A 72,089-nucleotide genomic window follows, 5' to 3' on the forward strand; every position below is an offset into this window, starting at 1 on the left:
TTTGTTGTTCTTTTTGGAATCTGTCCGGGTCTGTGTACTGATACTATTTGGTCTTAAAATCTGAAGTTCTTTAAGAAGCTTTACTCTTGTGAATCTGGGTTTCTCGGGTCTTGTTATTGCTCAAATCTGTGGAAATACTGATATTCTGCCAGTATTTTGTTACTGCTGCTACTGCTGAAATTTACTTCTTCTACCTTCATTTCCAGGTACTTATCTTTTGAATTTTATGTTGAAAAGAGATTCAACATGACAAATCCATGAAGCCTGAATTGCAATTCTGTTTCCAATTGTCCAAGTTCATTAGTTTAAATTTCATTTTTTTGTTTCATGTTAGTTAACTAGTAGTGAATTCAATTTGATAGCTATGAGTTAATTGTCTTATTTTGAAATTCATATAAAGCTTTGTAATAATGTTAGCCATTCCGAAATCTCATTGGTATAGGTATATGTGAATTGTCAAAACAGGGAGTAAGGCATAAAAATGGGCCATTGATTACATCCCATAATACCATTAGCTAAATGTAAAGTAGAATGGAAATATTAAGAAGTTACATTAGTAGTATATCTTGTAACAAATATGATTTTGTTTAGATTGGTATAAGTTATTATATGGTATGATGACAGGTATAATCATATGAGTAAAGTGAGTTGGTATAGCTCGTCATGATGTTAAGAATATTATGAATGTTTAGGCGTACAACTATGTTGTATGTAATACAATTCGAATTGAATCAATTTGAATAATAACTCTTTTCTCATCAATTTGATTATTTATCGTTATAAATAAACTGAGCAATTATAATTCTGGATCAAAAAACAAGCATGTGAGAATGAGGTGATATGTATAAGAACCAATCGCAACACTTTATATCAATGGTAAATAAAAGTAGAATTTGCACTAATTAAAATAAATAAAAATTGTTCAAAAATACTTCTTCCCTTCATAAATTATTTTTGTGAGTTTCATATGGCATTCATCCTTTGGTATATGTATATGTTGTATTTGTGAAGAATAGTATTAATCATGTTCTTATTTTACTTTGAATTTGAATAGTCTTGGGATGAACATAATTAATACTCGGAAATTATAGTCAACGGGCAATACTTAATAAATTGTGAATTCTTTTAAGAATTTAAAGGCATCCCCTAAAATATGAATTTTACAGGAATTTCATATAAAAAATGTGTAGATATAATAAACAATTTTGTGGAAAATCCATAATATTATTACAAAAATTTTACGCAATTAGGGATGCGTTCGCGTACCCTGATTATTTTTTAAAAAAAAAGCAAATTCGGATTATGCGTACGCGCAATTTCGAGCGAATATTTAAGAAAAGGATTTTTCCAAGGATGTTAAAATAATTTCATATAACCCGAGGTGTGCAGTTCATTATTTAAATAAAAAGGGTGATGATGTTCCTGATTTTATTTTAAATTTCGAACATATATTTTTTATAAAAACTATAACATGGACAATTTTATTGTGTACACGTACGCGTGGCATGATCCCCGGTAATTATAAAAAGTATATAATACGAATATACGTACGCGTAATTCGTCCATATAATTGTAAACAATAAGTAAAAAGCGGTAGTAAAATCATGCAATAAAAACGTATTTAGTAAAATCAAGATAATTAAGCCAATAATAAAAACAGTTAAGCGACCGTGCTAGAACCACGGAATTCGGAAATGCCTAACACCTTCTTCCGGATTAACAGAATTCCTTACTCAGGATTTCTGGTTCGCAGAATAATAAACAGAGTCATATTCTCCTCGATTCAGGGATTAAAATTGGTGACTTGGGACGCCTTAAAATTCCCAGGTGGCGACTCTGAAATAATTAAATAAATCCCGTTTCGACTGTCCTTCAATTGGAGAAAACTTCCGCACGCGCCCCGCGGGCGCGGTAAAAGGAGGTGTGACAATACCTAGTTACCGTGCTTAATTAAATATCGTGATCTTAATGCGTTCTTAATAGATTGATTTCATAGGAATACAGGCATTAATCTATTCAAAATAGGTGAGTAGTACTTCGGGAGAAGGTTATGAGAGCATTTATCGATTAATTAGCAACCATGAGTGAATTATACGAAAGGGAGAGTTAATTAGAACACAATATGAATGGTGAATCGATCACAACCCCGGAATACTTGTCTCTACTGAATACACAACAATAAATTCGTTGCTTGATAATTTCATTATTATTTAGAATAGTAGTATAGTATAATCATATTATTGGACTTTGATTTTAGCTAGATTAAATAACAATTTTAGTGAGTTAGTGAGTAATTTATACAAGTCTCTGTGGGTTCGACACTCAACTTATCATTATATTACTTGTCGATCACGTATACTTGCGTGTGCGTTTGGGAGCAACAAACCCTTTTCAATCCAATATTATAAATAACACAATTTCTCTAGCACTAACTAGAGTAAATATGGCTAGATTATGTTGTAATAACTTTTACTAGAGTTCTTGCAAATGAAATACTTGATCTCTTGCAAAACTTGATTTGCAACTTGTGAGAAAGGGTCATTTGTGAAAAACCCATGTTGCATTCCATCAAACTCAAAATAGTCAACTTCCTTCTTTAGCTCTTTCAACTTACTTGCATAATCTTCAACTCTATCTTTGAGAAGTTCATTTCCTCCTACAATCACCAATAGTGGGTCGAGCTTCATGGACTCCAAGTTTGGGCTTAATGGCCCAAAAGGGTTTGCTAGTGGGTGATCTGCAGTCGCTCCAATTGGAAGTGATAGCCTCCAAAACCTAATTTTGGGTTTGGCAAATACATCGTTAGCTGATTATAGAGCATATATTTCCAAATTTCCAATATAATGATCATGATACGAGGGAGTGGGCAGGGGCGGATGTATAACTTAAATCATGGGGTACGTGAACCCATGGTCCAATATAGGCGCACCAGTTCATAAAAACAACCTTTCGCAAAATTCTTCATTAAGTAAGCTTTTATACTTATTATTGTCTCATTAACATGTGACACGAATATGTCGTCCTCATCAAATAAATAAAGAACATGTTGTTTTAAGCTAGAGAAAACATTCATTTAGCTCATACATATCCTTAAAGCGTGATTTTATCTAATAACTGTTGAGATAACCTGGAGAGAATCATTTTCCTTTATCCAAATCCAATAATGGGTTTGTCATATCGATTAATAGATAGCTATATGAAGGTGAACTTGGTCCTACCAAATCTTCTAAAAGTGGATATCTTCTGGAAAGACATAAAGCTCTCCCAATTTATATATATATATATTGCTCGAGTTCATGCCATTACCTATAATAAAAACTTGCCGTCTGTTCTTTGTGATTATCTAGTCATGCTCATACAGAAAGTGAGCGTTCGACATTCCAATTGCATACAGTTAAGATAATATTATTTATTTGAGATACAAATTTTGGGGTTTTCCTTTTCAATTGAGTATAACAGAGAGGGAGCTCAAGTGTTTTAGTTTCCACTTTATAAGTTCGAACACACGACTCTCACTCCTTTTTCCTCCAAGTAAAATACTTTCTGAATTCAAGAGAAAGATACATACAGATTCAGCGCATATCCTCCAAAACTTTATGTTCTATGGAATCAGAGGCAGATTCAGGATTTAAATCATATAATTTAATCTTTAAGATTTTTAGCATTAAACCCACTATATTTTTAAAGTTATGAATTCATATTTATTTATTACAATTGTAGTACATTTCGCATCAAAAGTTATGGGTTCAATCTTAATGCTACATACCTCTTATAATTCATAGAATTAGAAGAAAAAGTGTAAACAAGGAAGACAAGGAAAGACGATACCAAAGTACTTATACTACTTGCTAAGCAGTAGTTCAGTGATATTTAATTTTTTAACGACTCGTGTACTCATATTCTTCAGCTACTTTGAATTATACAATCTTATGTTAGTCGGTTGTTATATCACTTTATGAAAGTTCATATACAGAAATTAAAATTACGTCAGAAATCTAGAAAAATAAAAATAAAAATAGGAGATCTTTTTCTAAATTCCCCTAACTTCAACATCAAGTGCGTCTCAGATACCATTAGAGTATAGACAAAATATGGAAAAGCTGATTCTCCTCACATTATATATCACTCCATATATCCAATTATTCTTCAAGAAAATATAAGAAAGAAAACAGAAAAAGAAATAGTAGCAAATTAGGTGGAATATGGGAATAGTGTAGGTTAGAGGTGGGACATGAGGAACGGGAATCAGAGGCGGAGCCAGGATTTGAAGTTTGGTTCGGATTTTCAACCAGTTTAAGTTACTAGGTTCTAAATTACTAATTTATATATATTCAATGAATTTCTCAAGATAAATACAGGGTTTGAACCAAAGCTATTGGGTTTGGTCGAACCCGCAACCGCAAGGCTAGCTCCGCCCGGGAATAGCTTTTGGTAAATAATCATCAGTAGAAAATAGTGAAAGTAAAGTTTACAATTTGACAGCAGCAAATGTTGTCAACAATCATGAAGTTGGAATAGTGTAAATAAAGTTTACAAATTGACAGCAGCAAATGCTACAGAATAGGAGTGGAATGCAAACTATTAAAGGGCATACTCCTTGTTGGGAGTGGTAAACGCACGGATCAGGTCGGATATGGTTCGGGTCGAAAATGGGTAATGAAAAAACGGATAAATTATCCGATCCGACCCATATTTAATATGGATAAAAAAGGGGCTATCGGCGAATTATCCATGACTTCTTGAATATGATCACATTTGGGAGAAATTCTAGTCTCCCAAACTTGAGGAACCCTCAATTTGAGACTTTATAAATGTAAAGTTAAATTCATTGGTTATCTATTGGTTAACCACTGATTATGGTTCTTATCCATATTTGACCCATTTTTAAAAAATTCAATATTCAACCTATTTTTTAATGAATAATATGAGTGGTTAACTATTTTCTTTTAATCAGTTTGCCACCACTACTCATTGCCTTTTATTTTATATACTAAATTTAAGATGTTAATTTGACTCATACAAAACGGTGTTTTCTAATAAATAATGCTAGTGTCAAATTGAATATAACTTAAGATGTTAATTGTTTTTTTTCTTTTTTTTGTCAATAACACTACTGAATGTTGTGAGTATATTACCAAAAATGCTTAAAGATCTTGTGCTACAACTAAAAAGTGAGACTGTTAACAGTGTTTTCTATCCCCCTCCCCCCCCCCCCCCCGATGCGTGGGATATCTGCTTGCCTTGTACGGGTTAAAGTATACTATCATGTTCAGTTCCAAAAAGGGGAAGTATGACACAATCATCTAAACCTAATTACCTCCTCATTCTGTGAGCATCTTTAAAATTGACAGGAGAAGGTAAAGAAAAATGAGAATTCAAAAGAATAAAAGGCTATGTTAATTAGATAGACTAGGTAGGCATTTGAATTTGGTTTGATTTAATTATCTATGAAATATTTTCTTTTGGAAAATAACATTTAGGATAAATGTTGTAATTGGATTATCTTCTAGGATGATTTTGCAAATTAACAAAACATATTTATGTTATTTTTGTGCGTTTGAATTGTTTTCTGACTCGGAAAATATTCAGATTTGAATTTCGAAAAAACAAAGCATTCTTCTGAAACTTTGGGTGTGGAATGGTGGAAAATAATTTTCGAAAAAAAATAACTTTTTTTCTGGAAAATATTTTATAGCATTTGGTTGGAGGGTGAGAAATATTATTTCTAGAAAAAACATTTATATATATATTAAAGATCGCTATTAACAAATCAGATAGATAGCGTTTTGATGAAATTTTTGTATATTTATAATAATGTACGAGTGTTTGGTTAAAACAATGATCGGAAGTTAAGAATTGAGATAATTGTGAAGGAAATGATGGAAAATATTTATACGATATAAAAATATTTTTCTGTCGTACCAAATACACTCTAAATACAACAACAACAACCCAGTATAATCCCACTAGTGGAGTCTGGGGAGAGTAGTGTGTACGCAGACCTTACCCCTACCATGGGTAGAGGGGCTGTTTCCAAATAGACCCTCGGCATCCTTCCCTCCAAGAACTCCCCACCTTGCTCTTGGGATGACTCGAACTCACAATCTCTTAGTTGGAAGTAGAGGTTGCTTACCATTAGAGCAATCATCTTGTCCAAATACACTCTAAATAAAGTTGAAATTAATTTTGGAAAAAGCATTTCAAATCAAAAAAGAGAGCATCTTTCGAGGGTATATTCCAAGAAAGTCACATCTCCACTACTCATGGGGCTAACAATTGAAAGTTGGAAATGGCAAGTACTGAGATGTGGCCTATAGTTGGTTTAGTAGATTTTCCCTTGACACCATACGCCAATGCTTCCACAACCCACCAAGAGTCAATTTTTTTAAACATTATCTTTTTGTTTTTATATCCCTCTGTCTGCATTGTCTTAATCCCACTAAAGTTTTTATCAATCCTTATCACAATAAATCCTTATCACAATGATAAGGTTCTGTCATTTTCATTCTAAAGAGCCTAATAAGATCCCATTCACACTCTTTCTTCATATAGTGCTTAAGAATGTGTAATTACCTTTCTTTTAATCATGTATATTTTAGATTTTTAGATTTTCTTAGATGATGGGATTTTTCTTGATTGACCACCACCTACTTTCACATCTCCATTTATGTGACAGTGCTTTAACTTAGATATGAAATTTAAGAAATAAAGAAATATTTTTATAATTTGTGGTCTTAAATTTGTCATAAGATTTTTATGACTATAAAGGCATTTTCGTAACGACGAAATGAGAAGTGTAAAGTTAAAATATATTATTATTTTAAAGATAGGAATGTGCCAATACTTTCTAAACAAGATAATATAAAAATAGGACCACATAGAATGTAACTGGTGGATTATTTTGTATGTGTATCATGAGTTGTCACTATCTTAACTTTGTACAAATTTCTTAGAAGTTTTATTTCATAACTTGATTAACGCTAGTTTCTGCATAAAGATCCTTGTTAAATATAAGCCACAGTTAATAAATATGTTGGGTATCCCGCATTTTATGTAAATCCACATTGATTATTAAATAATTCATTGGATTTTCAATTAATTAACTTGACAGAAGAGAAAAGACGTGCTTATATAGACAAGGTACATAGATTTTGGTTCAAACTTCTCAATAATTGAAAGAGAAGAATAAAAGATGTTCTTATTAGAAAGCAAGGTATCACAGTCACGATTTTAAGAATAGACTAATCAACTGATTTTGTATTTATTGGGAAAGGATTGTATTCGTGCTAAGATGATGTTGATGTAAAATCTTTCCTAATTCTTTATGGAGTCTTGGTCAAATATATTTAACGTATAAACGCGAAAAAAATCTTTTAATAGGGTTTCTTCCTTTTTATCCAAATTAATTTATGGCGGCTAAATCTATCTAATTTCTTATGTCAGCTTGCACTAAGGTTTTTATATCAAGACGACAAACAAATAATCCCACAGTGTATGCATGCGCGTGTGTATATATATAACTCAGAAATATACTTAAAACATAGACTTGGCATTACTATAAGGTACTTAGTCAATGTTTAGGAGTTCCAAATATATAGAGCATTTAATTTCTTTAAGCTTTGAATATATATATATATATATATATATATATACACACACCTATTTATAAAATAAAAAGGTATTACCTATTTCGTTTTATTTGATGTGACTCTTTCTTTTCTAAAAAGAATGATAATTTTTATATTTATGCTATTTAATATTAATTTTTTTGTTTTACTCTTAATGATATAACTTTAAAGTTATACTTTTTTTCCTCTTAAACTCTATTTCAGTCTAATATAAGATGAAATAAAGGGAATAATAAAGAGTGAAATCAGCAAAATTGACAAATTAAAACAACTAAGTGGAACGTTCCATTCGGGATGCAAAGTCCATGCTACGCTGAACATCATTCAATTCTTTGACCATATTGGTATCTTACTCTTAGTGGCCATTGATTCCATGATAACGACGATGATGGTTAGAATAGTACAATTCCTAGTAATTAACTAGTCAAAATATCTTAAAAGTTTTTCTTGGCCCTCATGAGTCATGACCATGCAAAAAACAAAAAAAGAAAAGAATAGAAAAAGGAGAAAAGACAAAAATTAAATATAAAAAAGAGTTGAATACCTGTCAAGAATTTCCACATTCAAGAAAGGTTCAGCAGGTCCCTCAGCTTCAGACTTAGTCCTCAAACTTCCCCCGAAAAATGGCGCCATGAGAACATAACCCCGTACTCTAACCGGCGCCAGCTCGGGCGAGCCAACCCAGAGCCTCAGGGACAAATGGTGCGCCATGTTCCCACCAGATGAGTCTCCAATTACAAAAACCTGATCAATCATTATATCCTTCATCCAAGAATCAGGCGTTTTTGACAACGCCTGATTCTGCAGCCACTTCATGGACGTAAAAGCGTCGTCCATGGCAGCGGGCAGACGAAACTCGGGCGCCAGTCTATAGTCGGGAGCGATGACAAGCGCTTGTAGGTCAGAGGAAAGACGGAGGCAACAGTTATGACAATTAGGCCACGTACGTGAACCTACACAGAAACCTCCACCATGAAAAAAGTAGACTATTTTGAGCTTGTTTGCTAATTTAGGTTTGTAAAGACGGAGATAGAGATTGTTTTTTTCGTCGTAAAGGCAATCTTTCCAAACGACAGAGCCATCGTCTTGGACAGTAAATTTGAAGTCAATTTGGTCGTCACTTGATCGGAAAATGGAGCCATCACTATAAAGTTGAAGGATACCTAAACAGTCTTCTATTACATGAGGAAAAGAGCCCATATTTATGTGTATATTTGTTTGTGTGTGAAGTTTTGGTTAGGAAGATATGGATGGCACAGAGGTGAGGGAAATCTGGAAATGAGGACTATAAATAGGGAGCATAAACCAACGGATGTTGCTCAATGGACTATCCTAAGGGTCTTTTTGGTAAAATTAGTGCTGAAAATCGCCCACCACATGCAAATGTATAATTTGCACAGGGTGTGGAATGAAACAGAAAGAGAACACCAAAAATCTCTTATTTTTCGTTTGAGGTTCTGGAAAAGAAAAAGTGGAGTAAAAAAACCACTCTGCTTCCACGTGCATGGCCCAAAAACGTAGTTTTGCAAAGTTGGTGTCAACATCTCCTTGGATAATTTTTTAGTAGTTCTTCTTGGTAATTAACCACCACTCCTATTGTTTATCGTAAAAATGGTACAACTAAATTTGTATTGTGGTTTATAAACACATGGATCAAATTGATCCGATAAAATAAAGTAATAAAGAACAAAGCAATTAGAATAAAAAGAATTGAAGAAAAGACAAGCATGTACTTCAGAATTTTCCCACCGGAATCAAGAATAATTTGAAAATCTCGGTAACACTTGTGTAAAGCTTGAAAGAAAAAAATACCAGTCTTTTGCTATCAGTATTTCTTGATGCCTTACAATAGAATAAAAACCTCTATTTATAATAGAACTATGATCTACCAATTGACTACTAATACTAATGCTACAATAAAAGGTAGTAAAAAGGCAATAAAGAATATTAAAGGGTAATAAAGCCTAATAAAAATGATGGAAATCTTGGGGTCTTCTGTGATTATGCCTAATATTTCACTTGCTGGGAAAGCCAACGTTAGCTATATTTATTAACCATTTTTTACAATTCAAATCAAATGACAACAATAAAATCGAATAGTCTGAAATAGAGTAATAAACTAATAACCGACGTAAATCCAAATACAATCTCAGAAACCGGTATCACGAATACATGAGCGTCTAGAGTACTACATATAATAGTCTAAATAAAACATAACTGTCTAAATCAAAATAAACAGCTAAGATAACAAAGAAGGGGACTTCAGGGCTGCGGAGTACCTCAAGTCTCCACAGAAAGTTGGATCTGGACAATCTCACTCAACGCTGCTAGGATCCACTCCGGTATCAACACAGAAAGTGCAGAGTATAGTATGAGTACAACTGATCCCATGTATTTTATAAGTACCGAGCCTAACCTCGACGAAGTAGTGACGAGGCTAGGGAGTCACTTACAACACCTGTACACAATAATAATAATAATAATAAGAAAGATAGGAAAATGAAAATAAAGCAGTTAACTCATAAAAACGAACTCGAATCCAACTACCAGAGAGCCTAGAACAACAAGTAATATAAATTTATCTCAAAATACCAAGGCAGATCAAAAAGTCATAAACAAATACAACATATACAATCCGATGTATGATGTTTGGATATAATTATATATTTTTAGTGCATTACTTATCTCATATTTAGGTGCTTTAATGTTAAATGATACTATATTTATACTTAATTGAGTTTATTTTGTGTGTAGGTGTATTAAAAATGAAATTGAAGCAAAGTAAATATTGAATGTGTAATCCACGCTATAAAACAATATTATAGTTGAGCAAAGAAGAAGACAAAAGAAAGAAACACTTGCAAAGGAAAAAGAAAGGAAGACAAGAACGAGAATGAACAAAGAAATGACAATTAAAGCAAATTTAGGCAAATAAACAGTTGAAGTAATGTTAGGCGACAGAATTGAAAACGAAGCAGCTCTATGGAATTGAAAACGCGAGATTCGCTAGAGAGCATGCGATGCGAGAGATTTAGCTCGCGTTTGGCAGTACGCCGCGAGGCTTACCGCGAGGAGGAGCTCGCTACAAAGCTTGCGAGGCACAGGCTGCAGCGAGGTGGAGCGCGCTATAGAGGTCGCGAGGCACGGTCTGTAGCGAACGTGTTCCGGATTTTTAAAGCCTATTGTCTCCTATTTGGATTTGGACTTGGGTATTTTGTTTAGGTCTTTTCCCTACACATATAAATAGTCATTAAACGCCATTTTTTAGAGGAGACCTGAGATTGGACCTAGGGAGAGCACGGAGCTGCCGTGAAGGCCGGAGTTTATCATATTCCATCTTTCTTCCATCAAACTTAGTAATCTTTACTTTTTCTTGATGATTTGTTATTTCGCTACCACACCTATGTGGAGCTAAACTTCGCGTTCTAGGGTTGTGGTTTTCATGAATTTGAAGTTTATTAATTATATTACCATTACTTCGAGTTATCATCTTTAGTTGTTTTTCTAATTCTGTGCATAATTTTTTTTTGGTAATTAATTTTTTATTACCAGGGAAATATTTACAAGTATAACAAAACCCTATCAACTATCCTCCTATGTTTGGACATGCAACCCCAAACTTAGGATCATCAAAACTAAGTAACACACGTTCCAAGTATAGACAAGCTAAGGGTAAAAGTTTAACTCTTGAAATCTTTTAGCTAGACTAAGACTCAAGTTTCCTCGACAATGGACCTCTTGGATTATCGTTTTGTCCAGCTCCTCACTTCTCCTCTGCTGCCTGCGAAAAGTTCGCCAATTCCTTTCTTGTCATATATAGTACACAGTACAAGTTAGAAGCATTCTATATATTACTGCTGATGGCTGTTTAACTGTAGCATGCTTTGTAGCCCATTTTATCTCTTCATTCCACCCAGTCACATCTCTTTTGATACCAAGCCAGTACAATAGTTTCCTCCAAACCGTTGCTGAGTAGGTGCATCTGAAGAAGATATAATCGTGATCCTCTGTACCTCCTTCACACAACGAACATGATAGATTGACTAATATTCCCCAAGTGATAAGCCTGTCTCGTGTATATAGTCTGCCCAGGATTTCCAGATAAAATATGAAGATCCATTTATGACTGTTGGTGTTATTACATATTAGTCTCCTCCATTCAACTTTAGGGAACTCTCCTCTAAGCTTATTATACATGTCTTCAATGGAGTAGCTCCGTGCATTCATCACCTCCTCCACTCCTATATTTTCTTCATTTAAATATTTTGTAGCTCCTAAATTTTTTCGAGTGATCCAAGTAGCTCGTGTCACGTTTACACTCCATATCACATGCTGTTTTATATAGTATGTATGCATCCACTATATCCATAAGCGATCCTTCTTCTTACACAAATTCCACAGTTGTTTAAGGATTGCAGCTCTGTTCCACGTGAGAATGTCAGTTATGTTTAGTCCACTTGCAGATTTTGGCCAGCACAATTGTTTCCAGGTCGCTGAAGCTTTGCTGCTACCTTCTGCTTCACTTGTCCAGAGAAACCTCTTGCAAATTGTTTTAATCTTTAGAATAATCTTCTTTGGTAGAGGGAAGATTTGCGACCAAAAGTATTGAATAGCAATCATAACACTCTTGATCAATTGTAAGCTTCCTGCAGATGATATAAATTTTGCTATCCAATGCTTAACTCTGCTGAGCATCTTATCTAGTAGGGGCTGACACTGGGCTACAAATAATCTTTTGGTGCTTAATGGAACCCCCAAGTATCTGAATGGTAGTATGCCTGTGGAGAAGCCTAGGCATTGATTAATCTGATGTTGGACTTCCACTGGTGCCCCTCCAAAGTAGATACAACTCTTTCTTGGTTTGCAATCAATCCTGAGGAGCTGGAAAAGTGTTGAAAACACTCATAGAGCAGTTGAATGGACACCACATCACCTATATAAAACAACAATAAATCATCTACAAAACTGAGTTGCACTATGTTCAACTTCTCACATCGGGGATAATATTTAAAATTAGGTCTGTCTTTCAGAGTTTTTAAGATTCTGGTCAAGTATTCTATGGCCAGAATAAAAAGATAAGGCGACAGTGGATCCCCTTATCTTACTCCTCTTTTGGCATCGAAAGAAGCCGTTGGCTTTCTATTTATAACAATAGAATAGTACACTGTAGTGACACATGTAATGATCCACAAAATAAATTTCTTTGGGATGCTCAGTTCTGTGAGCACCTGTTCAAGAAAAACCCCACTCTAAAGAATCATAGGTTTTCAGCATATCAATCTTAACCATATACCTAGGTGAGATACCTTTTCTTCCATATCCTTTTACAAGTTCATGCCCCAGTAGTAAATTATCATTCAAGACTCTGCCTGGTACAAATGATGCTTGACTCATGTCTATTAAGGAGTCCATCACTGGTTGCAACCTGCTTGTGATCATCTTTTCAAAAACAATTTCACCTCCTTTTGCTTATATACCTTATTGAAGCCCCTCACATTCCATGTAGCTATCTTCATGTAGAGTTGGATGGGGTGGAACTCTTCCTACATATGATCCTGTGCTATTTTGAGGATCATCATCATCAACCTATCTTGTGCTTCCTCGTGTACTTCCACTCTTAAAGGAGATAATCCATTAGTAGTGGTGATAATCTATTGAGCTGGGCTTGCTTGTCCTCCTCTTCCTTTTGCTTTTTGCCAGGCTTGCTGATTACCATCTGATACATGTGATTCACTCTGCTACACTTGAGTTGTCTGCTTTCCTGTGTCCTTTCCAGCTTGTTTAATTGCTCCTATTGCAGCCCATTCAACTACTGGCTTTTTGTTCCTTGTCTAATGCATACTTGTACCTGCATTTTGACTTTTGCCCTCCTGTTTTGATAGTCCTGCCCTCTGTTGTTGCTGTTTTACCTTATAAACTTTGCTATATGCCCCAACTATGCCTTGCTCTCCATCACAATCATGCCCAACCATAAGGCACTTCTTGCAATATTGTGGCAGCCAGTCATACACCACCGTCTGTTCAAATTCCTTCCCTGAAGGGTCTTGTACAGTGATGCTCTTTGGTAGCTCTTTTGTGATATCCATTTCAATAAGGACTCTAGCATTAAAGATCCTTGCTGTATTAGTTGTGCATTCGTCGGTATATATAAGGCACCCTAATCCACTTGCAATTCGACTAAGAGTCATTATTCCCCAACAGTCAGAGGCAAGTTAGGGAAGCTGGCCCAAAATGGTATAGTCTTTAGGACTTCATTATACAAATTAAAATCAGCTGACCATGATTTTTGTGTTATCGACTTTGTTCCCATAGTATGTGGCCATTAGTATGTGGCCCTGAGTAAAACACCTCATTTTCTTCCATGCTATTGAACAGTACAACAAAATATCCTTCATTATGAGAGTAAATTTTTGGTTTGGCAGAAAAGTTCCACGGCGAGGCTATAAATCGTTCCATGGCTCATATTGATGGTGATTCCCCAATAACATACATTATAACAACCTTCTGCCACTTCGCATTTTCAGCTTCTATCTCCTCCTGTTGTAACTGCACTTTCCTGATTCCATCTTGAATCATAGGAGGTATGAATACTAGATCCATTCCCCTTACAGCAATCCTATTACTAGTAAATAGATTTGCCTAATTTTTCTCACCTTTCCTAGGATCTGGCTTTGGTATTTCTTGGACTGGGACACTAGTAGTACTTTTTTGCTTGCCTTTTTGCTCCTCCACTTGGTTTGTTTTGCTTGCAATGCCGGTAATCTCTTGTTTTGGTACTCATTTCACCGTTGCACTCTTCTCTTTTTGGAGGTTCACTGTTTTCGCTAATGGAAGTAGCAGTCGATGAAATAGTGATTTTTGCTGCGCTTTCCACACCAGTCACCATACCCACAGATTTAGGTATAGAATTCACCATATTAGGACTCAGATTTCCAAAGTTGTGTGGTGAATTCATCTACATGGCACTCGTTCCTTCAGAATTAGGCACTATCGCTGTCATCCTTTTTCACAACCTAGGGTTCCTAATTCTGGAGAGTTTCCACAATTTCTTCCCAAAATTTCATTCCGGCTACCTGATGCAATGAACTCCGCTAGTTGAACCTTTGTCGCAGTCCGTTTCGGTCGTCCTCTCCCCATTTTCGATCAGCGCTTGTTATCAGAACACACTTAAGGTGCGAGAGAGAGATAGAGAGAGAGAGATAGATAGATAGATAGATAGATAGATAGAGAGAGAGAGAGAGAGAGAACAACCGTTCCATATAGTTAATGTTTTGATTTTCAATTTGTGCATAATTGCTTAATTGTTTAGCCAGCAGTTGAGTTCTATTTACTATCTATGCTATGCTTGGGAAAGCCGTGTTTAGATTAGAGTAGAATTAGAGAGAGCTTGTTTCTGAACCCGTAGCTCGGGGAAAGATTTTGCGGTTAGGATAGGAATATACTTAACAACCTTGCTTAGTTGAATACCGTGTTATAATCGTTCATGATAGATTCAAGACCCTAGGAATATAGGGTTGATATATTATGGATAGACGGATAGTATTGTGGGAACATGCTATTTATATAAACGATCCGGTTAACTAGCAATCATAGATAATTCGGATTAACAAATATAATTACGAACTCAATAGGATTGACAAACCGACCACAACCCTAGAATCTATATCTCCCTTGGTTACATGTTTAAATTTTGCAATGGTAGTTGTAATAGAAAAGTTAAGCTTTTGATAATCTTGGACAGCAAATTGATTTAGTTTGCTTAGTTAACGGTTAATCTAAGTCTCTATGTGTTCGATATCTGACTTTCGAGTCACTTTATTACTTGACGACCACATATACTTGCGTGTGTGTTTGTTCCCAACAAGTTTTTGGCGACGTTGCCGGGGACTTAGTTATTGATTATTTATCTAAGTTTAGCTTTTAGTTGATTTTTGTTCAAGTTTTTAGTTTTCTTATTTAGTTAGTATTTTCTTTTCTTATTTTGACATGACATCTTGGAATGAAAATTGTTTGAATGATGATTATTCTTACTTTGATGATCCTGGTCCATAATGTGGAAGACCCCACTGGTGGAAAAATTATCAGAATATTCAGGGGAACGAGTTGTGCGCACAATCTTAATCCTTTAAGTGAAATATTTGTAATATGTGTGGTGGTAAAGATGGCCATTGGGATGGTTGTCCTAATTCTTTTCATCCTTCTTTGAGCCCTTATTGCGATCTTTCTAATGATGTTTGTGAGTTTGATAGGGGCAATAAAGTGCATGATATAGAACGTGATGCATATATTAGGGAGATTCTGAGGCAAGTAGCAGAGCAACATGATAAACTTAAAAAAGATATGAAAAGAATGAGGGTATCAATCTCAAGAATGAAGGACAATATGGAAGAATTGAATGAAGAGAGCAAGTACCAACAAGAGGAAAATTTTGAAAAAGGAGATTTTGAGTCAAACTTGGCTAGTGGAACAAGCTGAAAGATTGGAAATATATGAGGCTCAACGTGAGAAAATTACAGACGGGATAAAAGACTTAATAGAAGGAAGAGCTGAACTGGGACAAGAGATCAAAAAATTTGGCAATGCTATTCATGATTTGGGAGCTCAATTGATTGCAAAGGTTGATGCATCTAATGCCCAACAAAGTAGTAATGAGTTGTGTGAAGTTAAAAAGGAGCTTATACGCCAAATTGATGCGCTAAAAGTGGAGAGTCAATCATTCAAGCATATGTTTGTTGATGATGCCCATGTTGAAAAAGTGTACTAGAGCCATGGGAGGAAGCGGATAATGTTATATTTGAAGAGTCTAGTACAAGTAAATATGAGGATGTAAAGAGTAATACGATTCTAGAGTTAGGGCGTATTGGACCTCATTCCATAAATTTTTCAACATTGTGTTTGGATGATGACATGGAAATCTAGCCACCTGAGCCTTTGGAGGAGCCAATGGATAAGGAACGCGGTGGCTACATTCTTGAATTTGTTGTGCCAAAAAGCAAAAATTGCATTCATCATCTAAAGGTCAAGAGTGTAGAGCAAAAATTTTATTGCTTGACCTGGTTTTCTTTATAGCCCCACCAAAGGAGCATAGCCGTAGATTGGATGCCATGTTAGAGGTGCAATTCATAAGTTCGAGGTGGAGGAAAAAGTGGTTCAAGTCGTGCCGCGACGTTAAATCAGGCGCTTGTTGGGAGGCAACCTAGCTTTACTGCTTTCTTTTATTTTTTATATTTTTTATTTTATTATTTTTGTAGTGTCTGTTTTTATTTTGTAGGATTATAAGCATAGAAAAAAAGCCATTGGAAGAGTGCAAAAATAAGTTAGATGATGAGAACTAAGTGCGGGGTGCCCACACAAATAACCATGCCTGGGGGAAGTCTGAGTACCCCGTGAGCCGCTATTGCTTCAGCCTTTGGCCTTTCAGGAAGTTTCTTGTCCACATTCATTATTGTTTTGCTTTATTTGTGCATTGGGGATACTGCACTCTTTTAAGTGTGGGTGGGAGAATTCCTCTAGACAATTAGAAGTAGTATGTTAGAAAATGTTAACTTTTTATTTTGATTTTAACTTCTTATTTTTGTTTTCGTTGTTGTGTAGTATTTTAGTAGCATAACTTATTTTTTTAAAATGTGGAAAATAAGAAAGAAAAAAAATCAAAAAAGGTAAAAAAATTGGACTTTTCCCGATGATGGATCTCCTAGATAGTTTTCTTGAGGGTTTAAAGTCTAAACAAAAAATTCAAAAATATGTCTTTTTAATATTTAATTTTTTTAGGTAGTAATAATCCACTGTGATTTTTTTGTGCCTCGTTTCTTTTTCATGGGATGTAGTTTGAACCTGGTAGTAGTTTTTCCTCTTTTTAATTTTTTTTATTTTTAGAGTAGATTAGAATTTAGGGAATAAATGGAGGAAGAAAGATGAGATTCCTAGGCGCCTTGGCTTGTTTAATAGGAACATATTTAGGCTTTGACATGTGTAGTATCTTCCATATATTTTGAAGTTGATCTTGATGCCTTTATATATTGGATAGCATGTTTTATGACACATATGTCTCATTTTCTTGACTTATGTTCACTTTGTGCTTAAAGCTTAACATCTTGTGGCTCCGTGAATACTTGCATTAGTTTGGGAGTCGAAATGAGACTGTCCTTACTGAGTCATGTGCCATGTGTGGTAAGATTTTTGTATAGCCCATGTGTTGTACTTGTGTCTAGAACTTGCCCCGTATATGAGTCGAAGTGAAATTTTAGGTGATACTCGGTTTGAAAAATGATTTTAGGCCTTCTTTGATCGTTTTGAGCTTAGTGCTTATCACAAATAAAATTTATCCCTAGTTACACCTTTTGAGCCTGTAGACATTTATTTGGCACCCATATTTCAAGCATATACCCTTTTTATTTTTATTTGACATTATTTTGATCCTTTTACCTCTTAAAGCACTTTAATCATGAAATGAGTGCTAAAAGAATTAAGGAGGAAATTTGGGTTGCTTTCAAGTGGAACCAAATGAAAGAATGAAAGGTGCACTTGTTTTGTTAAAAAAATAAAAAATTTAGACCACTAGAAATTTTTTTTTGAAAAATAAGAAGGAAAAATTTAGATGAATAAATTGATATCTTGTTCTTGATAGTGGGTATGGATTAAAGTAGTGCCTAAAGAAAGAGGGAACGATGTTAGAAATAATTTTAGTTGTGAAATTAAGATTGAGATTGAAGAATTTGCGCTTACAGATGATTATGCGATGTGTTAAAGTTCTTAGGAGGATTAGCCACTATTCCTAATACATCCTACCCGTCCCTTAAGCCACATTACAACCATTAAAATGTCCTAATTGATTTTAGATCGAGTGAGCCTACATTAGTAGAGATTTACATTAAGGGCAAGCCTATGGTACCTTGCATGCATGTAACTTCTTTTGTGAGAGTGAGAGATTTTCTATGATATATATGAGTCCTTAAAATATATTTGAGCATTTGATTTGAATGTATGGATTCAAATTACTCTCTTGTTCTTGTTGTGAGGGCACACAGTTTCACAAGGGACAAGTAACATTATTATACTTCTCTCTATGATGTTGGGTGTTCAAGCCATGAGAGAATTGTGACATTGAGTTCGTTTTGAGGCTAGGATTGTTAGGAGCATGCTGTCTTTGTTGTGAATATTTGTGAAGTATCGCATAAGAAAAGGGAAGTGTATGTGATTGCATATGCTAAGATTTAATTGTTGCTATTTGTTGCTATAAACCATGGCCATTGGTGTAGTGTGCCTCCATTGTGTAAAAATAAAGTGCTCAAGGATAGTGTGAATTATTAGTTGAACCGAGGACGAGCAATGTTTAAGTGTGGGGTAGTGATGTTTGACTATAATTATATATTTTTAGTGCATTACTTACCTCATATTTTTAGGCGCTTTAATGCTAAATTATACTATATTTGTATTTAATTGAGTTTATTTTATGTGTAGGTACATTAGAAATGAAATTGGAGCAAAGTAAATATTGAATGTGTAATCCATGCTCTAAAACAATATTATAGTTGAGCAAAGAAGAAGACAAAAGAAAGAAACACTAGCAAAGCAAAACGAAAGGAAGACAAGAAAGAGAATGAACAAAGAAATGACAATTAAAGCAAAGCTAGGCAAAGATACAATTGAAGCAAAGTTAGGCGACATAATTGAAAACGAAGCAGCTTCTATGGAATTGAAAATTCGAGATTTATTGTTCACTAGAGAGCATGCGACGCGAGAGATTTAGCTTGCGTTTGGCAGTGCGCCGCCAGGAGGAGATCGCTACAGAGCTTGCGAGGCACAAGCTGCAGCGAGGTGGAGCGCGCTATAGAGGTTGCGAGGCACAGTCTGTAACGAGCGTGTTCCGGATTTTAAAGCTTATTTTGTCTCTTATTTGGGTTTGGACTTGGAAATTTTGTTTAGGTCTTTTTCCTACACATATAAATAGTCATTAAACACCATTTTTAAGAGGAGACTTGAGATTGGACCTAGGGAGAGCATGGAGCCGCCGTGGAGGCCGGAGTTCATCAGATTCCATCTTTCTTCCATCAAACTTAATAATCTTTACTTTTTCTTGATGATTTGTTGTTTTGTTACCATGTCTATGTGGAGCTAAACTTCGTGCTCTAGGGTTGTGGTTGTCATGAATATTGAAGTTTATTAATTATATTACCGTTAATTCGAGTTATCATCTTTGGTTGTTTTTCTAATTCTGTGCATAATTGCTTAATTGTTTGGCCAGCAGTTGAGTTTTATTTACTATATATGCTATGCTTGGGAAAGCCGTATTTAGATTATAGTAGAATTAGAGAGAGTTTGTTTTTGAACCCGTGGCTCGGGGAAATATTTCGCGGTTAGGATAAGAATATACCTACCAGTCTTGCTTAGTTGAATACCGTATTATATTCGTTCATGATAGATTCAAGACCATAGGAATATAGGGTTGATATATTATGGATAGACGGATAGTATTGTGGGAACATGCTATTTATATAAACGATCCAGTCAACTAGAAATCATAGATAATTCGGACTAACAAGTGTAATTATGAACTCAATAGGATTAACAAACCCACCACAACCCTGTAATCTATATCTCCCTTGGTTACATGTTTAAATTTTGTAATTGTAGTTGTATTACAAAAGTTAAGCTTTTGATCATCTTGGATAGTAAATTGATTTTAATTTGCTTAGTTAACAGTTAATCTAAGTCTCTGTGGGTTCGACATCCGACTTTCAAGTCACTTTATTACTTGACGACCACGTATACTTGCGTGTGTGTTTGGTCCCAACACTGCGATGTGAACCCGATCCTACCATTTAATCATCTGTCAATATCATAATCCATCCTTATTCTGCCATTCTAATTCATTACCTTTCAATTTCCATTGCGGCATGCAACCCGCTACCTAAACAATTTCAATCAATAATAGAAATTTAACAACCAAAATTTACAAGAATTTCTACATCAAAAGAGCAAAAGTACGGGGCAATAAAGAATCACATAATAATTAAAGAATCTCTTACAACTCGAATGTCTCAACCTTACCAACTCATTGGTATCTATTAAATAGACAACTGTGCACGGAGAAATCGGAGGGTCCAATTTCCTCGTCAATATGAGGCCCCGTGAACATACTTTCCAAGGCTCGAGACTGGGGTCGAGGTTCACCTTTGAGGGCGGCCGATGCTCGACCTCGGGGCAATATAGATCAATGACTATATTGGGAAAATGGGGAGTTCCCAAGGCGTGAAGCTAGAGCCGACAAAACCTGTCAGGCTAGTTTGAGATTGTGTCATAGCAGTAGCTAAATGTCACATCCCCATATCTTTGTAAATAAATATACTTGTACTTTGTTGGGACTCCCCTCCTATATAAAGAGGATCTTTGTCATTTTGTAAGCCTCTCTGTTGCTTCAGCTACTCCACACGAAATATACAAGAACATTCTAATTGCCCTCATTTATTATTTTCTTTATTGTTCATCATTTATTGCTTATCATTGGCCATAAAGAGCTTCCGTTAATTTTATTATAGCTGTTAGTCACATTTCGACTGCCTTCGATAGCTCGTAGTCGAGCTCAGGAATCGACCTCGAGGCCCCGAATCCATAAGCTCAAGACCCCGATAATTGGCCCAACAGTTTGATTATCGCCCTATCCTTAACTCTTATTTCGTTCCTAAGTCTCACATCCATATCATCAAATGCTTAACAAACTAGCATAAAAATAGATCACGTATTTTTACAGTCCCATCAACAAATTTAATTGTTATTACCATTTTCACGGTAAACAAGAACTCATGTAAGTGACATCACGTTATGGAAAGCAACAAATATTACAAAATTATAAGGCAAGTAAGACATATGACAATGTAGATAAGGGAGTAAAGCAAGTAGAGACAAGTAGCAAACAAGCGTGGTAGGGATGGGCAATTTAATACTAGAATAGTTAAATGACAAGTAACGATTATGGCATAAAAATCAATAAAGCATGTAGCAACTAAGGCATGAAACAAAGTATATCATGAAGTAACGAATACATGGAAACAAGCATCTTAACGGCGTATATACATTCGTCACCTTGCATATACGATGTTTCCCACATAATTCACAAAACACATAGTTCAAGGTTCCCTAATTCCCTCAACTCAAGGTTAGACCCAACACTTACCTCACTCCACAACTTAAGAAATCAATCAACCATGACATTACCTTTTGAACAAGCCTTCAAACCAATCAAATCTAGCAAATTATTGACCAAATGATTCGAAATAAGCTTTAGAAACTACCCACAAATGAAAGAGGTTCAATTTTGATCATTTTTTGAAAAATTCAAGAAACGCCAACCTCAGACTTACTTGGTCAAAACTCGAGTTCGGACCAAAACCCGATTGCTCATTTACCCCCGAGCCCGGTTATGTGATTTGTTTCGAAATTCGGCCTCAATTCAAGGTCTAAATCTTAATTTTACAAAACACCCAATTCTTCCCAAATCCCTAATTTTTACCATAAAAATCCTATATTTAATTGAAATCTCATGAAATGTAATGGGTAATTGAAAAAAATGGATTAAGGTCACTTATAAATGAATTTGGGAAGAAACGTGTCTTAGAAAATAACCTCTAGATTGATTAGGGTTGAGAAATTGTGTGATACGAGCTAAGTCCCATTTTTCCCCTCCTTTACCCAGTTGCAGGTGTCCCAATTGCGAAGTCATGTTCGCAATTGCGAACACTACAAATGCGAGACAAGGGTCGCAAATGCGAACCCTGTCACAGAAAAGCATAAGTCGTAAATGCGACAAAAAGATCGCAATTGCGAAGACACCACCATCGCAAATACGGCCTGGAACTTTGCAAATGCGAAGCAGACTCAACAGTGCACTGAGTCTCAAATGCGACTCTGAGATTGCAAAATGCAACTTGGAGATCGCAAATGCGACCTTTGATAGTCCGTAAATGCGAAGATGTTCCTCGCAAATGAGAGATTACCCGGTCCAGCCCATGCTAGCAAATATGAACTCTTGTTTGCAAAAGCGAGGCTTGCAATTGCGAGCTAGACCTCGCAAATGCGAGATCTGCAGCAAAACACCAGCAACAGAAGTGCACCAGCTATCTTCATATCAGCAAAGCTCATCCGAGACACGTCCGAAACTCACCCGAGCCCCTCGGGCCCCAAACCAAACATGCACACAAGTGTAATAACATCATACGAACTTGCTCGTGCAAAAAGATCACCAAAATAATATCTAAATCAACAAATCAACCCTCAAAATGAATGAAATTTCAAAGTAAACTCAAGAACAACTAGAATCACATTTTAAGCAACTTGCGGTCGAGCATAGTAAATTTTCAAACTTTCTAAATTCTAGTTTTTGGAAAAATGACTCAAATCAATTTAGGAACCTCTAATTTCAATTCCGGGCATACGCCTAAGTTCCAAGATCACGATACAGACATACTGGAATCTTCAAAATACCAGTCCGAGTTTGTTTTCACAAAATGATGACCATGGTCAACTCAAGTTGTTTTTTTAAAGTCAAAAGTCATGTTTTCTTCAAATTTCACATAAAAGCTTTTTAAATAGTGACACAGACCATGCACGCAAACCAAGAAACATCAAACAAATCTAGTAGAGGTCTCAGAATACGGAATTAAGGGCTAATATCCAAAATGACCTGTTGGGTCATCACATTCTCCACCTCTAAAACAAACGTCCATCCTTGAACGGACATAGAAAGGTACATGGACTAGTGAAAAGGTATGGTTATCTACTCCGCATTAGCGGACTCGATCTCCCACGTAGCTGCCTCAATTGGTTGACCTATCCACTGCACTCTAACTGAAAGTAACTCTTAGATATCGAATTTTAGACCTACCGGGCTAGAATGGCCATCGACTCCTCCTTATAAGTCAAATCCATGTCCAATTGGACTTAATTGAAATATAATACATGGGACGAATCACCGTGATACTTCCAGAGCATGGACACATGAACACCTAATGGAATACTGATAAGATAGGTGGAAATGTAAGCTTGCAGGCCACCTTACCAACTCTCTCAAGGATATCAAAGGGCCTGATATACCTAAGGCTCAACTTGCCCTTCTTCTCGAACCTCATCACTCCCTTCATGGGTGAAACCCGAAGCAATATACTCTCTCCAACCATGAATGGAACATTGCGAACTCTGCGATCGGCATAACTCTTCTGCCTAGACTAACTGTGCGAAGTCGATCCTGAATCATCTTGACCTTTTCCAAGGCATCCTGAACCAAATCGGCACCCAACAACTGAGCCTCTCCCGGCTCAAACTAACCAAGTGGCGAATGAAACCACCTCCCCTATAGGGAATCATAAAGAGCTATCTGAGTACTCGATTGATAGCTATTGTTGTAGGCAAACTCCGCAAGCAACAAGAACTGATCAAAAGAACCCCTGAAATCCATAACACATGTACGGAGCATATCCTCTAATATCTGAATGGTGCGCTCTGACTGCCCGTCCGTGTAGGGGTGAAATGATATACTCAAATCAGCTCATGTGCCTAACTCACACTGTAAGACCCTCTAGAAATGTGATGTGAACTGTGTGCCCCGGTTAGAAATATTGGACACCGGCACACCGTGCAGATGAACAATCTCGTGGATATAGATATGAGCCAACCGCTCTGAAGAATAGGTAACTGCCACCGGAATGAAATGCATCGACTTGATCAACCTATCGACAATCACCCATATAGCATTAAATTTCTTCTAAGTCCATGAGAGTTCAACAATGAAATCCATGGTAATAAACCTCCATTTCTAGTCAGGAATATTCAGCCTCTAATGCAAACCACCAGGCCTCTGATGCTCGTACTTCACTTGCTGACAATTCAAACACCAAGCCACATGTTCAACTATATCTTTCTTCATAATTCTTCACCAATATTGCTACCTCAAATCCTGATACATCTTGGCTGAACCCAGATGGATGGAATACCGTGAACTATGGACTTTCTCAAGAATCAACTCACGAAGTCCATCAACATTGGACACACAAATCTGACCCTACATCCGTAATACCCCATTTTCTCCAATAGAAACCTTCTTGGCATTACCCTGCTGCACCATGTCCTTAAAAAATGGGGGTCATCATTCTGACGCTCTCTAATGTGCTCATACAAATAAAACTGAGAAACTGTGCACGTAAGAACCCAACTAGGCTCTGAAACATATAACCTCGCAAACTGATTGGTGAGGTCCTGAAGATCTAATGTTACCAGTCTCTCACAATTGGAATATATGCAAGGCTATCCATAATCACAGTCTTCCTACTAAAGGCATCGGCCACCACATTGGCTTTTCCGGGATGATACAAAATGGTGATATCATAGTCTTTTAATAACTCTAACCACCTCCGCTGCCTCAAGTTGAGATCCTTTTACTTAAACAAATACTGCAGATTACAATGATTTGTGAATACCTCACACGGCACACCGTAGAGGTAATGCCTCCAAATCTTCAATGCATGAACAATTACTATAAACATCAAGTCATGAACAAGGTAATTCTTCTCATGAACCTTCAGTTGCAGAGACGCGTATACAATTACCCTACCATCCTGCATCAATACTGTACCAAGCCCAACAATTACTATAAACATCAACTCATGAACAAGGTAATTATTCTCATGAACCTTCAGTTGTAGAGACGCGTATGCAATTACCCTACCATCCTGCATCAATACTGCACCAAGCCCAATAAGCGATGCATCACAATACATAGTATATAGTCCCAAACCCGTGGGTAATACCAACACCAGAGCTGTAGTAAAGATAGTCTTGAGCTTCAAAAAGCTCAACTCACACTCATCTGACCACCTGGTTGGGGCACCCTTCTGGGCCAATCTAGTCAATGGGGTTTCTATGGATGATAACCCCTCCACGATATGGTGATAATAACCGGCCAAACCCAAGAAACTACAAATCTCCGTAGCTAAAGTAGGTCTAGGCTAGTTCTGAACTACCTTAATGTTCTTAGGATCCATTTTAGTGCCCTTTGCAAATAAAACATGTCCCAAAAGGAAACCGAGTCTAACCAAAACTCACACTTTGAAAACTTTGCTACTTATGCTCCTCTCAACAACTGCAGGAGTAGATCAAGATATTATCAATGAAGATGATCACAAAATAATTCAAATAGGGCTTAAATACCCGATTCTTCAAATCTATAAATGCTGCTGGGGCATTTGTCAATCCAAATGACATCACTAGGAACTTATAATGTCTGTACCGAGTCCGGAAAGCTATCTTAGGGACATCCAATGCCTTAATCTTCAACTGATGGTAGCCAAATCGCAAGTCAATCTTCAAAAATAATTTGGTATCCTGAAGCTGATAAAATAACTTATCAATCCTTGGCAAGGGATACTTGTTCTTGATAGTAACTTTGTTTAACTACTGATAATCTACACACATCCTCATCGAACCATCCTTCTTCTTTACAAATAATATTGGCGCACCCCAGGGCGAGACACTAGGTCTAATGAATCCTTTATTAAGCAAATCTTGCAATTGCTCCTTAAGTTCCTTCAACTCTGATGGAACCATACGATATGGTAGAATAGAAATAGGTTGAGTGCTCGGGGCCAAGTTGATACAAAAATCATTATCCATGTCGAGTGGAATCCTCAGTAAATCTGCAAGAAACACCTCTAGAATTTCACGCACAATAAGTACTGAATCCATGGAAGGAACCTCCGCACTATAATCACGAATATATGCCAAATATCCCTTCTCAACCATATGTCGAGCCTTCACATAAGAAATAACCTTGCTAGTAGAATAGCTAGGAGTCCCCCTCCACTCTAATCGGGGCAACCCCGACATGGCTAAGGTCACCGTCTTAGCGTGACGGTCCAATATAGCATGATGAGGTGACAGCCAATCCATGCCCTAAATAACATCAAACTCCACCATATCAAGAAGTAGGAGATCTATACTAGTCTCAAGGTTCCCGATAAAAACACACATGAGAGATAAACACGATCTACAATAATAAAATCTCCCACATGCGTGGACACATATATAAGAGCACTAAAAGAATCATGAAACATAATCAGATATGAAGCAAAATAGGATGACACATAGGAATAACTAGAGCCTAGGTTATATAGGACTGAAGCATCTCTATGGAAAATCAGAACCATACTTGTGTTGACGGCGTTAGATGACTCTACCTCAGGTCTAGCTGGGAATACATAAAAATGGGACTGGGCACCATCACTCTGACCTCTACCCCTCGGGTGACCCCTAGCTGGCTGGCCTCCATCTCTAATGGCCTGACCCCACCTCTAACAACCTGATCGCCCTCAGCTAGCTATTTGAGAGGTGGAGAAACTGGTGCCAGTATGATGGAACGAGAAACCTGTTGAGGTTTGCTACTTGTCAATAGAGGGCGATACCTCTTGATATGACCTATGCCCCCACACTCAAAGCACTCCCTCGGCTGCTGAGTCTGCGAAAGCTGTGACTGATCATGACAACCCGGATAGCCGCTGTAGTAACTCTTAAGCGATGTTCACTGGTAGGAGCTGAAGGTTCACGGAATGTTGGCTGCTTAGGACGATACCCATAAGAATCACGACCGCCTAAAGCACCGTGGGATACCTGAAGAGCTGACTGAATTGGCCTAGGAGGATGGCCTCTACCAAAAGAACCTCTGCCTCCAGATGAGGCACCATTGAAGCCACCTAAATGATGGGGCCTTTTCTTAGATGTCAACCCTCTATCCTGACCACGAACCATCTTGATCCGTCTAGCAATCTCTACGGCCCTCTAGAACGGAATATCATCCCTTATCTCCTTGGCCATATGAAGCCTGATGTAGAAGGTAAGACCATCAATAAACCTCCTCACTCTCTCTCTATATGTAGGAATCAAAATAGCTACATGATGGGCCAGGTCCACAAATATGGTCTCGTACTAGGTGACGGTCATGCCACCATGCCGAAGGTGCTCAAACTGCCTACGGTATTCCTCATTCAAAGTGAAAGGTATAAACTTCTCCAAAAATAGTTGCAAAAACTGATCCCAGGTAAGTGAAGGTGAACCAACTGGTCTGCTCCGCTCAAACTCTTGCCACCACTACTAAGCAGAATCAAGCCCATTGGTCTCAACATTACCATGTTACGAAACACCTCATAACAACGGTCCAAGTAATCCTATGGGTCAGTAGAGGGTGAACCACAATAATGAACAAGAAGGAGCTTTGTGAACTTATCCAGCCTCAGCAATCCCTTAGAAGACATCGCGGACCCCTTCCCGGGCTATATAGAAACTACGAGTTGAACTACCCTAACTATTGGAGCTGCCGGAGTCTGGTATATGGGAGCCGTCTACTCTGGAGTGTGAGTGGCGGGAGTCTGTGCTCCTCCCCAGCATGAGAGATGGATGGTGCCATAGAAAATGCCCCAGTCTGAGCCACACTTTCCATGAGTCCAACTAAGCAGACTAGAGTGTCCTGATGTACGGGAGTGGCCATGAATCCCTCTAGGACCCGAGCGAGTCCGACTGGTATAGCATGAACTGGGACCTCCTCCTCATGGTTAGGCTGAGGCTCCACCATGGGTGCTGCTGCTGCTCGTACTCTAGGCTGAGCTCTGCCTCTACCTTGGCCCTTTCCCCTACCCTTGGTATTGGCTGAAACAGGGGGCTCTAGCTCTTGCTTGGCGATAGATGTTGTGCAAGTTTTCACCATCTGCGAGAGAACTAGAGTAGAATAGTTCAAACTTCAATAATGGAATAAACTGCACGATAAGGAAAGAAAGAAGTAAAAGTTTCCTAAAGCCTTATAGTCTCTGAAAGATAAGTATAGACGTCTCTGTACCGATCCTTCAGACTCTACCAAGCTTGCTCATGACTCGTGAGACCTAGGCAACCTAGTGCTCTGATACCAACCTGGCATGACCCGGAATTCCCACCCTCGAGACCGTGATGGAGCCTAACCTTTCACTTTCTAGGCAAGCCAACGTTAGCTATATTTATTAGCCATTATTTTACAATTCAAATCAAATGAGACAATAAACTGAATAGTCTGAAATAGAGTAATAAACTAATAAACAATGTAATCAAAATACAATCCCAAAAACCGGTGTCACGAATACACGAGTGGCTAGAGTACTACAGATAATAGTCCGAATAAATATAACTGTCTGAATCAAAATAAACAGCTAAGATGACACAGAAGGGGACTTCAGGGCTGCAGACATCTTGCAGCTATACCTCAAGTCTAACACTGATCCCATGTACTCTGTAAGTGCCGAGCCTAACCTCAGTAAAGTAGTGACGACGCTAAGGAGGGTCACTTACAACTACATGTACGAGATAATAATAATAATAAGAAAGACAGGAAAATAGAAATAAAGTAGTTAACTCATAAAAACAAACTCGAATCCAACTACTAGAGAGCCCAGAACAACAAATTTTATAAACTCATCTCAAAGTACCTAGGCAAATCCAAATGTCATAAACACATGCAACATATACAATCCGCTGTAACACGAACCCAATCCCACCATATCATGATCGATCAATATCATAATCCATCCTTATTCTACCATTTCAATTCATTACCTTTTAATTTCTATTGCGGCGTGCAACCCGTTCCCCAAATAATTTCAATTAACAATAGCAATTTAACAAAAAAGTAAAGGTACGAGGCAACGAAGAATCACATAATAATCAAAAAATCTCTAACAACTCGAATGTCTCAATGTTAACAACTTATCAGTATCTATCAAATAGACAACTCATATAAGTGAAATCACATTATGGAAAGCAACAAAAATCACAAATGCGGTCAAGAACTTCGCAAATGCGAAGCAGACTCAAGAGTACACTGAGTCATAAATGCGACTCTAAGATCGCGAATACGACCTCTGATAGTTTGCAAATGCAAAAATGTTCCTTACAAATGCAAGATACCCAGTCCAGCCCATTCATGCAAATGCGAACTCTTGTTTGCAAAATCGAGGCTCGCAATTGCAAGCCAGATCTTGTAAATGCAAGAGTTGCAGCAAAACACCGGCATTAGACGTGCACCAACTATCTTCACATTAGCAAAACTCATCTGAAACATGTCTGAATCTCACCTGAGCCCCTTGGGCTCCAAACAAAACATGCACAAAAGTATAATAACATCATACGAACTTGCTCGTGGAAAACATTACTAAAATAACATCTATACCAACAAATCAGCCCTCAAAACGAATGAAATTTCAAAGTAAACTCAAGAACAACTAGAATCACATTTAAGCGTCTGAATCATGTTAAATCAATTCTAAATTGCACCAAATTTTGCAGACAAGTGTCGAATAGCGATATAGACCTATTCCAAGTTTCGACATAAAAATCCGAATCCGTTAGCTAAGAAGTCAACTGACGGTCAAACATAGTAAATTTTCAAACTTTCTAAATGCTAGTTTTCGGCAAAATGAGTCAAATCAGTTTAGGGACCTCCAGTTTAAATTCCGGGCATATGCCCAAGTCCAAAATTACGATACGGACCTACCAAAATTGTTAAAATACCGATTCAAGGTTTTTTCATAAAATTTTGACTGTGGTCAACTCAATTATTTTTTTAAAGCAAAAAATTATGTTTTCTTCAAATTTTCACATAAAAGCTTTTCAAATAGTGATACAGACCATGCACGCAAACCAAGAAATATCAATAAAGCTAACAGAGGTCTTGGAATATGGAATTAAGGACAATATCCAAAATGACTTATCGGGTTATCACATCTTTCGTCGATGGTCGATTGACGTTGAAAAAGTATCACTATTATAGAAAACTTGATCTCGGGTTTTAGTATTCACCCAAATCTTTTAATCTTTGAATTTTGACTCTTGAATTTTTAAATATACTCAAAAACGTCTTTTTATATTTCTCACTCTTGGGGATTTAGTTGCACCCGAACACTTTTCTTTGAGTTTTGACTCTTTAATTTTTAGTTATACCCGAAAACTTTTACAACCACCCAACTTTTGAGACTGGGGATGTTAATGACCATGATTTTGTACTTGTGGTTTTGATAAAGTCCGGGAATTTAATGCTCCCGGTTAACTTTACGATCGGAAAATAAGACATCTGATCTTTAGCCAATGGATTGGATTCCTTCATAACAGAGGGCCCTTATATTTATGGTGCTTATGAAGAGGACGTCTCCTGTTTATCCGGGCACAAATGTTCGGATTTGTAATCCTTTTTTGCTTCTAAGTATGAAGAAATATTAAGAATGATTTTTTTCATTCAAGCATATACGAGAATAGTTTTAGAAAGTGAAGTTTTGTTGTATTCTATTGCTTGATTGTACACAAGTGTTTACAACTTTGTATGTATGACAATTCATAGAAAATGAACAAAAATACCTTGCAAGAATGTTGTGGACGGGCTGAAATTTATTGAGTCTAGTGGATTTTTTATTCTAATTTCTTTTTCCCCAAGGCTGATATGGCAGTCCTAAGTCCTTTAACTGGCAGTCCTAGTCCTTTTCCTTATTCTAGAGCTAGTTCAGTCTATTTCCAATATCCTGTACGGATTTTTTTGGAGCCATCTTCAGCTGCTTCTGGTACTTATTGTCACAGTTTCTACTACTCTGATGCAACAGTCCCAATATTCGTAGACATTATTGTCTTTCATCGAAGTTATTTTCTGGAAACTCACTTTGGGTAAGCCCCTGCATCATGTCAGTCCGTGATCCTGACGGGCATGGTCCAAATTGATGTTTGGAGTACCTCTTATCAAAGTTTAATTGACGTTGATTCAGGTCCATAGAAAATGTCAATTTAATTATCTGATCAGCTTCTACACGAATCTTTGACTCGTATCTATTATGAACATCTTCCCACGTTGTTGCTTGAAATTCTAACAAACTTTACCTTAACTTCCTCGAGGCATTAGAGCTTAAGCGATTGTGACCCTTGGTAAATACTTCTATTGCCCATTCATCTATTATTGTCAGCAACAACATGCATTCCTTTGGAACCTTATCACGAATTTTTGTAGAAACTCCGAGTTTCCATGAGCAATTCTGAATATATCGGTTTTTCTAGCTTGTGTTGATACCCAATTTTTCTTATGTATTTTTATATATAAAATATTTTTAAAATAGCATGTACATACATATATTAGCATTCCCAAGAGTTTTGGTATTTTTTCCTAATTTTTAAGATTTTAAAATCAATTTATTGTTTATTTTTAGCAGTACAAAATCCAATAATTATTCCCAAGATTATTATTTGGTGAATAAATTATTTTATTCTCATATTTATACCAAAATATAATTAAGGTGATTTTTCTATATTTTGTACAAATTTATTTGGCATTTTTAAGCTAAATTGCATGTAATTGCAATTATAGCCTATTTCACGATTAGTAGCATTTTATAATTATAAAATTATTTTCAGTATTTTTAAATTATTATTTATATAGTATTTGTTGGCTCAGTGTTTTTAATTTACTTTTAAAATTATTATTACTATTTTTATAAAATAAAAAGGAAAAATATGCTATTTAACACTTAGCCCATTTCTATTTCAATTACAGCCCTTTCACCTTTCAATTTTGGCCCTCCATTTGACCCAATTTCGCCCCTAAATTAAACTAGCCCAATCCCCAAATTACTCGACCCCTGACCCGATTAAAATAAAACCCACTCGGCTCCCCTTTGATCCAGGCCGTTGATTGTTTTGATCAACGACCGTAATTCACCCTTTCATTTTTAATTCCCAAACCCCCATGACCTAATTCATTTCACCTGAGACGCCACCTTTGAACACCTTCGTCTCTCAAATGCCTCTCCAAGACCCTAATCGTCTCCCACCTTATCTCACCATGTTTCCACCGGAATCCATGGCGTCTCCGGCCATGGATGGTCTGTACTCATCCTTTCTCACCATCTAACCTAAACTACTTAAGGTTTTGAAGCCCGACTTCAATGGCTCTCTTCAGATTCTTCTCAGATCTGTAGATCTATGGCTTCTCCGGACATTACCCCGGCGTGTTCAAGCAATATGAGTCTTTTCGACTCAGGATCTGACTTTCCTCAAGACCTTTCTCATTTCTAGGGTTTTCTCTGCAACTCTAAGCCGTATGAGGTTTTGTACTTGCCTATTTTTCTTAGATCTATGATATGTCTGGGCTTTACTTGACATTTTAAAAGGTTTTTCCCCAAATTTCTTTTTCAAAATCGCTCAATTTCAATTTTAGGATTTCTGAAAACGATTCTTCAAATATCTTTCCGATTCTTTCTGTTCTTTCTTCATGTGTGTTTACCTATGTTATACTCGTATGCTTTTTTTCTACTATGCTTGAGTTTTCTCTCTTGTTTCCTTTCTATTATGCAATATTCTTCTACTTTTGTTGCTATTCCTGTACTCATATGTTAATCCGTGTTGTTAATCCTTATTCTTTGCTACACATGTTTATGATTGAGTTCTTTGATTTTGTTCACTTTATTTAGCTCTGTTTGTGTTCTTGCTAAGCATATTTCACCTGCTTTTATTTAAGCTCGTATCATCTCTTTCTTCTGAACTTGTTTAAACTCCGAGTTTTCTCAAACATGTTCTCATGACCTTGACTCAGTTCTTTCTATCATGTATGTTTGTTTCTCATAAAGTCTTTGGAAGAGACTTCTAAGCCTCTTTCAATGACCTGCTCTCTCACCTCTATGTCTGACTCAATTCTGAACTTTAGGATTTGGGGGTTTCTTTGGCAAGTGATATTAGGGTTCCACTTTGGGACCCTAGGCTTTCAGACTCACTATGAGTCTGTAACTGAACTCGATTCCCTTTTGTTTGTGACTCTAAGGCTTTCAATGTTAGACTCTTTTTCTGAGTAACGTGACGATTTCTTTCGTTTGATTGCTATGCTTTATATATGTGAAATTTCTCTTTCAAAAGGTTTTTACCAACTGATTGTTTGATTCTGAAATCCTTTTAATAAGGCTGACGAATTGTCACTGATTTTTCTTCGTTTGAACCCTCTTTACCTATTCCTGACTTTGTTCATTCGAACTAAGCCTGCAATGTTGATTTTAATGGCTGTCTGATTGATTCCCTTTCCTTTTTCTTTACAAACCAAGTACCAATGGACTTTTGCCTTAAATAAACTCTATGTATTTACCCTTTTTATGCTACTGTGAAAAGATTTTAATCAAATTTCTTTGCTCAATTGTATTCTTCCCGTTTGAAATCAAATTCCTTAACTGAAGGGAGATCATATGAGACGGATTTCAAAGTTATTTCCTTACCTTTTCTTACTCGTTTTCTGCACTATAAAAGGGACTACCCTTCTGCACTTTTGACACCACTTCGAGTTCAATACCTTGAACTTTTAGATCAATACTTTCAACTTGCTTACACACTTTATTGCTTTAGGTTCAATACTCTTACAACATTCTGCTCTTTTCTGGGATCTTTTGGAACTTTTGCTTGCAACTTGGCCTTTTCAAGACTACATTTACTTGTTTGTTTTCCCTAAAACAGGTATGTTCTAATTTAGCTTTCCTTCCTCACCCCTATGTGTTTATTTACAGTTTTCTGCAATTCTATTTACTTTGTTGTTCATGATTAATGTTAACTATGTGTGTTCTTTCCTTGCATCTATTTTCTGTTATGAATCCCTACCCCTATTCCCTTCTATGTGTTTGAGTTAAGGTTCATGGCCTGGCAGTATCCAAATTACTGCCCAGGTCCAAACCTGATCCTCAATGGATCCCAACTCCCAATTTTGGCTGACAGGCTGGTCAGGGGTATGCCAACACTCCCAATTGCAGGGCATGACAACCAGCCTACCATGACTTTCCCTGATCACCCCTATGCACTTACACTTACTCTTAGACTCTTAAGTTCTGCCCCCCTCTTATGAGCTTTGCTTTGGGACCTTGAGTTCCCTCTGAAATTGGACATCTGAGGGCTGGCCCTTCCACACTGCATTATGATCTTAATTCTGCAATGTGTTTGGGGTGTAAGCACTGCCCGGAGCCCCTTTGAGACTCTTAGGAACTTTGACACATCCCAAGTAAGAGAAAGGCTTTTGGAAATCCGATCCTGGAAGTTGGTTTATCTTATATTGTTGGACTTTGAGTCTGAATTAGGCTGTTTGGTTGTAGCTGGAACTTCTGATGTAATTTTTTACCTTTTTTTTCTGAGTCGTTCGGGTCTGTAATAATTTGTAATAACTGTTGGAGATGGCTAGTGGAAAGAGATGGGATGAATGTATGCAAAGTGGTAGATAACTTGCCTATATGATTTTCTGATTCCTGCATTCACATAAATAACATGCCTATAGGTTACTTATAAATTTCTGCATCTTAGAAATTATGCCTATAAGTTCTGCATTTCTGCATATAGAAATCCTGTATCTAGGTTTCTGCATTTCTGCATATAGAAATCCTGTATCTAGGTTTCTGCATTTTTGCATATAGAAATCCTGTATCTAGGTTTCTTCATTTTTGCATATAGAAATCCTGTCTCTAAGTTTCTACATTTCTGCATATAGAAATCATGATCATAGGTTTTCTGTACTTCTGCATATATATGTCATTAGGCAAACAATCATAGGTTTAATAATAATCAACTTCATTCCAGATATCATGCCTATAGGACTCTTGCATTTTTGCAATCGTTTAAAAACCAATAACGCTTAGAAATCATGCCTATAAGGGTAGTCAATTGAATCAGTTTCGCTATTCCATATCTGAGTTTATAATCAGTAGTAATATCGTTTACAATCTGCAAAACTCTTATTTTTAAAACCAGTAATCCTTTCTTTAGAATCAGTATTGTTAGATGTCATGCCTATAGGTCTCACCTAGGCAAATCATTAGGTGATTAATTAACTGTGTCAGTTTTGATAAACTACAACCAGACAAGGCTAATTCAGACTCCTCATCTGAGAAGTATGTGATAAATCAGCCTGCACTAACGCTTTAATTCAGACAATAACCAGTATTTGAAGTCATGCTATATATTTGCTCCTCTGAGTGAGGAGGCTTGTTTGAGCCTTAACTGCTATTTGTTTTTCCCCTAATTGCTTATGTATTTTGTTTGTCGCCTAGACTTTTTATCCTTTTAAAACTCTGAAAAGCCCCAACTCCCTCCCCTTTAGGATTAGTAGTCTCAAATGCCTCCGGGACTGATAGGATTGGGATGAGTAATAGCATGCAATAAGAAACGATATTATTCCGCGCTTTAATACCTTAACGGGGTGGGAAGGATAGATATGGATATGATGACCAGTGCGCTAATACCACGTGTAGCCCCTCTTTTGAGGAATGATTACCATGTATTGCATTGATGTGATCCATATTATTTGTAAACCTAGGACCCCCTTTCTTTTATTTGTTTATTTTATTCTCAAACTATTTCTTTAAAATTTCTGCTTTCTTTACTTTCGTCAAACTCTCAACTTGCTTGCAATATTATGTGAAAACCCCTCTACTTGAGACTTCTATTTGCTTACTTGTTATTCAAAGTCACAATTGTAACACGGCCGGGAACCACACTAGTGGATCTTGGGGGGTGCCTAACACCTTCCCCTCGAGATAATTTCTAGCCCTTACCCGAACTCTACTTTTCCAACTCGAACTCTTCTTTAGTATCCTAATGCACTTTAATCATTAGGTGGCGACTCTTCAACCCAAAAAACCCAATTCCCAAGAGAGAACGAGTTGTCCTCCCAAATGTCATGAACCCAATTTCGCCTTAGAAAAAGAGGGCGCGACAACATTATCATCCCTTCCAATATTATCATCCCTAAATTTGGCAAAGGCGTATTTGCGGTAAAACCAGTCGATCAGTGGTGCAGTCGACGGTTCCGTGCCTTTCCTCTTGAGTTGTCTACTCAAGCGTACCGGTCTAATACCACATAGAAACCTTACTCTGTTCAATTGTGCATGCATCACTGTCAAACCTAGCCGAGTTAGTTATGCTGTCCGCATAATGACTCTTTAAGATAGCCTTGTCCAAAGTCCACTAGGTTCCCTTCGAACCCAAACGGACGCTACTATGTCTGTGCATTTATTTGGAGAATTAAATGCTGCTCATGCTAATTTTTGATATTTAATAGCCGAATCTGTTAGAAGTATGGCCTCATCATTTTGTTTTGCAGAAATGAATGACAAAGTTCCCGACTTTGGTATAGTCAACATACCCTCACTCTTGCTGACCTGGTGGAGGAACCTCCCATCAAGTAACCAAATCAACGAGTGGAAAGAGAGAGTCACCAAGGCTAGTGAGAAGCTGGAATATCTGGAATACAGTCTGCTGGAGTTGGAAGGGAAAGTGAGCAAAAGAGTCACCGACTGTCAAAACTCTGAGGAAGGCAAAGGAGAATGCCTGGTGAAGGAATTTTTACTAGAAAATCTGCGCGAGCTGGAGGATCTGATCAACGAAAACATTCAACCTGAAGAAGGTCCTTTTGCGACCAAGTAGCTAGGAGTCTTTTCTTTTGTTTTAAGAATGTAATAAGGCCAATGGCCATTAATGACATTTTATTTGCTGCTATTTTTAGTGTCGTTTTGGGATTCGTCTTATTTTTATCAATAAAATGAGGCATTTAGCATTATAAGCTCTCCAAATCAACTTGTCGCTAGGCCTACCTCGGGCACAGTGAGGCTCCAAAATTAGGACACGAATTATATTCTCACACTATGTGTTTAAATATCGCAACTTCTTTTTCTTACAACCCGCACTAACTTGCTACCTTTGTTTTTGTTTTTATTTTTTTTGTTTTATTCCCCTCCCCAAAGGTTAGTTCGTGCACTCTGGCATCGTCATCATACTCCACAAGATCTAAGGGCCCTCCGCCTCCTCCTCCCCCGAGTCCTATCAAAAACAAGAACAAGGGAAAAGTGGAAGATTTGAGCAACATCAGAAACGAGAACTCAGTTGAAAGGGTAGAGGTTCCTCAGGGTATTCAGGTTTCCAAGGAAAGTGCCTCCCAGCTCGAGCAAAAGTTGTTGAAATTTCAGGAAGAACTGGACCAAGTTCGGAACTTGGAAAGCTTGTCGTTTTCCCTCACCATCCTAGATGTCAACTTTCCCAACTCTAAAAACCCCACACCTCCACAAAACATCCCGAAACCACAAAACCAACCCGCTCCCCATCACCACTACAACATATGCCACACTTCAAACAACACCCCACTGCTCATCCCTAAACCACTAAACTCCACAAATGATCATCTCCACAACACCCCTATCTATGTGGAAACCATACCACACTATACTCAACCTATTTCAAGCACACCTGAGTCTGATGACAAAGACTTTATTATCAAGAATCTGGCTGCGGAACTCCAGAAGCTGACTAGCAGAGTTCAGAGTATTGAAGGAGGCAAGGGGATCGAGGGATTGAATTACGAAGACCTTTGCATTCAGCCAGATGTTTAACTGCCCGAGGGGTACAAACCTCCCAAGTTCGAGATGTCCGATGGCACGGGGATCCCAGAGTTCATTTGAGGATATACTGCGACAAGCTGTTCGGAGTAGGAAAGGATGAAAAGATTCGCATGAAGCTCTTTATGAGAAGTCTGAAAGGGGATGCTCTATCTTGGTACATTATCCAAGACCTGAAGAAGTGGTCGAATTGGGTAAGTATGGCGTCCGATTTCATGGACAGATTCAGATTCAACACGGAGAACGCACCAGAAGTATTCTACCTCCAGAACTTAAAGAAGAAACCTACAGAGACATTTCGCGAGTATGCTGCTCGTTGGAGATCAGAAGCTGCTAAGGTTAGGCCAGCTCTAGAAAAAGAACAAATGAATAGGTTTTTCATCCGGGCTCAAGACCCACAATATTATGAGAGGTTGATGCTGATTGAAGGCTAAAAATTTTCCGACATCATTAAGCTAGGGGAAAGGATCGAGGAAGGTATTAAAAGTGGTATGGTCACAAACTTTGAAGCATTAAAGGCCACCAACAAGGCTCTACAGTCTGGTGGAACGTCCAAGAAAAGGGATGTGAGTGCCGTGATGGTTGCACAGAGAACAAAGTCCCCAATCAAATACCAAACCTACCCATTACCTCCACTAACATATCAGCCTACCCCAAATTACCAAACACGCTTTCCCTCTTACCAAGCTCCACCGCCTACTTACCAATAATCTCCACCTCCCACATATCAGCCCACTTCGCCCAGATACTCTCAACCCGTACTTGTCTACCAAGCCTACAACACCCAACAAGCCCACTATCAATCACCTCCCCCTCGCCAAAATTTTCCTAGACCCCGACCAAACTTCGACCGCAGACCCCCCAAATAGTATACTGCCATTGCTGAACCTATCGACCAGCTGTATGAAAGGCTCAAAGTTGCTGGTTACGTCACCCCTATCCCTGCCATAAACCCCAAAAACCCCTCCTAATGGGTCAACCTAAACAAAACCTGTGCATACCATTCCGGCATAAATGGGCATACCATTGATGAGTGCCGCTCTCTGAAGGATAAGATCCAAGCTTTAATTGGCAACAAGATCATTGTGGCAAAGGAGCCTATTCCGAATGTCCGTAATAAACCTCTACCAGACCACAAGGGTGGAGGTGTTCACATGATTGAGATAGAAGACGATTGGGACCCCAAAGGGTCGATTGGATTGATCGTTGAAGGTGACGAGCCAAAGAAACCAACAGTCACCCTTAACCCAATTGTGGTCCAGATGCAACCTTCTGGAGACGCCGAAGTGAACATGTCCATACCACTTGAGTTCGAAGCACCTTCTTCTTCAAAGATGACAGGGCCTATTGAGGTCGAGTTTGGGTCCCCAAAGACAATTGTGCCATTTGAGGTTGCTGTATTACCTCCCAAAGCAAGGGTGCCCATTCCGGTGGCCCTGACAGTCGTAACACCGTTCCACCCAAAGGCCATACCATGGGATTACACCGCCGAGGCAATAAGGAAAGGGAAAACCAAATCTGGAGAAGTAGTTGCAGCACAGGGTATGACAAGAACCGGTAGGGTTTATACTCCAGAACATCTAGCTGAGTCCAGTAAGCAAGCCTCTGGATGACCAACCATCACTGAAACTAGGCCTGATGATCTCTGGAGGAAGATACAAGCCAAAGAGTATTCGGTCATTGATCAGTTGAACAAAATGCCAGCCCAGATCTCTATCTTGGCTCTGCTACAAAGCTCTAACGCACATAAGAATGCCTAATTGAAGGTGCTGAGCAAGGCATATGTGCCCAACAACATAACTGGAGGAGAAATGACAAACATGGTAGGGCAAGTATTGGAGAATTACAAAATCACTTTCCACGAAGATGAGCTGCCACCTGAAGGGCTAAGCCACAACAACGCATTGCACTGTGTAGTGCAAAGACTATTTCATCACCAGAATCCTGATTGATGGAGGGTTCAGCCACAATATTTGTCCATTGGTGACTCTCAGAACATTGGGAAAGAGCCTGCATGAGATAAAGGATGGAGCCATCACTGTCAAAGCTTTTGATGGATCCCAAAGGTCCACTATTAAGGAAATTAGTTTGTGTCTGCAAATGGGACCGACTTGGTTCGACGTTGATTTTCAAGTTGTAGATGTCCCATCATCTTACAACTTGCTATTAGGATAGCCCTGGATCCATGCCGCTGGGGCTATAGCATCAACCCTACATCAAGCAGTGAAATTCGAGTGGAATCACCAAGAGGTAATTATTCACGGCGACAGTAGCAATCCCATATACAGTCACCAGTCCATCCCAGCAATCGGAGGAAGAAGGAAGATAGGCGGAGAAACCTACCATCACATTGAGCGAGTCAACGCCGTGGACAAGGATAAATGGTGGGATAACAAAATTGAAAGTATACTGAATTGGTATGGATACGAACCTCGCAAGGGACTTAGCAAGAATCTCCAAGGAATTACTAAGCCTATCAAGTTAAAGAAACATGGTACCACTTTCGGTTTGGGATATGAATACACTTGGGAGGAGTTCAACCACTAGTCGCCACCATGGCATAGTCCCTACTACCCGTTGGAGCATCTGATACATCGCTTAGAGCAGACCTTCCAGCCAGCCGATGTCATATATAGGTCGGAAGAATAGGAAGCACAAGCGGCGATAAGGAATTTGTTTTTGGAAGATGATAATATGGACTGTTGTGTCATTTTCGAGGAGGAGGGGAAGGAATCCCCTTTTATACAAGCTGTGAGCCGAGGAGCACGCCTCAATAATTGGTCCATTAGAACCACCAGGGCACGGAAAGCTTCGGGGTAGCAAGGCTGAACAAAGCACCATGCATTATCTTTATTTTCGCTAGTTGACTTTCTTTCCGCATTTTTAATATTGAAATAAGAGCTCCAATGTTCAAAACAATTATGAAATTTATCAAAGCATTTCAGTTTCTTATAAATCTTGCTCTTATTACTTTTTATCGTTTACTTTATTTACACAACATTACTATTACTTATCTTGATGAACCGACGATTGTGACATGCAACGAGACAACGCAACAAACAGATATAGATTCAGAAGAAGATGATATACCAGAAGAGGTTGTTAAAGAGGTTGAGGATTTTGAGAACAAACCTAAGTCTAACCTGGACGAAACTAAGATTGTCAACCTGGGAGATGTAGAAAATGTCAAAGAAACGCGCATCAGTGTTCATCTGCCACCATAAGAAATGAAAGAGTACACGGAATTTCTAAGGGAATATGAGGACATATTCGCCTGGTCTTATGATGACCTGATTGGTCTCAGTACATCTATTGTAGCTCACAAACTGCCAACCGATCCGACATGTCCACCAGTAAAAATAGAAGCTCAGGAAGTTCAAACCTGACATGAGTTTGAAAATCAAGGAAGAAGTCACCAAGCAAGTCAAAGCCAAGGTTCTCAGGGTAGTAGAGTATCCAACATGGTTAGCCAATATTGTTCTAGTGCCGAAGAATGACGGGAAGGTTAGAGTCTGTGTCGACTATCGGGATCTCAACCGGGCCAGTCCGAAAGGCAACTTCCCCTTGTCGAACATACACATTCTAATTGACTACTGCGCTAAGAATGAACTGCAGTCGTTCATTGATTGTTTTGCTTGGTATCATCAGATATGGATGGATGAAGAAGACGCGGAGAAAACGGCTTTCATTACACCGTGGGGGATGTATTGTTACAAGATGATGCCGTTTGGGTTAAAGAATGTTGGGGCCACCTACATGAGGGCCATGACTACTATTTTCCATGATATGATACACAAAGAGATCGAGGTGTATGTAGACAACGTTATCATCAAATCCAAGAGAGCCACTGACCACATGGAAGATCTGAGGAAGTTCTTCAACAGACTAAGAAGGTACAACTTGAAGCTGAATCCTGCCAAGTGTGCATTCGGGGTTACTGCCGGAAAACTACTTGGTTCATTGTGAGTCGCCGAGGAATAGAACTGGATCCGTCAAAGGTCAAAGCCATCCAAGAATTTCCACCACTGAAGAACAAGAAAGAGGTTATGAGTTTCTTGGGAAGACTTAACTACATCAGCCGGTTCATAGCTCAATCCACTGTCATTTGTGAGCCAATCTTTAAGATGTTGAAGAAGGACGCCGCTACCAAATAGGCTGATGATTGTCTGAAAGCCTTTTGCAGAATCAAGGAATACCTGTCAACGCCGTTAGGTTTGGTCTCGCCCGAGCCGGGTAGACCTCTATACTCTACCTTGCAGTATTGGATGGAGTTTTCGGTTGTGTTCTGGGGCAGCATAATGAAACGGGAAGAAAGGATCAGGCCATCTATTATCTCAGCAAGAAATTCACCTCGTACGAGGCCCGATATTCTATATTGGAACGCACCTGTTGTGCTCTGACTTGGGTAGCTTAGAAGTTGAGGCACTATTTCTGTGCCTATACTACTTATCTCATATCAAGAATGAATCCTTTGAAGTACATCTTTTAGAAGCCCATGCCCACTGGAAAGCTAGCCAAGTGGCAAATCCTGCGATGTGAATTTGACATTGTTTAAGTGACTCAGAAGGCAATCAAAGGACAAGCACTGGCAGATCATCTTGCTGAAAATCCCGTGGATGGAGAATACGAGCCTCTAAAGACGTATTTTACTGATGAAGAGGTATCTTTCATAGGGGAAGATATTGCAGAATCCTATGATGGTTGGAGAATGTTTTTCGACGGAGCAGCAAACTTCAAAGGAGTAGGCATAAGAGCGGTCCTACTATCAAAAACCGGCCAGCATTATCCGGTGTCTGCCAAGCTCAGGTTCCCGTGCACCAACAACATGGCCAAGTACGAAGCCTGCATCTTAGGGCTCAAGATGACCATTGACATGAACATTCAGGTATTGCTAGTGATCGGAGATTCAGACCTGATTATACATCAGGTCCGAGAAGAATGGGCAACCAAGAACTCCAAGATACTCCCTTATCTACATCATGTATAGGAGTTGAGGAAGAGGTTCACAAAGACAGAGTTCTAACATGTTCCCAGAGTTCTGAATGAGTTTGCCGATGCATTGGCTACCTTATCGTCCATGATACAACACCCAGACAAGAACTTCATTGATCCTATTCTAGTAAAGATCTATGATCAGCCAGCTTACTATGCTCATGTAGAAGAAGAAGCAGACGGAAAACCTTGGTTTCATGATATCAAGGAATATTTGATGAAGGGAGAATATCCAGAACTTGCAAATCCTACTCAAAAGCGCACACTTCGGAGATTATCCAACAACTTCTTTCATAGCGGAGGAATCCTGTATAGGAGTACTCCTGATTCGGGATTACTAAGGTGTGTCGACGCAAAGGAAGTATCCAGGATATTGGAGGAAATTCATGTAGGGACCTGCGGTGCACATATAAACGGCTTTGTCTTAGCCAAGAAAATATTCCGAGCTGGTTATTTTTGGATAACTATGGAAACGGACTACTTCCAGTATGTCCAAAAATGCCATCGCTGTCACATACATGTAGACATGATAAAGGTGCCTCCAAACGAGCTTACTACAACAAGCTCGCCATGGCCGTTTTCCGCTTGGGGAATGGATGTTATCGGACCTATCGAGCCTGCCGCATCAAACGGGCACAGGTTCATTCTAGTGGCAATTGATTATTTCACCAAATGGGTTGAAGCAGCATCGTACAAAGCAGTGACTAAGAAAGTGGTAGCAGATATTGTCCGCGACCGTATTGTTTGTCGGTTCGGAATTCCGGAGTCAATCATCACTGATAATGGTTCCAATCTCAACAACGACCTGATGAAAGCCATGTGTGAAACCTTCAAGATCAAACACAAGAATTCTACTACTTACAGACCTCAGATGAGCGGAGCTGTAGAAGCCGCCAATAAGAATATCAAGAAGATACTGAGGAAGATGATATAGAAGCATAAGTAGTGGCATGAGAAGTTATCATTTGCTTTATTGGGATACCTTACCACAGTTTGAACATCAACCGGGGCAACTCCCTATATGTTGGTTTATGGTACAGAAGCAGTCATTCCCGTCGAGGTAGAAATTCCCTCCTTGAGAATCATACAGGAAGCAGAACTTGACGATGCAGAATGGGTAAGGAGTCGATACGAGCAGTTAGTTCTTGTAGTTGGGAAAAGAATTAATGCAGTTTGCCATGGTCAACTTTATTAGAACAGAATGTCCAGAGCCTTCAACAAAAGAGTCAAGCCGAGATAGTTTACACCGGGGCAGTTGGTGTTAAAGAAGATTTTCCCGCATCAAGATGAAGCCAAAGGGAAGTTCTCTCCCAACTGGCAGGGTCCATACATGGCTCACCGGGTTCTAACCGGAGGATCCCTCATAATTGCAGAAATGGACGGTGAAGTTTGGCCGAAGCCGATCAATTTAGATACAGTGAAGCGATACTATGTGTAACTCTTACGATTTCCTATATGATGTAATTTGAACTACGCCTGACCGGATTCCCGTTTAAGAGAGGATACGTAGGCAGCCCTATGGGTTCGGTCACAATTCAATAAAATTTTCATTTCTCCCCGCTATTGGAAACTGGGGCAGAATTTTGAGGAGGGCCCTCAAAATTCCGAAGTTGATTTCAGCCATTTATCGCACGCAACCGTCAGAAGCACCAGCCCAGTAAACTGGGGCAAAATTTTAAGGAGGACCCTCAAAATTCCGGAGCGAGAGAGGTTGCAATGTCTTGAACCGCGTCGCATTCGTCGGTTCATCTAAAGAAAACTATTTTAAATTATGTATTTATGTTACATTTTTTCTAAATCATGCATGTCTGGTATCAAAATTGCTTTGTGTAGCAACGCTACACCAATGATACACAACGCCAAGCAGGACAAGCGAAGCTCATGGGGAAATGAACTAACCTTCCCCCCTTTTACAAAACTCACAATTTTTCTTTGGATGCAGGCACTCAAGTCGTAAAATCAACAGATATATCTATTCACTCATACTTCCCGGGAATACAACTCTCGGAATCATCACCTATTTACAGTTGCTATCCGTACACGACATCCACAACAGCCACAATATAGCAATCAGCTATCATCTATCATCTATCATCTATCAGCTAAGAGCTTTTATTACTATTCACCTTTTATTTTCTGCATTGCATAAGGCTACCTTTCTGCCTTTTGAGACTAAGCTCTATCTCTATCTGCATTTTCTGCATTGCATAAGGCTACCTTTCTGCCTTCCGAGGCTAAGCTCTGTCTCCATCTGCATTTTTTATATTGCATAAGGCTACCTTTTTGCCTTCCGAGACTAAGCTCTGTCTCCATCTGCATTTTTTGCATTGCATAAGGCTACCTTTCTGCCTTCCGAGGTTAAGTTCTACCTCCATCTGCATCTTCTGCATTGCATAAGGCTACTTTCTGCCTTCCGAGACTAAGCTCTGTCTCCATCTGCATTTTTTGCATTGCATGAGGCTACCTTTCTGCCTTCCGAGGTTAAGCTCTACCTCCATCTGCATGGCTGAAATACCGCCACCTTATTTCTCTTGCATGGCTGAAATACCACCACCCTTTATTTACGTCTTGCATCGGCTGAAAGATCGCCACCTTCTGCATTTTCATGGGCTGAAATATCGCCAAATTGTCCAAAGGCGTCATTGTTCGGAGGCACCATTTTCATAGCCCCAGAAACGCCATGCCATGGGCTGAGGACCCCATTTTATTTTTTGCATATCATTATTCAAAGGCATCATGGTTCAGAGGCATCATCCTCATAGCCCAAGAATATCATTTCATAGCCTGCGAATCCTTTATCATACGCTTCATGGCCCAGGACATCATGGTCCGAGGACATCATCCTAACCGTCCAAAGGCAACATTCACAGTCCAACGGGAACTTGCATCACGTTTAAATTTATGCACAATATATATATATGCTGGTATTGTTCATTCGCAGGTACACCGGCTAGCAACAACCATCTCAGCAGGAGCGATCCCGCTCCAGTTCCCGCAGCCTATCAGACTCTGACCATCCTTTCTCAACCTGAACATCGCGTCCGCTTTTCGAAAATCTCTATCGGCATACTCCACCGATGGATCCCGAACTACATATGGCCTGATTCTTGTAATACCAGGGATATGTAGGTAGCCCAGAAACTAGAGCTCGGTCAAAACTCTTCAAAATCATTTCATTCGGTCAAAATTGACCATCATATCTTTACCCGACAACTCTTTCATCCTTCCCGGGTAAAGAGGAGCAGCTGTTGATACCTAATTTTTTCCTATGTATTTTTATATACAAAATACTTTCAAAATAGCATATACATACATATATAAGCATGCCCAAGAGTTTTGGTATTTTTTCCTAATTTTTAAGATTTTAAAATCAATTTATTGTCTATTTTTAGCAGTACAAAATTCAATAATTATTCCCAAGAATATCATTTTGGTGAATAACTTATTTTATTTTCATATTTACACCAAAATATAATTAAGGTGATTTTTGTATATTTTTACAAATCTATTTGGTATTTTTAAGCTAAATTGCATGTAATAGCAATTATAGCCTATTTCACGATTAGTAGCATTTTATAATTATAAAATTATTTTAAGTATTTTTAAATTAATATTTATATAGTATTTGTTGGCTCAATGTTTTTAATTTACTTTTAAAATTATTATTACTATTTTTATAAAATAAAAAGGGAAAATAGGCTATTTAACACTTAGCCCATTTCTATTTCAATTACAGCCCTTTCACCTTTCAATTTTGGCCCTCAATTTGACCCATTTCTGCCCGAAAATTAAACCAACCCAATCCCCAAATTACCCGACCCCTGACCCGATTAAAAAAACCCCACCTGGCTCCCCTTTAATCCAGGCCGTTGATCATTTTGATCAACGACCGTAATTCACCCTTTCCTTTTTAATTTTCAAACCCACTTGACCTAATTCATTTCACCTGAGATGCCGCCTTTGAATCCCTTCGTCTCTCAAGTCCTTTCGAGCCTCTCCGAAACCCTAATCGTCTCCCACCATTTCTCACCATGTTTCCACCGGAATCCATGGCGTCTCCGGCCATGGATGGTCTGTACTCATCCTTTCTCACCATCAAACCTAAACCATTCAAGGTTTTGAAGCCCGAATTCAATGGCTCTGTTCAGATCTTTCTCAGATATGTAGATCTATGGCTTCTCCGGCCATTACCCCGACATGTTCAAGCAATATGAGTCTTTTCGACTCAGGATCTGACTTTCCTCTAGACCTTTCTCATTTCTAGAGTTTTCTCTGCAACTCTAAGCCATCTGAGGTTCTGTAATCACCTATTTTTCTGAGATTTGTGATATGTCTGGGCTTTACTTGATATTTTAAAAGGTTTTCCCCCAAATTTCTTTTTCAAAATTGCTCAATTTTCATTTTAGGGTTTCTAAAAAAGTTTCTTCAAATATCTTTCCGATTCTTTCTGTTCTTTCTTTATGTGTGTTTACCTATGTTATACTCGTATGTTTTCTTTTCTACTATGCTTGAGTTTGCTCTCTTGTTTCCTTTCTATTATGCAAGTTTCTTCTACTTTTGTTGCTATTCATGTACTCACATGTTAATACGTGTTGTTAATCCTTATTCTTTGCTATACGTGTTTATGGTTGTGTTCTTTGATTTTGTTCACTTTATTTAGCTTTGTTTGTGTTCTTGCTAAGCATATTTCACCTGCTTTTGTTTAAGCTCGTATCATCTCTTTCTTCTGAATTTGTTTAAACTCCGAATTTTCTCAAACATGTTCTCATGACCTTGAACCAGTTCTTTCTATCATGTATGTTTCTCATAAAGTCTTTGGAAGAGACTTTTGAGCCTCTTTCAATGACCTGCTCTCTTACATCTATGTCTGACTCAATTCGAAACCCTAGGATTTGGGGGTTACTTTGGCAAGTGATATTAGGGTGCCACTTTGGGACCCTAGGCTTTCAGACTCACTATGAGTCTGTAACTGAACTCGATTCCCTTTTGTTTGTGACTCTAAGGCTTTCAATGTTAGACTCTTTTTCTGAGTAACCTGACGATTCCTTTCGTTTGATTGATATGTTTTATATATGTGAAATTTCTCTTTCAAAAGGTTTTTACCAACTGATTGATTGATTCTGAAATCCTTTTAATAAGGCTAACGAAATGTCACTGGTTTTTCTTCGTTTGAACTCTTTTTACCTATTCCTGACTTGGTTCATTCAAACTAAGCCTGTAATGTTGATTTTACTGGCTGTCTGATAGATTCCCTTTCCTTTTTATTTACAAACCAAGTACCAATGGACTTTTGCCTTAAATAAACTCTATGTATTTACCCTTTTTATGCTACTGTGAAATTTTTTTAATTAAATTTCTTTCCTCAATTGTATTATACCCGTTTGAAATCAAATCCCTTAACTGAAGGGAGATCATATGAGACTGATTTCAAAGTTATTTCCTTACCTTTTCTTACTCGTTTTCTGGACTATAAAAGGGACTACCCTTTTGCACTTTTGACACCACTTAGAGTTCAATACCTCGAACTTTTAGATCAATACTTTCAACTTGCTTACACACTTTATTACTTTGAGTTCAATACTCTTACAATATTCTGCTTTTTTCTGGGATCTTTTGGAACTTTTGCTTGCAACTTGGCCTTTTCAAGACTACTTTTACTTGTTTGTTTTCCCTGAAACTGGTATGTTCTGATTTAGCTTTCCTGCCTCACCCCTATGTGTTTATTTACAGTTTTCTGCAATCTTGTTTACTTTGTTGTTCATGATTAATGTTAACTATGTGTGTTCTTTCCTTGCATATGTTTTCTGTTATGAATCCCTACCCCTATTCCCTTTTATGTGTTTGAGTTAAGGTTCATGGCCTGGCAGTATCCAAATTACTGCCCAGGTCCAAACCTGATCCTCAATGGATCCTAACTCCCAATTTTGGCTGACAGGCTGGTCAGGGGTGTGCCAGCACTCCCAATTGCAGGGCATGACCGCCAACCTGCCATGGCTTTCCCTGATCCCCCCCTATGCACTTACACTTACTCTTAGACTCTTAAGTTTTGCCCCCCTCTTATGAGCCTTGCTTTGGGACCTTGAGTTCCCTCTGAACTTGGACATCTTAGAGCTGGCCCTTCCACACTGTACTATGATCTTAATTCTGCATGTGTTTGGGGTGTACGCACTGCCTGGAGCCCCTTTGAGACTCTTAGGAACTTTGACATATCCCAAGTATGAGAAAGACTTTTGGAAATCCGATCCTGAAAGTTGGTTTATCTCATATTGTTGGACTTTAAGTCTGAATTAGGTTGTTTGGTTGTAGTTGGAACTTCTGATGTAATTTTTTACTTTTTTTTTCTGAGTCATTCGGGTCTGTAATAATTTGTAATAATTATTGGGGATGGCTAGTGGAAAGGGATTGGATGAATGTATGCAAAGGGGTAGATAACTTGCCTATAGGATTTTCTGATTCTTGCATTCACATAAACAACATGCCTATAGGTTACTTATAAATTACTTCATCTTAGAAATTATGCCTATAAGTTCTGCATTTCTGCATATAGAAATCCTGTATCTAGGTTTCTGCATTTCTGCATTTAGAAATCCTGTATCTAGGTTTCTGCATTTCTGCATATAGAAGTCCTGTATCTAGGTTTCTGCATTTTTGCATATAGAAATCCTGTATCTAGGTTTCTGCATTTCTGCATATAGAAATCCTGTCTCTATGTTTATGCATTTCTGCTTAAAGAAATCATGATCATAGGTTTTCTGCATTTCTGCATATACATGTCATTAGGCAAACAATCATAGGTTTAATAATAATCAACTTCATTCCAGATATCATGCCTATAGGACTCTTGCATTTTTGCAATCGTTTAAAAACCAATAATGCTTAGAAATCATGCCTATAAGGGTAGTCAATTGAATCAGTTTCGCTATTCCATTTCTGAGTTTATAATCAGTAGTAATATCGTTTACAATATGCAAAACTCTTGTTTATAAAACCAGTAATCCTTTCTTTAGAATCAGTATTGTTAGATGTCATGCCTATAGGTCTCACCTAGGCAAATCATTAGGTGATTAATTAACTGTGTCAGTTTTGATAAACTACAACCAGACAAGGCTAATTCAGACTCCTCATCTAAGAAGTATGTGATAAATCAGCCTGCACTAACGCTTTAATTCAGACCATAACCAGTATTTGATGTCATGCTATATATTTGCTCCTCTGAGTGAGGAGGCTTGTTTGAGCCTTAACTGCTATTTGTTTTTCCCCTAATTGCTTATGTATTTTGTTTGTCACCTAGACTTTTTATCCTTTTAAAACTCTGAAAAGCCCCAACTCCCTCCCCTTTAGGATTAGTAGTCTCAAATACCTCCTGGACTGATAGGATTGGGATGAGTAATAGCATGCAATAAGAAACGATATTATTCCGCGCTTTAATACCTTAACGGGGTGGGAAGGATAGATATGGATATGATGACCAGTGCGCTAATACCACGTGTAGCCTCTCTTTTGAGGAGTGATTAACGGGTATCGCATTGATGTGATCCATATTATTTGTAAACCTAGGACCCCCTTTCCTTTATTTGTTTATTTTATTCTCAAACTATTTATTTAAAATTCTCCTTTCTTTACTTTCGTCAAACTCTCAACTTGCTTGCAATATTATGTGAAAACCCCCCTTTACTTGAGACTTCTATTTGCTTACTTGTTATTCAAAGTCACAATGGTAACACGGCCGGGAACCACACTAGTGGATCTTGGGGGGTGCCTAACACCTTCCCCTTGAGATAATTTCTAGCCCTTACCCGAACTCTGGTTTTCCAACTCGAACTCTTCTTTAGTGTTCTAATGCACTTTAATTATTAGGTGGCGATTCTTCAACCCAAAAAATCCAATTCCCAAGAGGGAACGAGTTGTCCTCCCAAATGTCATGAACCCGATTTCGCCTTAGAAAAAGGGGGCGCGACAGCATGGCGACTCTGCGGGGGGGCTTCTTTAGGCTTTTACCATCTCATGTTACTTGTGACTTCACTGCTTCTTTATTACCTTTATTTAATGTCTTTACCTCTTTTCTGCTATGAAACTCACTTGGCTCTTTGTTTCTTTTCTTTAGTGCTTTCTTTTACCACTTTCCTTCAATGCCGTTGTAATTATGAGCAATTATTGTAATCATTACTTTATGAACGTGAAAATACGTGACAACTTGTTTCATTCTTGTAATTGCATATTCAACATCATATTCCACTCGTGCCAAACAAAATACTATCACACCTCTTTTTTACCTACACCCCGCCAAGGGCATAAGAGAGTTTTTCCAATTTAAATGACAATCGAAACAAGATTATTTTTATTAAATTCAGAGTCGCCACTTGGGATAATTTAAGGTGTTCCAAGTCACCGGTTTAAAATTCCGAGTCGAGGAAAGGTTGACTCTGTAATACAGTCCGCGAACACAAAAATCCGGGTAAGGAATTCTGTTAACCCGGGAGAAGGTGTTAGGCATTCCCGGATTCCGTGGTTCTAGCACGGTCGCTCAACTGTTATAATTGGCCTATTATTTGATGTTTTAGCCTATGGTGCAATTTTAACTTTATAACCACTTTTATTCATTTTTTAAAGAAAATTGCAAAGTTATTAAAACACGTCTCGAACCACATCACATAAATGCACCCGTGGTTTTTGACATATTTGAACATCGTTGAGATTTGGATTTGGGTCACATAAATGTGCACCCGAGTTTAGGAAAGTAGATTATTAAAATACGCGCCTAAAGCAACTATGCTTTTGCACTTTACGAGGGCCATGGAATTTCGCTAAATGGCACGCCTCGATTTCTAAGGATAAACAAAATTAATTAATTGAGGGCCGTGCATTTTAAGATTTTGTTCATCATGGCACACATCGATTTATGCTAACTTCTAGATTTAATAATGACGACCATAGCTATTTGTTGTTAAATATGGTGACCACAAGTTCATTTTAGAAAGTCTAATTAATTATGGAAGAGAGGCAACCCCAGGAGTTCAGAATATCTACTATGCTAAAAAGCCCGAACTAAATTTGATATCCACAAACCAGCAAGCAAGGAAATTGGGCCAATGAAATCAAGCGGGCCCAAACGATGCCAAATACACTATCCTGATTCTGGGCAAGTTGCTTCATTTTTAGGCCCAATATTATCCCAATTCACACAAGCTGGACATTTCAGGGATTCACATATCGAACCCGTACAATAGCAGAAGCAATCAGATTTTGACGATAAAGGAATTTTATACATCAGCAGATTTGTAAACATGACATTGAGAAGCCACCAAATTTAAATTAACAACTACTGTACTGAAAGACTGATTAGAATTAAGCTGAAACCTATTCCAAACCATTTTAGTTAAAACACATTCATATGCTAATAAATGAAATGCTAATTTAAATAGCTACTATGCATATCCACTCACATACCCCTTTGACAAACAATATCATGATTACCCTTAGCATCCTTAATCCCAATTCAAACATGAGGATAATACCCAAAGCAATGATTACTCATTTTTGACCGAGATTGAAGCAACCTTGTTGCATTTTAAAGCTTACTTAAAGCCCTTAATACACCATTACAACAGTCCAAAATTTAAATACCACATGAGAACTCAGCTATTCAAACAGAAACTAGCTAGACTACATTACAAATCAATTGACTAAAAGCATTATCATCGTGAAGGAAGTACAGTTGTGGCACAAATAGAATCACTGCCATGATTCCAACAATGTCTTTATTTCCATCTTCAAATCGAAACTTACATCATGAAGGATTCAGAATATGTACTTGGAAATGAAAGGAAAAGAGGTGAAGAAGCAGTAACAGCAACAGCCCAATAATCAGAAAACGAGGCAGGGATCCAATTTGGTTTGGTCAATAAAACAGTAACCGTAGCAGCAGGACTCAAAACCAGGTCTAATAGCACAGTAACCCCAGCAACAAAACCTCAAAAACCAAGCTCTAAGAACACAGATTCATGCTATTTAATCCCGGATGAATTAGAAATATTTTGTTAATCGAAAACTTCAAAAATCACAGAAGAAACTCCATGAAACAGTCAAAAACCAGCCGTTTGTATTTCTAGATTTTTTTAATTCTTCAATCTCTGCCTTTTCAGGCAAGAAAAGGTGCCTTTATAGGCAAGCAAATAGGGCAACTTACAGAAGATCAGATTTGCAATTAGACCCTTTTCAGCTTCTTTTTCTTTGTTTTTTAGTCTTGACTTTTGACTTTTTAACCAAGTAAGTGTACTATGCAGCTTCTAGGAAGCTTCATGGGAGGTTACTTGGGAGATTCTCTCAGTAATTTCCCCAGTTTACCCTTAATACCCCCTGAATTTTACTTTGAGAACCAGACCAAGATGGGTCAAAATTTGTCCCAATACTAAACCAAATCAGGTGGGCTGCTCCTTGCCAAATGGATCAGAGACAGCCCAAAGCCCAAGCGAGCATTTATCCAATTGAAAAAAATACACTACAAACCCAGATATCATGAAATGATTTCAACAACAATCCTAATTCAATCACTGATTAATTCACAGCTAAGTGAGGGATTAACTAAATTACTAAATCAACATAAACTAATTAACCTAAGCTAAAGAACTAACAAGAAGGAAATCAAAGACATAACTCTAAAACTAAACAAATGGGCAAACAAGTTTAGTGAACAAGTTTTAGGAGTTGAAAAGAAAATTAAAAACGACCAGAATCAAATACCAAACCCAAATTAACTAAAGGAGGGAAAACTAAACCTAAGTCTATTCACAGAAGACAAAATTAGTCAAGGCAAACGGAAAAGAAAAGAAGAAGATCAATAGATAAAACGGATATGCAGAAGAACTCACCAAGCAAACTCGAAACCAAATCGAATTTCTTGGTTTAACAAAATTGATGCTATTCACTTGTTCTTTGTTAAGAACAAGTGAACTGCATCAATTTTGTGTCGAACCAAGACTTCGAATCGTGACAACCAAGAAGCCTGGGCCAGTGCATGCTTAGAACTGAAGGTAAAGAGATTTAGGGTTTTAGGGTCTCTCATATGATTTGAGATTCGAGCAACTCTTCGAGGATTTGAGAGAAACTCGTTGTGGATTAGGGAAGAATGAGCCATAGGGGTTATCTAGTCTTAATTTAGGGTGGTTTGGGAAAGGTTAGGTTTTTGGTCTAGTCTTCGATTTAAGATTCAAGATGAACCAGAGAGATTTTAAAGATATGGGTTAGGGATTTAGGAAGAGTAGATGAAGGAGGTCTTGGGTTGTAAAAATAGGGGTGAACGGAGGTGGAACCACCGGGTTAAGGCTACGGGAATTAGGGGCGGCGGGTTAGGGTTTAGGTTTGGACTCTGAAGGGCGAAGGTGAGAGAGAGACGAGGTATGGGGTTCTGAGGGGGGTGGGGTTTATTCGGACACTTAATTAGCCTGGGGAGGCTACTTCCCAACCGTCGGATCAATGAAGATTAATGGCTGGGATCCGGGGGAGGCAAACGACGTCATTTGGTTGGGAAGTGGGGTTGTACGGGGTTGGGGCACGGGTTTGGGCTGGGTTTACATGGGTTTGGGAAGAAAAATGATTTGAGCTGGGGAATTTAATTAGTTTGGCCCAAAATTTGATCCTTCTCAATTCTTTCCTTCTCGTTTCAATTCTCTTTTTAATTCCTTTTGTTTTTTTTTCTAAAAATGAAAATAAAACAAAACCCAACTTAATTCCTAAACCAAATTATCCTAGAAAATTAAATTAATTACCCTAATAATTATTACAACTGATTAAATACCAAAATTCAAATCTAAAAACTGAACAATGCAAAATAAACCATTTTTTGTGATTTTCTATTTTTGTAAAGCAACTAAATTACTAATTGATTTAAAAATATAAAATTAATCCTAAATGCAAATGCAACATATTTTGTATTTTTCATAATTTAAACAAAATTAAGCATGCGCAGACAAATGCAAACAATAATAAAATGCTACGAACATCCACGAAATTGCAAACAATGGAAAAAATTGTTTTGTTTTGAATTTGTGGGAGTAATTCATATAGGGCAAAAATCACGTGCTCACAGCTGCCCCTCTTTGCTCGGAAATACGAAGAGTTTTCGTGCAAAGATAAGTGAGCGGATACGAGAGATTTTTGCCCGTTCGAATACTCTGTGAGAAGCATTTTTGAAATATTTGACCGCACCCTGCTTCCGAGGTTGCCTACATATCCTTGGTTAGAAAAGAATCATGTCAGTGTAGTTCAGGAATGTCTGGTAGCCGGGACTACCATGAAGCTATGATTTCACTGTTGCTGCTGCTGCTGCTACTGCTTACTGAACCCCCTTATTACACCATGATAAAATAAAAGAAGCTAGCCTAGACTATGATATATGCATTACAAAATCCTATCTATATCTTCAAACTTGCTCTTGTGGTTCCTGTTGACTTGTATTTTCCTGGTGGAATCCCCTTGTTGCCGCCTTGAATTGTAATCTGAGATGTTTGCCTTTCTCCAGGTGGACACCCACTTACTGAAACTTGAATGTATTCCCTTGTTCTCCAAGCGGGCTCCTGATTGCTGAACTTGAAATGTATTCCCTTGTTCTCCAGGTGGGCGCCTGGTTGCTGAACTTGAAATGTATTCCCTTGTTATCTAGGTGGGCGCCTGATTTCTAAAACTTAAAAATGTATTCCCTTGTTATCCAGGTGGGCGCCTGATTGCTGAACTTGAAAATGTATTCCCTTGTTCTCCAGGTGGGCACCTGATTTCAACAAAAATAAACAAAAACAAAGAAAATTTTTGCCCCAGTTTGGTGGCTGGGCACATATGTGATTGTAAACTAAATCATGTTCCCAAATATCAGTAAGAACTTGAAAGCTAAAACTTGAATTGTACTCCCTTGTTTTTCAGGTGGGCGCCTGATTGCTGAAATTTGAAAATGTATTCCCTTGTTCTCCAGGTGGGCGCCTGATTGCTGAATTGGAAATATATTCCCTTGTTCTCCAGGTGGGAGCCTGATTACTAAACCGAAAATGTATTCCCTTGTTCTTTAGGTGGGCGCCTGATTGTTGAACTTGAAAAATGTATTTCCTTGTTCTCCAGGTGGGTGTCTGATTGCTGCACTTGAATGTATTCCCTTGTTCTCTAGGTGGGCGCCAGATTACTGAACTTAAAATGTATTCCCTTGTTCTCCAGGTGGGTGCCTGATTGCTGAATTTGAAATGTATTCCCTTGTTTTTCAGGTTGGCGCCTGATTACCAAAACTTGAAATGTATTCCATTGTTCTCCAGGTGGGTGCATGATTGCTGAACTTGAATGTATTTCCTTTTTCTCCAGGTGGGCGCCTGATTTCCACAAAAACGAAGGAAACTTCTGCCCCAGTTTGGTGCTGGGCGCATCTGTGAGTGTTAATTGAATCATGTTACCAGAAAATCTCAAAGAACTTTAATGCTAGATCCCATTATCTAGGAGGGTCCTGAAAACTCCTAGTTATATGACAGTTTTAAATCTAAGTTATATTTCCTAAAGGTATAACTTCCGCTAAATCTTGTTATCTATGAAGACCTTAAAACTAAATCCTATTATCTAGGAGGGTCCTGAGATTTAAAATCAAATCTCATCTTAAGGGTGAAAATTTCAGAGCTAAATTCAACTTCCTAACGGTGAAACTTATGCTAAATGTTAGCATCTAAAGGAGGTATTAAACTAAGTCCCATTATTCAGGAGGGTCCTTAAAATTTCAAATTGAATCTTAACCTAAGCATGAAAACTTCAAAGCCAAACTTATATTTCCTCAAGGTAGAGTCTAGCTAGATCTTGTTACTCATGAATGTTTTAAATTTTAACTAAGTCCCATTATCCAGGAGGGTCCTGAGAATTTTTAAGATTAAATCCCATTATCCAGGAGGGCCCTGAAATTTTAAAATTAAATTCCATTATCCAGGAGGGTCCTGAAAATTTGAAAACTAAATCCCATTATCCAGGAGGGTCCTGAAAACGTAAAAACTAAATCCCATTATCCAGGAGGGTCCTGAAAACTTAAAAACTAAATCCCATTATCCAGGAGGGTCCTGAAAATTTTAAATTAAATCCCATTATCCAGGAGGGTCTTGAGAATTTAAAAACTAGATCCCATTATCCAGGAGGGTCCTGAAAACTTAAAAAACTAAATCCCATTATCCAGGAGGGTCCTGAGAATTTTAAATTAAATCCCACTATCCAGGAGGGTCCTGAAAATTTAAAAACTAGATCCCATTATCCAGGAGGGTCCTGAAAACTTAAAAACTAAATCCCATTATCCTGGAGAGTCCTGAGAATTTTAAATTAAATCCCATTATCCAGGAGGGTCCTGAAAATTTAAAAACTAGATCCCATTATCCAGGAGGGTCCTGAAAGCTTAAAAACTAAATCCCATTATCCAGGAGGGTCCTGAAAATTTTAAATTAAATCCCATATCCAAGAGGGTCCTGAAAATTTAAAAACTAGATCCCATTATCTAGGAGGGTCCTGAAAACTTAAAAACTAAATCATATTATCCAGGAGGGTCCTGAAAATTTTAAATTAAATCCCATTATCCAGGAGGGTCCTGAAAACTTAAGAACTAAATCCCATTATCTAGGAGGGTCCTGAAAACTTAAGAACTAAATCCCATTATCCAGGAGGGTCCTGAGAATTTTAAAGTAAATTCCATTATCCATGAGGGTCCTGAAGGTTTACCGCCAAACCTGTTTGGTGCTCGCCTTTCTTTACGGAGGGTTTCCCCAAAACAAACAGAACTTTCTGCCCCTGTTTCAATCAAAGAAAAATCTTGTTAGTTTAAAATGTAGTGGTTATTTGATGTCATTCTTTGCTGAAGGTTTCTCCGCTGTCGTGCTTTGTTTTGACTGGCTCCCTCTGAACCGCTTGACCTCCCGGTTGTCTTTCAAACCCCATGACCATAGATGACCTGAATGTTTTATCCCCAAACCATTGTTTCACACTTCTGACCCCTTTAACTTAACCCCTGCATCTTCCATGAAATGACTAAATCATTCCGCCGATGGAACTTTTGCCAACACTTTATCCCACTTTACATCATGTTATCTTTGTCATGTTCTGTCCACACTGTGATTCGCAATTTTTGAAGCTAGTAGTGAGCTTTGAAATCCCTTCTTATTTGCTTGAAACAAACTGACATTGAAACATCTTAGAGACACAAAACCCCGAAAGAAATGAAATGCAATGACCTTGAGAGTTAAGGATAAAGAAAATCCAAAACCGGACGACTTGCTAAAAAGGGAAAAGAAAAAGAGACTTATCTGAGTGGAACAGCTGGCACCATTGATCATGACATGTATTTCAGACTAATTGGCCCAATCTGTCCAACCAATCAACTTTCAGTTGCCATACATTATTGCCCCAGAATTTCCATAACCTGATTTCTTCACCCAAGCCTTGACCTTGTTCATCCTGCGGTGCCTTGAAAGGTTTTCCACCTACATACCTTTCTCATTCGTTCATTTATCAACTACTTTCGCCTCAAGGTGCCCGTGAAGGTTTTCACCAATAAGACTCTCTCATTTTTTATTTCTCTCAGCTCCCGTCGCCTTACAGTGCCCATGAGGGTTTTCACCAATAAGACTCTCATTTTCAATTTTCTTGCTTGGACCAGAATGTTGCCCTTGCTATGATTCCCCTCTACTTGCTTGACTCGGCATTTCTCGAAGATTGATCAGAAGGTCTTTCTTTGGACCGTAACGTGGGCTTTTGGACAGTGTTAGAAATAAAGGGTATAAAAGGCTCAAAACAATTCAATTGGGTTAAAATTACAACTTTCAGAATCAGATTTCTTACAACAACCCAACTTCTGCCCCAGTTTCTTTATTGGGGACTTTGGATTTTTATTTCGATGAGACCGAACCGTGAGGCTGCCTACATATCCTTAAATGGAATCAGGTCAAACGTAGTTCATGTCATAGAAATTATTTTGTTTTTGTGTTTTTTGTCTTCTCTTCTTTTCTCTTCCTTTTTCTTTTCGCAGTTTTGTTTTGTTTTGCTTTTTTTTTTTCCTTCTTCTTTTTTTTCCTTCTTTTTCTCTTTTCATTTCTTTCTTTTACTTGTCGTTTGTTCTCGCATTTTGAATTTTGCCGCTGATTCCCAAAAGAGGGGTACGAAAGGAAATAAACAAGGCTCAAAAGGGGTAACACAGGATAAAGTGTTTAGATAGCAGAACAAAATGCCTTCGTCATTCCAATCTCCAAAATATGCCAAGTACAAACAAACCCAATTTGACCAATGAAATCATACATAGTATCTTTTGACTGCATCAGAATTGATGGCCATTTCTACACATTTGCCTTCTATATTCGTTAAATACAAAGCACCATTGGACAACACTTTTGTCACGACGAACGGCCCCTGCCAGTTTGGGGCGAGCTTGCCTTTGGCTTCAGCCTGATGAGGAAGAATGTGTTTCTATACTAACTGACCCACTTCAAACTTCCGTGGACGCACCTTCTTATTATATGCTCTTGCCATTCTTTGTTGATACAACTGGCCATGATACACTGCTGCTAATCGTTTCCCATCAATCAAACTCAATTGTTCCAGGTGGGTTTTAACCCACTCGTCATCGTCAATTTTGGCTTCTGCAACCATCCGAAGGGAAGGAATTTCATTTTCCGTGGGTATCACTACTTTCGTGCCATATACCAACAAATAAGAAGTTGTCCCTACTGAAGAACGAACAGTAGTGCGATAACCCAACAATGCAAAAGGCAGCTTCTCATGCCATTGCCTGGACCCTTCCACCATTTTCCGAAGTATCTTCTTTATGTTCTTGTTGGCTGCCTCGACTGCTCCATTCGCCTTGGGGCGATATGGGGTGGAATTGCGATGTGTAATCTTAAACTGTTGACATACCTCTTTCATCAGATGACTATTGAGATTAGCCCCATTGTTTGTAATGATAACCCTTGGTATCCCAAATCGGAAAATGATATTTGAATGCACAAAATCAACCACCACCTTCTTGGTTACAGACTTGAATGTTTTAGCCTCTACCCACTTGGTGAAATAGTCTATGGCCACCAGAATGAACCTGTGCCCGTTTGATGCTGATGGCTCAATTGGCCCAATGACATCCATGCCCCAAGCGACAAAGGTCCATGGTGGGACATCGTGTGTAATTCAGATGGTTGAGAACGAATCAAATCTCCATGCACTTGGCACTGATGACATTTACACACAAAATTGATACGATCTCGCTCCATAGTGAGCCTATAATAACCTGCTCAGAGAATCTTCTTTGCCAGCACGTACCCACTCATGTGCGGTCCATAGACTCCAGAATGTACTTCGGTCATAATAGCTGTAGCCTGCCTAGCATCTATGCATCTCAGCAGCCCAAGATCTGGAGTCCTTTTGTACAGAATCCCTTCGCTAAAGAAAAACCGCTCGCCAATCGCCTAATTGTTCTCTTTTGGTCGCCTGTGGCTTGCAGTGGATACACCCCCATCCTGATGTATTCATTGATATCATGAAACCAAGGCTCCCTATCGAGCTCTTCTTCCACCACATTGCAATAAGCGTGCTGATCGTGGACTTGAATCTGCAAAAGGTCCATATAAGCCTTATCGGGATGGTGCAACATTGATGCCAGAGTAGCTAGAGCATCGGCAACCTCATTGTAAATCCTTGGAATATGCCTGAACTCTATTGATTGGAACCGTTGACAAAGATCCTGCAAGCACTGTCGGTATGGTATGAGTTTTAAATCTCGTGTTTCCCATTCCCCTTGAATCTGGTGCACCAGAAGGTCCGAGTCACTCAAGACCAAGACTTCCTGGACACCCATATCCATAGCCATCCTTAAACCCAAAATGCATGCCTCGTATTCAGCCATGTTGTTAGTACAGTAGAACCGAAGCTGAGCCGTAACAGGGTAGTGATGCCCTATTCCAGAAACAAGTACCGCTCCTATCCTAATGACTTTCATGTTAGCAGCCCCAACAAAGAAAAGTTTCCATCCTGGCTTTTCAATTTGTTCCAATTCATCAATATGCATGACTTCTTCGTCAGGGAAGTAAGTCTTCAGAGGTTCATATTCTTCATCCACTGGATTCTCAGCCAAATGATCGGCCAATGTCTGGGATTTTATTGCAGTCTTAGTCACATAGACGATGTCAAATTCTGTGAGCAAGATTTGCCACTTTGTGAGCCTACCTGTAGGCATAGGTTTCTGAAAGATATACTTTAACGGATCCAAACGAAAGATGAGGTAAGTAGTGTAAGATGACAAATAGTGCTTCAACTTCTGTGCTACCCAAGTCAAGGCGCAGCATGTCCTCTCAATGTGAGTGTACTTAACCTCGTAAGATGTGAACTTCATGCTGAGATAATAGATGGCCTACTCCTTCCTGCCGGTGACGTCATGTTGTCCCAACACACATCCAAATGAATTGTCCAAGACCGTCAAATACAGAATCAAAGGTCTCCCTGGTTCTAGCGGGACCAACACAGGTGGTTTTGACAAGTACCCCTTTATTTTATCAAATGCTTCCTGACATTCATCTATCCACTTGACCGCAATATCTTTCCTTAACAGTTTGAAGATAGGCTCAGAAGTCATCGTGAGCTGAGCAATAAACCTGTTGATGTAATTCAATCTCCCCAACAAACTCATCACCTCAGTATTGTTCTTTGGGGGTGGCAATTCCTGGATAGATTTGATCTTTGATGGGTCCAATTCAATACCTCGGCGACTGACTATGAATCCCAACAACTTTCCAGACGGAACACCGAACGTGCATTTTGCAGGATTGAGCTTGAGATTGTACTTGCGAAGACTTTGGAAGAACTTTCTTAGATCTCTGACATGGTCAGACTGCTTTCTAGTCTTTACAATTACATCATCCACATAAACCTCGATCTCCCTGTGTATCATGTCGTGGAATATCGTCGTCATCGCCCTCATGTAGGTTTCCCCAGCATTTTTCAAACCAAATGGCATGACCCGATAGCAGTATGTTCCCAATGGTGTGATGAATGCCGTCTTTTCTGCATCCTCCTCATCCATTAAGATCTGGTTGTAGCCCGCATAACAATCCATAAAAGAACCAAGCTCATGTTTGGCACACTTATCGATCAATATATGGATGTTCGGCAATGGTAAGTTATCCTTGGGACTTGCCTTGTTGAGATCTCAATAATCAACACACACCTTGGTCTTGCCATCTTTCTTCAGCACAGGCACAATATTGGCTAACCAGGTGGGATACCGGGTGACCCGAATGAATTTGGCCTCGAACTGTTTGGTGACCTATTCCTTAATCTTCACACTCATATCAGTTTTAAATTTCCTCACCTTCTGCTTGACAGGGGGAAATGTCGGGTCATTGGGCAATTTGTGAACCACCAAGTCAGTGCTTAGACCCGACATGTCGTCATAGGACCATGCAAAAACATCTTTATACTTGAACAGTGCTTTAATTATCTCCTGTCTGAGTTGCGGGTCAAGATGGACACTTATTTTAGTTTCCTGGACATTTTCTTGGTCCCCTAAATTGATTGCTTCTATATCACTCAGGTCAGGCTTGGGTTTTTCTTCAAAATGGCTTAATTTTTTACTAATCTCTTCAAAGGCTTCATCCTCGTCATATTCCGATTCACCATCACACTCTATTTCTTGAATTACTATTTCAGAATTAGATTGACTTTTAAGACTGGGCCGGAGATTCCTCATGCATGTCATATCATTGAAGCCAACATAAAAAGAACTGTACAAGGAAGAAAAGAAAAACAAAAATAAAACTATCAGGAAGGAAGAAAAATGGAAATTTCATTTCATTAAAATTAAAGATAACAAGGTTTATACATCCAAATGGACGGAACCTAGAATCTAAATTACAACCCTGGAATAATCAAGATAAACTGAAAGAAAATCAAAGCAAACTACCAAAACTCATTCCTCGTGGGGAGAGGAGTAGCTTCCTAATTGTTAATCTTTGCACTGGGCCCAACAAACTGCACATCCATTTTACTCGAACCCTCTCCAGCTTCCAACATGTTCACATCGGCGAATAACCTCTTGAACTTTTCAATCAAATCTCTATCTACATCAAACACTGAACTAGGAACTGTTTCCACTGGGCGTTTCTTGGTGCCAGGCCTAACAAATAATCTGAAGAGCCGTGGGATGGGCTTTGGGAGGACCCATGCCCTCTGTTTCAACTTTCTAGCTCTTTTCACGTCCGCAACTGTGGGCTTGAACCCCAAACCAAACGTATCCAAGTTTTTGGGGAGAAACACAGGCTGTACGATACCTTGCAGAGATGCACCCAAACCCTTGCCTGGTACAAAACCATTTTTCAACATTTTGGTAGCTACCATGACTGACGCGACAGCTATCCTAGGGGTTGGAATGCACTTCCCTTCTGGAATTTTCTCTACCGATACCGTATCAAAAACCTGATAAACCCATGGCCCCTTGTCGTCCTCGAACTCTATATGGAACAATGGCATCGCTTGGAACACACTAATTATCTTTGCCATGCACAATGATTTCCTGTCTATCCCATTCAAACTTGACCATTTGATACAGAGTAGACGGGACTGCTTTGGCAGCATGAATCCAGGGTCGACCTAACAGCAGATTGTAAGAGACAGCCTCATCGAGCACCTGGAACTCCATGGTAAATTCAACTGGCCCTATTGTAAGCTCAAGCACTATGTCCCCGACTGAATATTTCCCTCCACCGTCGAAGCCTCGAATGCAGATACTGTTCTTGTGAATTCTTTCATCATCCACCTTCAACTTGTTCAGATTGGAGAGATAGAAAATGTTCGCGCTGGAACCATTGTCAACCAGTACCCGAGTAACCACGGAATCTTCGCATTTCACTACCAGATAGAGGGCTCTATTGTGCTCGGTACCCTCCATGGGCAACTCATCATCAGAAAAAGTGACTCTGTTCGCCTCAAATATCTTGTTAGCTATCTTTTCCAATTGGTTTACCGAGATTTTGTCAGGAACGTGGGCCTCAGATCTTAATCAAAGCTCGACGGTGCTCGTCTGAATGGATCAATAATGACAATAATAAAATCTGAGCCGGTGTCTTCCTCAACTGCTCCACAATAGAATAATCCTGCACTTTCATCTTTCTCAAGAACTCTTCTGCTTCTTCCTCAGTCACAGCTTTCTTCGCCAATACTGGGTTGTCTTTGGAGCTTTTAGCTTTTCTCAACTCTTCGGGGGCAAAACATCTCCCCGATCGAGTCAAACCATGGGTCTCACATACTTCTTCTTTAACTTCTTTCCCCTTTAAGTCACCGTCATTCGTTCATAATTCCATGAGACCGCCCTGCTGTTGACTATTGGTAATTGAGTTACCGGCTTGATAATGACAGGGTCTATGCGAGCACCTTCCACAATTACAACATGCTTGTTCGCCACTCCTGGCACAACCACTTTTACTTTTTCATGTTTCCCTGCAACGTCACTTGAGGAACCCTTCTTGACCACCACAAATGGTTCGCTATTTTCCCTATTCAACTTGATCGCAGACTTCTCACTTGTTGACTTTTCGAACGACCTAGCTTCACTGGACCGAATCATCATGACAGTTTGCGAAGGCTTCTTAGGCTCTCCTTCCTTATGCACTATCTTAATCATATTCGTCTCTTGATAAGATGACAATGGGTTCTGGTTGATATTAGGTGCCTCCGAAGCTTGGACTTCAATCCGATTAGTATCAATAGCTCTTGAATAGCGTTTTCAATTGCCAGCACTTCTCTGTGTCATGCCTCGGGGTACCAGAACAATATTCGCAGCTCACGGAGTGATCAAGATTCCTCGGGGGAGGATTTGGAAATTTTGGTTTGATCGGACTCAGCATACCCAATTGCCTCAACTTGCGGAACAAACTGGTATAGGATTCTCCCAATGGAGTGAAAGTCTTCTTCTTCTGCAACCTCTCATTCTTGGTGGCTTGATTGGGCCGGAAACCTATTCCAGGGGGATTTCGGTAGGCTCTTGGGGTGGATAGGCATTTTGTGGAGCTGGGTAGATACTTTGTGGAGCTGGCGCACGACATTGCGCGTGAGCGGGAGGTTGAGTGTATGTTTGTGTATGATGGACAGAAAAATATGGACCTGGCGGGGTGTAGTAGTGTTGTGGTAGACCATATGGAGTGTGGTGGTAAGTTTGGTGATAGGGTCGAGGCTGGTTGTAGTAATGTGAAGGGCCCCTGGATCCGACCCAAGCTCCCGACTCAATTGTCGCAACATCCTCTTTCTTCTTCTTCCCAAGTACACCCCCAGTACCGTTTTGAATGGCCTGGGTGGTCGCTTTAATTGCTGAGTAGTTCTTGATTTTATTAGACTTGAGTCCCTCTTCTACCATGCCTCCCATTTTTACAACCTCATTAAAGGACTTGCCCACTGATGATACCAAGTGACTAAAATAAGTGGGCTCCAAGGCCTGCAAGAAATAATCAACCATCTCGCTTTCTTTCGTCGGAGGGTCAGCCCTCGCTGCTTGCTCCCTCCAACGGAATCCATATTCCCTGAAACTCTCACTAGGCTTTTTCTCAATCTTCATCAATGGCAGACGGTCTGGGATAATTTCAAGATTGTACTGAAAATGGCAGGCGAAGGCTTGGGCCAAATCGTCCCATGTGTACCACCTATTGTGATCTTGTCTGGTATACCATTCCAATGCCGATCCGCTCAGACTTTGGCTAAAGTATGCAATCAGTAATTCATCTCTTCCGCCTGCCCCTCTCATCTTGCTACAAAATCCTCTTAAGTGTGCTACTGGGTCACCATGCCCATTGTACATATCAAACTTAGGCATCTTGAACCCTGCTGGTAACTGAACATCTGGGAACAGACATAAATCCTTATAGGCCACACTTACTTGACCTCCCAACCCCCTCATATCTCTGAACGATTGTTCCAAGCTTTTGACCTTTCTGATCATCTCCTCATGTTCGGGATTTTTGGGTGGCTTCTCGGTCTCTGCCGGGAAATCAAGATGAGGGGTGTAAGAATATGGTTCCGACACTTTCAAGGAGGGCTCAGGGGGATAATACTGGTTATCGTGAGTCAAGAAAAGAGGCTCACTGGAAGACCGGTGTAATGCAGCAGGTGGAGGTGCCACAAAGACGGGCGTGACTGGTGGAGGAGGGTATGGGACTTGTTTGGGTGGTGGAGCTTGTGATGTATGGGAAGTGGTGCCATCGCACTATTGGTAGAGGGGAAAGGACGGAGACGAGTTCATAGTGGGAGGTTCCTAAGGTTGAGCCAATGGTGGGATATAAGCAGGGTTGGCAGGATAGACCGGTGGTAAATGCCCCTTTGCCCAGGCTTGGTACATTTCAGCCATTTGGTGCTTTAACTTATACATCTCTTCCTCCATCGCATTAACATCCAATTCTTCCACCTCTTTTGACAGATCAACAATACTTGCCTCCGGTTTTTGGTTGGCCATGTTCAGCTTGTCTTTTGATCGGGTGTTGTAGGAGTGAGTTGCCAGAATGCCAATCAACTAACCACCTGCTTGGACTCAATACATCAACAACAACCTTGTTAGCGATTAGGGCTTTAACAGATTAGTAACCACACATTTTGGGGAATGAATGCACCTAAGCAGTTAACCGTTTCTATTACGCATTTGATCAGCTGCTTGCGTCATCCTGACTTTCCCTTATTTTCGTTTGAAACTTCTCTTTTCTCTTTTTTTTTTCATTCTTACCTTTCCTTGCTTGATCTCTCTTGGTTTTCGCCCCATGGTTTCTTTTCTCTCTTTTCTTTTGTTGTTTTTCTCTTGTTTTTCCTCTCTTTTCTTTTCTTGTTTTTTCTCTTGTTTTTCCTCTCTCTTTTTTTATGCATGGTCGAATCCTATGGAGATTGCCTACGTATCATGATCCCGCATGAATCAGATCGAGCATAGTTCTGGGAGATAAGTGTGAAAGTAAATAATAAAATATTTTTGGGATTTTCAATTTTCATAAAAAGCAAATTCTTTGATTACAAAGGCTCAAAACTAACAGACTCCAAAAGAAACTAACAGACTCTGATGCAAGGACAAAATACAGACTCCAAATATAGACTATCATACTCCCACAAAAGAAAATACATACTCGAAAACAACTGACAGACTCCAGCAGAAAGAAAATACAAACTCAAAACAACTGACAAACTCTAACAAAAAAGGAAATACAGACTCAAATGAAAAATCATGAATACATTTATGCTACTGGTACCTGTGGGACATCATTCGTTCTCGCCGCGGGCCTATATGCAAGATCCCTTTGAAGTCTATCCAAGTCACTCATTATCTGTTTAACAAATGTCCTCACTGCCGCGAAGAAGGTGGTGTGAGTAATATCCTCACAGGCTTGGCACTTCACAACGATGTAATCGTCTATGGTTCTAATTCTTTCTCTTATGACTCCTTTTTCTTGCAACAAACACTCGATCTGCTGGGCCCTGGCTTCCAAAGTTTGCTCGACCACATGATTCTGCTCCTGAAGTTGTTGTAAATCCATTTCTAATTGTGCCAATGCTATATAACAATGTTCTCTTTCTATCTTAATGTCTTTCTCCTGCTTGATCACTTTGTTCTCTTCGGCAACGACTCTTTTCTTTAATCCCACGACCTCATTGTCATACTTTTCTTTAAACTACTTAACCAGGCATGCTTGTTCATCCGCATTTTTAGCCAATTGCTTTCGAGCCCTGGCTAGTTCACTTTCTGCTTTGTTCAAATCAAAACTATAGTCACTCACTTTCTACCTCAGGTTACCTATAAGTTTTTCATCTTTGGCACTTCGGGCGGGGTTTTCTGTCGCTACTTTCATTTCCTGAATTTGGGCTCGAAGGGCTTCGTTTTCCTTAGCTAGCTTTTTCTTTTCACCTTCGTCCCCCGCAGCTTGCAAGCTCTTCTCGAATTGAAGTTCTTTGACTTGTTTCTCCAACTTTCCTATTGTGGCCCTGTACTCATTCTCCTTGGCCAACCCAGCCCATTGTTCTTGTGACGCCTCGACGAATTCATGAAGGTGAGGTCTTTTGGCCGGCCTCCCAAACTCAATTTCTCTTCTATACCAAGCCAGGTACCCTGATGAAACTTCACCTTTAGATCGATCACGTACACAGGTACTTGCTGTTAAGTATTGACATTCACTCCAAATTTGGCGGACTGCTGCTTCATGAAACTAACTGTTGGGTCCGATCTTGACTACTTGGGCACTAAGATCTTCATTTATTGGAACTATTTGGCATCTCCCCGCTGCCTCAAAACCCGATATGGGGCATAAGGCTGGATACTCCTGAGTCCCATTAAGAGGAAATGAGGCCCGGTGGCTGGCATGTATATGATCTCATCCACAGGCAGCCATCCAAATGTCCACTCTATTTCGTTTGCAGTGATGGAACGGAGGCGCGCTACCCACTCTATGACACCTTATGGCAAGATGATCCCATCAACCCTCATATAAAATTCTTCTATGCATGTTTTCTTTGTCGACCCATAACTCATAAATTAAGGACGATGGCATAGGTGTTCAATCATCAACATCTTCAGCAACACATTGCACCCCTCGAAAAAGTCTCCTCCGGCTTTACAGGCTGTGAGAGCGCGGAAGATTTCAGCTACTATCATGGGTACGAGGGTGTTGTTGGCCTGAGTAAGCAAAGTGCTGACAACCCCGGCTACTCGTATGTCAATATTTTCATCTTTTCTAGGAAACACCAAAAGTCCCAAAAAGACCACCATAAAAGCAAAACACCTATGTTCTTCCCACTTAAGGCGGTTTCCATTGCTGCAGATTTTGTTTTTCGGCTTGTTGAACCCCCTATATGACCATATCTGTTGTATATAAACTGCAAAGTACAAAAACCAACTGCCAAGTCTGGGTTGTGGACCCCCTGCTTATTTTCAAAGAGTCTAGGAACCTGTGTACGGCTACGGCCCTTGGAGCAATCAGGTACTGGTGTCTCAGAGGAACTTTGGGACGCCCAATATATCCGGTTATTTTTTCCAATGTTGGGGTAAGTTCAAAATCTGAGAAATGAAATACATTGTGGGCCGGGTCCTAGAATATAACCAATGCCTTTATGATGTCCCCCATAGGATTGATCTTCAGCAACCTAGTGAGGCCTCCCAAGTATTGATTGATCGTGTCTTGTCCCGATTTACCCAGATCGTCCCACCACATATGCAACTCCAAAGGGATCTTGTTCACGATTGTTATTGGCAAATTCTGACTTGTGCTCATTCTGCACATTTATTAGGGTGATTAAGCAAAAATCACGATTCAATTGACTAAAAAACAAAGCTGACACTTTTTCAAATTTTTATTTCAAAAGTAAAACCCAGCTTTGCAAATACGACCTTTCAACACTTCCGGGGAAAGATTTTAAGGCTGTGCTCGCTAACTTGCTAAAAATTTGAAAAAGAGACCGAAGGCGAACATCCTTTTGGGGACAATCGGCTATTTTTGACAAAATGGCATCACCTTAACCATAAAAATAAATTTTTGTTTTTTGGGTTATTTTTGCAAAAAGGAAGTTGGACCCGATGGGGGTTACCTACGTATCTCACACCTTGTGAGAATCAAACTGGCATAGTTCGGGCAATTTTGACAAAATAAAACCAACTGTTTTTCCATTCTAAAACACAAAGATTTCCCTTTTTTTTTCTTTTCTTTGGAAACCACAAAATTCCCTTTTTTCCAAAATTTCGGTAGAGTTTCGGTATGTTTTGGGACATTGGTTTTTCAAAACAGGCATTTATCCCTCTTAACCCTCTCATTAACCTTTCTAAACTTTTATAAGCCGGTCAACATGCAAATCCGAAGCGAATGAATGCACAAGTAGCAAGTAAGATGCATCATAATGGTCTTTACATTTCGGGTACACCTGTCCTAGACAGACCCAACCCCATGTGTTGAGTCTCCAAAGTCAAATGCACATGTTGGAAACAAACGTTCCTACTAGGGATCCGACATGAGGCTGAGTTATTCTAGGTTCAAAAACCTGGGTATGTGTTCTAGACTGTGTACCCGAGCGGACGACTCGAGCCGAGGAGGGGGCTACGTACCGGGAACCAAAAGGCCATCCGGCTTAGTAACTTGTCCGAGCCTCTTTCCTATTTTAAGGTATGACACTAACAGAATTGGGAGTCTCAACCAGCGAGCACATCCCCGAAGATGAGAAAAGAAGGGTTTACAGTTTATGTACAGTTCAGATAATATCAAAGCGGTAAAAGCAACATTTAACACATTAGGCCAAAACATGTAATAAAATCAGGTAACAGATAAAACCAAATATAACAATTCATCTAAGCTCGAATTTTAAACCCTGAACCAGAGATTCTGGGTTCGATCCCCAGCAGAGTCGCCAGAGGTGTCACACCTCCTTTTTCCTACACCTGGAAGGGTGTATAAGGGAGTTTTTTCCAATTTAAAGTGACAATCGAAGCGGGATTATTTTTATTAAAAATTCAGAGTCGCCACTTGGGATAGTTTATGGTGTCCCAAGTCACCGGTTCAAATCCTGAATCAAGGAAAAGATTGACTTTGTATTGCAGTCCGCGAACACAGAAATTCGGGTAAGGAATTCTGTTAATCCGGGAGAAGGTGTTAGGCATTCCCGAGTTCCGTGGTTCTAGCACGGTCGCTCAACTGTTATAATCGGCCTATTTACTTGATTTTAATACATGTTTTAGCCTATGGTATAACTTTAACTTTATAACCGCTTTATTTCATTTTTTAGAGAAAATTGCAACGTCATTAAAACATGTCTCAAACCACGTCATACAAATGCACCCGTGATCTTTGACATATTTTAACATCGTTGTGATTTGGATTTGGGTCACATAAATGCACACCCGAATTTAGGAAAGTAATATTATTAAACTAACGCTCCTAAAGCAATTACTAAGTTGCAACTTCGCAAGGGCCATGGAAATTCGCTAAATGGCGCGCCTCGATTTCTAATTGCAAAGGATTTCATTATTCAAAGTTGTTATAATCGAGTTACATAAAATGCACCCCCGAATTGAGATTCACATATCGTAACCATGCCGCGGGAACAATATCCACAATCACGATGGTTTATTGGTTAATACGCGCATAGAGTATACTAGAGATATTGTTAATTATTTGTCTCTTGCAATTGAGACATTTGTTTTATCTATTTTTCACTCTTTCCTTTCTCTTTTGCGACGAGTCTTTGAATTAGTTCGCGACTTGCCTCACTCCCTCACACAATTGTTATTTCCACGTTTTTTTATTTAACGGACTTTGGATATAATGCGGCCCATATCTCCCAATTACCATTATTTAGAACCAATAATAATCCAATTACTCGAAACCCCTTATATCCCTTCATATCATATGACCACCATAAACAGACAAACAACTATGCATTCAAGACAATTATGAACTCAAATAATTAACAACAAGAAAGAAAGAGAAAGAAAGGATGTAAAAGAATTAAACATAATACTAGCCCAAGCCTAATTCTTCATGATGTCCATTTCACAAAATTTGCACTTAATTCAATTTTAATCTTTTATCTTAAACGAATAAACTCACTGACCATATAAATCTCATGAACAAAATAGGGAACAAACAATATAATATTCTTTCAAAATCTTTAACCACATGAAGCAATCAAATGGTTTAACAGAGACAAACAACAAACAATATTCAACTAACAATAGTAAAGAAAGGTAGAAATAATGGACCTTTAATAATGTGAAAACTTCCTGACCTTATTAACAAAGTGCTCCAAACGGACTTTTTGTGCAAAACTCAACAAGATTTGAATCAAGCCAATGAACCGTGTTGGTGACCTCGAAACCGATCGAGCTCAAGTAACTGAACCTTGGAGAAACATTATGGTGCTTCAATGATTTTGGATTGAGCTTTATGCATGTTTTCAGCTGCTTTTCGACAGTGTTTCATTGGACTTTTTGTTCTATTTTTGGGACATATTCGAGGTTGTTTTTGGCTGATTTTCGCTGGGGTATTGATACTAT

General features: G+C 38.8%; 1 protein-coding gene across 1 annotated transcript; it reads right to left on the reverse strand.

The window, feature by feature from the left end:
* Window positions 1–2,308: 2,308 nt before the first annotated feature.
* On the reverse strand, window positions 2,309–9,170 carry LOC104218947 (carboxylesterase 15). The gene is made up of 2 exons (XM_009769574.2): window positions 8,173–9,170; window positions 2,309–2,775 (listed from the first exon to the last, which is right to left on the reverse strand). The coding sequence occupies exons 1-2, from the start codon at window positions 8,826–8,828 to the stop codon at window positions 2,448–2,450; spliced, it is 984 nt and encodes a 327-aa protein (XP_009767876.1). The 5' UTR covers window positions 8,829–9,170; the 3' UTR covers window positions 2,309–2,447.
* Between the last annotated feature and the right edge of the window lie 62,919 nt (window positions 9,171–72,089).

The sequence above is a fragment of the Nicotiana sylvestris genome, chromosome 9, assembly GCF_000393655.2.
Source record: "Nicotiana sylvestris chromosome 9, ASM39365v2, whole genome shotgun sequence".
NCBI classification, from domain to species: domain Eukaryota; kingdom Viridiplantae; phylum Streptophyta; class Magnoliopsida; order Solanales; family Solanaceae; genus Nicotiana; species Nicotiana sylvestris.

Bases quoted from the DNA above. Each gene is read 5' to 3' on its own strand.
- LOC104218947 (XM_009769574.2), bottom strand. From the start codon at position 8,828: ATGGGCTCTTTTCCTCATGTAATAGAAGACTGTTTAGGTATCCTTCAA. The intron at 2,776-8,172 runs GTATTCAACTCT...ACCCAAAATTAG, and splicing joins AATGTGGAAATTCTTGACAG to GTTTTGGAGGCTATCACTTC.